The 72,089-nt window shown below is 43.0% G+C and overlaps 2 protein-coding genes across 6 annotated transcripts in view; one reads left to right on the forward strand and one right to left on the reverse strand.

Annotated features, from left to right (window-relative positions):
• The first annotated feature begins 8,208 nt into the window (after positions 1–8,208).
• atat1 (alpha tubulin acetyltransferase 1) lies at positions 8,209–44,941 on the forward strand. 4 transcript variants are annotated; one of them, XM_028597979.1, is made up of 12 exons: positions 8,209–8,711; positions 9,081–9,141; positions 9,508–9,599; positions 10,759–10,816; positions 10,957–11,070; positions 11,894–11,995; positions 17,747–17,792; positions 22,393–22,467; positions 23,234–23,447; positions 28,181–28,266; positions 40,829–40,913; positions 43,975–44,941. In XM_028597979.1, exons 1-12 carry the CDS (start codon positions 8,620–8,622, stop codon positions 44,171–44,173), a joined length of 1,224 nt encoding a protein of 407 aa, XP_028453780.1. In that variant the 5' UTR covers positions 8,209–8,619; the 3' UTR covers positions 44,174–44,941. The 4 variants fall into 4 exon arrangements, with proteins under 4 accessions (XP_028453780.1, XP_028453781.1, XP_028453778.1 ...); XM_028597980.1 differs by having other exon boundaries at positions 43,978–44,941; XM_028597977.1 differs by having other exon boundaries at positions 8,210–8,711; positions 43,935–44,941.
• Positions 44,942–66,983: 22,042 nt separating this feature from the next.
• si:ch211-152p11.4 (regulator of G-protein signaling 1) overlaps positions 66,984–72,089 on the reverse strand; it is a 28,529-nt gene continuing 23,423 nt past the window's right edge. For both annotated transcript variants that reach the window (XM_028596661.1, XM_028596660.1), the window contains exon 6: positions 66,984–68,101. In XM_028596661.1, the coding sequence (XP_028452462.1) occupies positions 67,931–68,101 (171 nt within the window). In that variant the 3' untranslated portion in view covers positions 66,984–67,930. The remainder of the gene's footprint in view (positions 68,102–72,089) is intronic.

Raw genomic sequence — 72,089 nt, forward strand, 5'->3', positions numbered from 1 at the left:
GATTAAGCATCTAAGCAAGTGTTGCCTACGGTTGCAACGGCACTGCATTAAGCTAAAAGCTAAAGAGGGAGAGTCACCGATTTTCAACCCTGCTGACCCAAGTCATCCAGCGGAGTTTTACTGGTGGGTAAATGTAATAAGGGGGCTTTTTAGGGGCAAACATTTCAAGTTAAAATATCCAATATATAAAAATGATAAAATATATAAATATAGGGGTAAAAAAGGGCCAACAACGCCACCTAGGTTTTGTTTGAGGCCTAGGACCTCTTTAAAACTACAACAGAAAAGGTTAAACAGGTTCTTTGTTCTGGGGGAGAGCAGTAAAAACGGTGTATTTTAAAACAGTGAATAAAACAAGAAGTGAAGGAACCAAATTTATTTTAAGGATAAAATAAAATGTACTAAAAAAAATAAAAAAAGTGAATTAAAAAAACTAAAACCATCCAAACAGAATGAGAGTCTTGACTTCACAAAGTCCACAGGGTTCTGCTGACAACCAGTTTCCTCTCCTTATGCGGCACTCCTCGGGTATAACCTGCAACAGAAAAAACTCCGGCCAGTAACACGTCCTCAGTAACTGTTATCACTTCATCACGTTCATCCCCACCTAACACCGGTCACAAAACGGGACTTACGCGGAAGGGAGAGTTCCACACTCTCCCACTTTCTCCGCTAGCGTTCGGTGTTTGGGTTGCTTCACTGTAGCTTCAGGCCGCTCGAAGTTGTTTACCTTTGTGTCTTTGTCTGATCTCCCATCTGCTTCGCCGCTCATTCCGAGTGTTCTGTTGTATCTCCATGTCTTCCTGGATGTCTCTCAGGCCTTCCTCATGTTCAGCAGGGACTCTGCTTTTCCCATATGCCTCTCTTCCTCTTTTTTCTCTAAGGTCCCGCCCTTTTATACTAGGGCCAATCAACCCCCTCTCACCCCCAGGTGAAAGTCATTAGTCTGATTAGGCCTGCTAAAAATGTTCAGTGGCGGAAGTGACAGATATTAAAAACACTCACATTTCAGAATAAAAGCATGCAATAAAAAGATAAAAACCACAGCAATCCAATAAAAGCATGCTCAAATAAAAACGTCCACTTCCGCCCCGTGACATAAACACGGCGGGTACTGGTGCTGTTTGTCAGCATGTATGTAAGTACACAGAGCTGGTTGAAATACGGCAGGCTTTCTCTCAAGTTACCAGCTAACGCTAGCGGTAGCTAGCTTGGTTGGCAGAACGCTGAACAAGAAATTTCTACACGACCAACAGCCAAAAACAAGATGTTATTAATTAAATAAACCAATGCTGTGTTTAGCTTTTTCCGTTGCCCCCATATGGCCATTGACTCTATGCCCCTGAAAACTAAGACTAAGTGGAAACACTGGAGTCATGGATTCAGAACTAAAATTTACAAAGCTCATGACAATAACAAAGACTGTCTATTATAGCCTATAAAATATAACAAGAAGGAGAGAGTTCATTTTATACCCGTTCCTAAAGGAAGCAGTCCCAAAGTTTTTAATGATTTCAGGTTGGTCGCCCTCACTTCTCTTGTAATGAAAACAGAACAAATTGTGAAATCATAACTTGTAAGGGAAATGGAACATGTACTTGAACCTTTCGATTGAGTCTTAATTAAGTGGGTTGGATTTTAGATTTCTTAGCGGGAAGATCACAGAGAGTGAAAGTTAATGGTATTTTATCAGAGTCGCTATGCTCCTATGGCTCCCCCCCAGGGCTGTGTCTTCTCATCCTGAATGAACTTTTATCCTGTACACAGACAAAAAGTAGCCAAAGTAAAGATAACAACAGGCAAATTTTGACAACACAGTTGTTGTGAGTCTGCTTAACAACGATGAGCTCGGCCATGGCCTAGTTGTTAATGATTTTATCAGTTGGTGTGATGATTCTTTTTTAGAGCTAAACATATCCAAAACAAATGATACCCATGATCCTACAATAATCAAAGGCCAGCCTGTGGAGTGTGTTGAAAATATAAGTATATTGGGACGGGGCTCCCTGGTAACTCACCTGGTAGCGCGTGCGCCCCATGTACCAAGGCTCCGTCCTTACCGCAATGGCCCAGGGTTTGAATCCAACCTGTGGCCCTTTGCTGCATGTCTTCCCCTCTCTCTTGCCACTTTTCTGCAACTGTCCCATCCATTAAAGGCAAAAATGTCCAAAAAAGAATCTTAAAAGGGGACATATTGTGCTATTTCGTACTTTCTGTCATATCTACAATGTTATAATGTCGGATTTTCATATTTTAATTTCAAATAATTAGGTAAACCTATTTTAGAGAAACCCCCTAAAACGTTCAGATTTCCAACTGTTCTGAACACTCCGGTTTTAACAGTTTAACTTTAATAGTATGTGTCCATTGTCAGCGTCATTTCCCTGCTTCCCATTCATTTCTATGGGAGCAGCCGTGCAAGGCAGGATTCATAAAGTTGAATCCAGCCAACTTTATGCAAATGAGGATCAGCCGGCTCAGCTTGCCGCCTCTCAAAAGCTGACGAAAATCTTTTAAACAGACCTTTGTCAATCTGAAATGAAGACAGATTCAGCAACTGCATGGCCTATTTCAGGGGCGTAGCACAAAATTCTGGGCCCCGTAGAAAGGCATTTTCTATGGGCCCCTCCCCGCATTCACAGCTATTCATTCTAGCATCTTTTTGGATCCTCCTCACATGAAGGCCCTGGGTACTCAGTCCCCTTTTTCCCCCCAGTCCGACACCCCTGGCCTATTTCTCGCCTAAAGTGCTCATGTTATGCTCATTTTCATGTTCATAATTGTATTTAGAGGTTGTACCAGAATAGGTTTACATGGTTTAATTTTCAAAAAATACCATATTTTTGTACTGCACATTGCTGCAACTCCTCTTTTCCCCCTGTGTGTTGAGCACTCTGTTTTAGCTACAGAGTGAGACCTCTCACTTCTGTTCTATCTTTGTTGGGAGTCACACATGCTCGGTACCTAGGTAAGGACTACTAGCCAGTCAGAAGCAGAAAATGAGGGCGTGCCCTGACAGTAGCTAAGTAAGGACTACTAGCCAGTCAGAAGCAGAGTATGAGGGCGAAACTGGTGGCAAGCTCACTAGAGGCAATGCTGGGAAGCAGGGCGATCCCATTCATGTAAACAACGTGTAAATGGACACGTACTTTGAGTCTGTCTTCTATGATTGGTCATCCGCTCCAGCAGGGCAGGACTGGAGTATTTTTTTTAAGCTACTGCGGTGTAAACATTGTCGCATGTAGCTACATACTAACGGCAGTAAAATGTGTCATAATGGCTGCTAGTGTTGTTAAATTCTCCCCAATTCCGGGTCACATTACTCCTAAACATTTCTGGTTATGTAGGTTAAAAAGGCTTTATCTGTGATTTTTGACTGTAGAAAGTGCTGCTATATTCTATTAGTGTCCACTGCTAACTATAGTAGATACATGCTAACAGCAGTAAAAGTTGTCATATTGGCTGCCAATGCTGTTAAATTCTCCCCAACGGGTCAAATTCTATAGTGTTTGTTGACAGTAGAAAGTGCTGCTTCGTTCCATTACAATCTAACGTTAGCCTAGTACTACATATTAAGTAGCTGCATGCTAATGCAAGACAGTTGTAATCTTGGCGGCCAATGCTCATCATTCCTCCCCAATTTCAAGATCACATTACTGCTGGGACATGTCCTGTTGTGTGGTATTTGGTTTGGAAGCCTTTATTGGTGATATTGCTATATACTCTGTTGTGGTAGCTCCAGCTTCAACTAGTGAAACAGAGGCAGTGTTGCCAACTCTTTTCCAATAAAAGTAGCTAGCACCAGCTCCAAAAGTCGCTAAAAGTAGCTAGATGATGTCATACGCTCATTTGCATATTTGTGACGTCATTACGCAATCATTTGCATAAGGCTTAGTGGTTGTGTTAGCAAGATAGATAAAAAGAAATAGCAATCTTTAGCCAAATAATCACAAATTCAATACAGGAATTTATTTTTACCTTATAATTATTACTTAGGTTGCCTATATTTGAAGTAAAAAAAGAAATTCTACAAAGGGAGGGAGAAAGATCGATAAAGAATTCCCCGCACACCTGTCCCCCCTCTCTTTCTACCTGACTGTGCACTGTGCGCAGTGCTGCTGCACATGAGGAGAGAGGGGAGGGGCTGCTCCAAAACTGTGTGCTTATTTAAATATAGGTACACCATATAGGCCTAAGAGATTGCAATATAAGCCTGTATATTACTATTAGGACTATAGCATACATATGTCAAGGATATATACATTAAATAAACTTCAGCTAGAGTCCAATTTACTACGGCAACACTGTTGACCGCATCAGCGATCTCTTTCCATACCGCATTTAATTTTAATAGACTTTATTACCAGTTTTCAGGCTGCCAAATAGTACACACGACCCCAGATAGCTCAGTTGGTAGAACAGGTGCACGTATACAGAGGTTTGCTCCTCAATGCAGCGGGCCCGCCTTCGGTTCCACCCTGAAGCCCTTTGCTGCATGTCATTCCCCTCTCTCTCCCCTTTTGTGTCTTCAGCTGTCCTGTAGAAATAAAGGCCAAAAATAATCTTTAAAATAAAAAACAGTACACACGTTAGCACAAATGAACTTGAGATATCAGGGTTTCATTCTCCACCTCTGAAAAGTGCCGCTTCTCAGCCGGATTACGTCTCGCCATGTCCTAAATTGTAGGGGCGAGGCCTCAAAACTGAGAATATATTGCGGCGTGATATTTAAATTGTTTCCAGCCGCTGCATTTATCAATGTACGACCATTCTTACGCTCTGATTGGTGGGATACCAAGGTTTCATGAATCACAGTCGTACGATGATTTCTGTGCTCATATCTGTGCTGGTTTCTATGTTAAGTTGATAAATGAGGGCCTAATAAACATATTGAACAAAAAAAATAAATAAATGAGGGCCAATGACTCTTGATAAAACTTTAGTAAGAACTGCATGCTGACCCTTTTCTATTGAGCCTTATTGAATTGAATTGAATGAAGTTTTGTGTCTTGGGTCGGGAGCCTCTCCCTGCAGGACAAAAACTCCCTCAACCAAATCATAAAGTGGGATAGTAGGCTGATAAGTAAGTCTGAACTCAACATGTCAGTGCTTTACTCCACACAGCATAAGTGAAAGGCCAACTCAATTTCTTTGAATTGTTCTCATCCTTTACATGCCAAATTCCCGCTTCTCTGCTTTGGGCATTGTTATGTGGCTCCAATGGGTAGAACCAAGAGCTACAGAGATATATTTGCACCTGCTGGGATTATTGAATAAAATTGGAATCAAGGGTTCACCTAATCTATTAGAATTAGAGCACTTCAGGCTCCTGTCGGAGCAGTGGGGGGAAAGGGGGAGGGGCACTTGTCAACCGTCCCCGGCAGATGCCCGCCCACCAAGAGCCTGGGTCTGTCCCAGGTTTCTGCCTGTTAATAATAGAATGTGGTCTAGACCTACTCTATCTGTAAAGTGTCCTGAGATAACTCTTGTTATGATTTGATACTATAAATAAAATTGAATCGAGAATCTCCCATAGGTGTTGTTTAGTGGGGTTGACATTTGGTGACTGTGGAGGCCATAGCATAATGATTCACATCAACCATTATGAAGAAATCTGTATTCATTGTGTTTCTCCACTTTTCTTCACTCATGTTTTTTACTATATCACCCATGTGTATGGTGAGCTTCTTCCTGTTCCCTTTTATTCTACTGGTAAACATATTTGTACATTATAATATGTTGTTTTATTGTTATGAACCATGACCAGTGATAAATAAATGGTGTATAACTCTTTCTCTGTCAGGCTTCAGAATGTGTATGCTTGCAGCACCCCCAAGTGGTAACACTGGCTTACTCAACCTTTGTGGTCTAGGATGAATAAAAAGAAATGGATATTAGTTATGCATCATGTTTTAATGTTAAACAAACATCTGGAAGGCACAGTGACTCTTTGAGCTTACTGTAAGGCTACCATAGTGGCTAACGTACCTATAGTAAGCTCATTTTCAATGTGTAAAAATAAAATAAAAATCACAAATTTTTATCTTTGCTATCAAAATCTTGCATTCATATTAATGTATATTTTCAGACTTATTTTAATTTTGGAAATAAAAAACTTTCCAAAAATATATATTTTTTACATAATTTGGTGGCCCCCGTGCACTAACTCTAAGGACCCCCAGTTGAAAGCCATTACTTTTAGCTAACTATTTCAACCATTAGCTAACTATTTCAATTTTCAGCTTTTTTAACTGTTTCTCCATTACTTTAGCTAATTATTTATTTTTCTTTCTTTTTTTTTTTTTTTGGAGGGGGTGGGGAGGGCATTTTAGGACTTTTCTCTCTAAGACAGCTGAAGACATGAAAGGGGAGAGAGAGGGGGAATGACATGCAGCAAATGGCAGCAGGTCAGAATTAAACCCGCGGCCGCTGCAAGGCAGTTTACGAGGAGTAAACCTCTGTATATGGGCGCACGTTCTACCAACTGAGCTATCCGGGCACCCAGCTATTTATTTCTACCATGTATTCATTAGCGTACTGTTGCTTAAAATGTTTAGTTTCTGTTTAATAATTATATTTCAGCAGTGTTTCCTTTAGGATTTTTTTTAGCAGTGGGGGCAGGTCCAAACGCAGGTCCGTACCCCCCCCCACACCCTATGAAACGGAAATGTTTGCTGCAACACAAACTAATATATTTATTGACCTCTATTCACACACACAATGAGGAATATTTTCAGTTGTGATTGAACTGTATTTTTTGAGTTACTATATAGGCCAACTTTGATCTTGACATATAGGCTAAGCATTCTGTAGCAAAGAACAATAAACCCACTATTAATTGCATTATCTTAATGCAGTGTCACTACTTCAGCATGGAAATAATGCACATCAAATACAAACGTGGGCAAGGGTGTTCAGCAATAGCTATTATATCGAATCAACAGCCACGTGCAATTTAGCTCGCAGGTGAAGAATACAAACAATGAAAATCACCAGATAACTTAATTTATATTTGCAAGACCAGGCTTAAATGAACTGACAACAGAAGTTATACGATTTACAGTTCTCAAGGACGTACACACACCATCTCAACTGGCTAGTTATCCTTGTGTGTTCGCGCTATTCTCCGACATGCACTCTAACAATGCAGCCCCTATTTCTGATACCATGGGGGGCCGCCACGGTCAAATCAACATAGAGGAAACACTGCTCAGTTATTTTTGTATTAACTCAGCTCTATAGTATGCTTTGAGGCTTTTTCCACCTCATTTACATATAGAACCACAAACTCTATCCTCAGAAATGACCATAGAGGTTCATCCACAGAACTCTACTGTATGTATGGGAGTTTCTGCTTGTATTTGAATGATTAGATAAGCTATTGTCGCCATGCTATTTACTAAATCTTCTATCACTCACATTACTTTGCAGACAACTGCCAGTCAAAGGTCTGTCCCAAAAAATATGAAGTGCACTTTGATGACAGTAGCTGGTACTTCCTAGCTAATATTATTATTTAGAAAGTTGGTGTATGCTACTTTTTGACATTAACACAAAAAACAACATTACCGGTATATTCATTTTATATTCAATGTATTTGTATGTATTTACAGCCCATTAAATGTATCTAAAATTCCAAATCTATTCTTGGCCAAAAGGGTTCAGGATAAATTTAATTTAAATAAATATAAAAACATCTGATACGAAATGAATATAATGTGTTTTGTTAATGCCAAAAAGCAGCATGTACCACTTATCCTAACATGCTAATAGCTAGGCAGGACTTCTTCACCTTTAAATGAGCCTAATAGAAGATTTAGTTCGTAGTGACAACATGAGTAAATTGTCATTTTATAATCCAAATGAAAGTTGAAATAAGCCATAAATACCATATCATTTGTTCATAGCATTCAAGACAAGATATCTCATGATATGGCTAACGTCTAATTTGTCCACTAATAATACCATGATTCCAAATGTATTATAATAATAATATTAGTGCAGCTACGAAGCAAAGTTTCAAACAAAAGCTTTCTCCTAGCTTCATCAGTTTTACCGTAAATATGGAACACAATGTTCCCTAAGAATTGTGGCAAAATGATATTAAGGACTAAAAGTTGGCTAACTAAGTAATTTTTGTCCAGCACAAGTTCACATTTTTGTGTTACTCTGAGACTTTGTCAGAGATGCTACCATAAAGTGAATGGATGTTACTTAACGTAACGTTAGTAGATTTAGGATAGCAGATAGACGGCACTGTCTTTTACGCACATTACGGTTTATGTTGCCAGGGAGTGATTCACAACCATAGAGACACAATGGAGCTGCAGTTACAGTGTAAATAGCAGGTGCCAGTTCTTGCAACTCACACAGAACATTTTTACTGTCACTCAAACTCGGGCAGTGCTATGCTAAAATGCTGTTTTCTACGGACTGCTAGCAGCTAGCTTATTGTTGTTTTGCGCTAACGAATCAGCTTTGTGATATACCAACAGCCCCGTTAGCTAACGTTAACGTTACCTGCTTGAGCTCTGATACTGGCATTGGCTGTATTTTCCTCTGCTAGCTAACCTATCGCTAGATATTAAAACTGTCTAGATAATCTGTCTGAGAGGTATTATGGAGTTTTCTTTCGATATTAACCAGTTATTCCCCGAGAGAGTCTCCATCTTGGACCAGACCATTGTTGCGGGTCCTAAATCAGCACTAAGGTAAGTCAGAAGATCTAAATGGCCTTTGTTACATTGTAACGTTACCCAGAGTAACAGACAGTACCATCTCTGTATCTAAAAATCTGTCAATTTAAGTGGACATGCTTAAGTTAAATGCTGTCAATATGCTGTTTGATGAAACCGGCCTCTGGTAACAGGACAATATTGAGAAAAGGACTTTAAGTTCACACTTTAGCATCCATTGAGCAGAAGGCAGGGAAACACCCAGTCATCAGTCCTAAACACAAACCGAGGTTAACACATTCATGTCCTGGGCCATCTAGAATCCTGCGTGTAGCCTACAGTATGTACTGGGTGGAGGAGCTGGAGCATCCAGAGAAAACAATTGCATTGTGTTTGTGTTTGTAGGCCAGATCTTCAAGCCCACATAGCCACAGTTATTGATGAACTTGGGAGAGCCTCAGCAAAGGTTAGTGTCTGTACATGCTAGTATTACCATTTCATGTGTTTTTTAGTTTGTGTGTGTGTGTGTGTGTGTGTGTGTGTGTGTGTGTGTGTGTGTGTGTGTGCGCGCCCGCCCGCCCGCAAGAGATGTGATCTTGTCTATAATGTAGATTGATGAAATTGTCAAGCTACTGTCCCAATTTCAAGAATGAATTGGGATACTTAACTTTGAGTTTGACATTCTGCAAAGTAAAGTATTGTAAAAGGTATTGTTGTGGTACCAAAACTCAAATGTCATATCAGCACTGCTAAAAAATATCAAATTCTACCCAGCCCTTTGTGGTAATACTGTTTGGACGTGTTTAACAGTGTTCTTGCTTGCTCTCCACAGGCCCAACAGCTGCCAGCAGCTATAACAAGTGCCTCTAAGCTGCAGACCCAGAGGCATCAGCTCTACCTGCTGAAGGACAGAGAGAGCAACGGGTACCCCTCACATCCTTCCCTCAGCTTTCACTCATTATACACACACTCCTTTTTCACTGTTTGTCTCTTGACTGACTGAGTTGGTATTTTTCATCTGGGCCTGTTCAGCACACTAGCACTGAGGCCACATCTACACTGCTACGTTTTGGTTTAAAAAACAAATATCTTCTGCTATGGCGTTTCTGAACCCCTAAAACGGAGACATTTGGAAACACTGTTTTCTATGTTTTGGTCTGAAAACTCTGGGGTTGCTTTGTAGTCTGGACAAGCACAAACGGGGACCTTTGGACATGACAACGCAAGTATTTTCTGTATTTTCAACTTCTACATCCATGATTTTCAACCACAGACTAATGTCAGACGATCTACTTCCTGTTTACACCGGCACACGCATGTCCAGTGTGTGAATAGTCATGTAATATGTGATGTCAGTAGGGCTTGGGTATCATTCAAAATCATTTCGATACCAATACCGTGACTTTGATACCGGTTTTCTAAATGATACTTTTTCAATACCAATTTTATATTTTTACAAAAATAAATTACAACATTACACATTACAGCACAAATCTTTTTATTTCTTTTTCAGCTTGTGAGCCTAGTCTCTGTGTAACGTAGAGTTTTTTTCTGCGTGTCTCTGTCACGTGTAACATTAGACAGCCATTGACAGACATTATTACATCTGGGTAGAAGCATGCTGCATCCTTATTGGCTCACTGATGCTGATGAGATTTACACCTTAGGTATTGAAATTGGGTATTTATAGACGAGGCATTTTTTCAATACTCAATATTTAAGAGGCAATTCGATCGGTGCCTAAAAAGTATAGAATTCGGTACCCAGCCCTAGTTGTCAGACGTGTTAATATGGACGCAGACTAGTTCTGCTACTGGAGCTAAAACTCTTGTGTGGACAGAGACCGTTGCTGTCTAAAAAAATACTTAAAAATGAAAACGTAGTAGTGTAGATTTACTCAAGATATGTATCTTGAGTAACACTGTGGTCACAATGCATGTACTGACACACTGCTCATGGCTGCAGCTCACCCTTAAATAGAAAACTAGGTTGACACTTGTGATGTGAACAGTTATTCAGAGCACATAGTGTAACTCATTGGACCACTCTACACCTTTGTCTATCTCTTTTTCCCTACACACAGAGGACGTGGTGTAGTGGTGGGATTTCTCAAGGTTGGCTACAAGAAATTATTTCTGCTCGTGAGTCACAGATTTTCTTTAATTCTCTTTATTTATGACTATTTCAGCCCAGCTATAATTCCACATGCTTCACTAATTTTGTGTCTGTTTGAAATTGCTATGTCAGCTGTACAGGCATGCTGGTTGTGTTTCCTCCACAGGACCGACAGGGTGAGCACGTAGAGGCAGAGCCGCTGTGTGTTTTGGATTTCTACATAGCAGAGAACATGCAGCGACATGGCTACGGGCTGGAGCTCTTTGATTTCATGTTGCAGGTGAAACATTCCTCAAATTACTAGAAACCAGACTCTGTGTAGCAGAAGATGTTCAAACAGTCTTGAGGTTCTTGACTTTACAACATGAGTAATCTGTGGGTTTGATTGCTTGTCACGATAAATCTTGTGGTGAAAACAGATATGAAGATTGTTATAGTGACTGCACAGACATTTTGCCTGGTACAGTTGCAAGGGTAGGCTGGTTTCAGAAGTATTCTTATTATATATAAAAATTTTATTTTAATAATACCCTCAGCTTCATATTCAAAATGTGTATCAACTGCAATTTTAACAGACAGGGTTACATGTGTGGGCATGCGAGTAATTAACCTGTGTATCAGAGATCTGTGCCTGCAGGGCATACAGAACAGACCATAAACTTTGGCACACACTCCGTATGCTTCAAATGAAATGTGACGTCTAATGACATCCAACCCCCCCCCCCTCTGATTTTGATTCTGATTTTGACTGGAATATTCCAAACAATAATACCCACTTTACTCAATGATTTGCCAGCTGTGCGGAGGTGTGAAAGTACCACGTTTTGTACTGATAATTCAACCTTAAATTCTCATGTCCATCTAAGCCTTGAAAGTTGTCCAACTGTTACATACAGTACATTGGCAATGTAAAAAATGAACTAGACTGTAGGAACCCTGCATTCCCAAAATAACTTTTTGCACTTCACAACTTTATTGAGCTAAACGGAAATAAATTGAATAAAGTAATGCCAATAATCTGACCCCTGCAGCACAGATGATGATCAGTTCATTGTTGTGTGCTGTTAATCACCGGCTGCACGTTTTCTCGTTCTCTACTGCAGCACAAGAATTTAGAGCCGGTTCTGATGGCGTACGACAGGCCCTCACCTAAATTCCTGTCTTTCTTGGCAAAGCATTACTGCCTGACACCAAGTGTTCCTCAGGTACAGTCTGTACTTTACTATCACACGATGGATGGATGGATGAATGTATGGATGGATTTCAAGTCTAGACGTTTTTTGGAGGAAATGTCAACCTATTTTTTTAAGCTGTGCTGTGAGTAAGATTCAGAGTTCCTTGACCAACATATTTGGGACTTCCACAACTGGTTCAAAGCAGTAATAGTGGTTATTCTGGCCATTTTTGATGACATAAAGAAATGTTGTTGGTGCCTTTAGCTCTGCACTGGCGCGAGTGACGTGATGTTTTGACCCGTGTGGTTTTCAGGATGTAATAAATTGTAAGCTAGCTCCATGGTGCAGCTGACCATATGTCCATTGTGGTGGCAACGTATTCAGCTGTAGATACATATTTTACAACTTCCTCAGGGCATTTATTCTACAAGGCAGGCTGTGTAACTCTGGTGAAATGGTGATGCAATGGCATGGTGTAACGCTTGTCCAAAGTGTTTACCAGTTTCTTGAATCCCTGGTGGCTAACAATGCTAATTGGGCACATGTGTTTTCTATGAAGCATTTGATGCCATCTGTTATTTCTGTATCTCTTTGAGGGCTAGATGGGTAGGCGGTTGCGTTATAAAGAGTGTCCTTCGATGACTGTGTTGCGGTGGAAGGAGTCGAGGGAGCTTTACTTTTCTCAGTTCTTTGCTCCTTTATTGTTTGGTTATACACTACTTTTTAAATTTAATTTTAGATGATTAAACAAATTGGTCATATTCAGGGTGCGATTTGTTAAAAAAAAACAGAGTGGGGGATGTTTTTTGATCATGCACAACAAAACAAAACATGCAAGAGTTATTGAATTAAACCCCACTTTCAATACCATGGATATACTCGGTCAGCCATGCCAAAACACTTATTTATGAACTTCAATATCCAATGGAAAATAATCTCAAAATGAAATGGCACAACGTGGTGTCAACATGTAGTTCACATTGCGGCGAAAGCAAAATACTTTCAACCAGGAAAAGCTGGTCTGTTCTTCGGGAGTATTTTAATTCAAATCCGATCTTCTTCCTAAATTTAATGAGTGGTTTTGGTGCCTAAACTTAACTGTCATCGCCGCATGATGCTCACTAAACTCCAGTACCACGGCCCCTGAAAGGAGCGTCATCTGGCGGTGCCTGTAGCCAGCTCACAGTCACCTGTTGGCGGCTGAACACCTGCCGCTGGTAGAAAGCATCTTGGAGCTCTGTATCTAAATACAACCAGCAACTGCTGCTCAGATTTTATCGATCTATGGCACTACAGACTGTTCACATCACTGTGCTTTACTTAGTTTAAAACACTTCTATTTTAGGTATAGAATGGTTTATTGGTGAAGTAGCATGGATAATCTTCAGGGGGGGATACATTTTGTCTCAGATATGGGATAAAAATAATTCAGCAGAGGCAGGGACATGTAGACCACGCATCCCCCCACCGACAAATGGCACCCTGGTCATATTGCTTTGTGGTAACAACTCCTGCACAGTAGTTGTTGTTGTTTCCAAACAGCTGAATTGCTTTTACCTTTCTTGTTGACCAAAGGCTTTCTTTCCACCATCTTGGCTCGAGGTGAGCTAAACATTCCACAGCCTGGCTCAAAGTGAGTTTGAGCAAGGGGTGCGCTGGATTTATAACACAAGACAAAACGAGAGGATCATTGCAAAATGGAATGTGACACACTTAAGCAATATTACAGCATGCCGGCCCATTACAGCCAATAATGATGTTAAAGCACATCTTGTGTAAAATTGCAATTATACAGTACATACAACAATTAACAACAAAATAAAAGATCTAATCAAACTTACAAAACGACAATTTCTATAATTTATTTATACATAATTCCAAAGGCCAAGCAAACTTTATCAGGATGCATAGTATCCTGGATCCATAAAATAACTTTCCTTTAAAAATAAACATCTGCCTGCCTTTTTGGGAATTTAACATAGGGGTGGACTGACTTATGCCCCCTGTATTTTATGGAAGAACATTTATTTATTTACGATACATTATTCATTCACAAAGAAAATTGGTGTCCTTAAAGGTTGGATTTTTCCTCATTTTTTTAATTAAGGCATTACGATAATTTTTGTATTCCTCTTTTTAGTCAACTTTAGCATGGGTTCATAAAAGTATGAGGACCACTGTATAAACACAAAGCTGCTTTGCTCAATCATGTTGTAACTAAGGTATCTACTGAATTCCCCCTCCCCCCCATGAATAGATCTTTAGATACAATGTCCGTTAGTAATGGGCAATAGAAACAATATGCATTATAAACGATACAAAATTGGCCTACGATAGAGATTTTAATTATATTGCATTATAGCGATAATGCATGTTGATGACGCAATCTACCCACAAAATTTAGAGCCACGAGCTGCAACCAGCTGCAACGCATCATCGTCATCTTGAGTAAACATGGCAGAAAGCAAAACGGAGGAGCTGGTGAAAAAGGCCGTTATTTGGACTTGGTTCGGATTTAAGCCGTCCGACGAGCAGCAGCAGTTCTGGCTAAGAGAGGTAACGCAACTAATCTGTTCTACCACCTCAAAACGAAACATGGAACTGAATACCAGCATTGCCAGCCAATGCAGCCAACCCCAACGCAGGACAGAAAAAACAGGAACTGATCCAGACCTCCATCCAACAGTCTTTAGCCTCTTTCCGTTCCAGGAATGTAGTTATAGGAACAGTCCACGTCTAAACAGTTCTACTAGCTACTCTTCCCCCAAAACCAGTTTTCCCATTTGCATTCACACTGGCCAAGTGGAACTGGTAGGAGGGGTAAAGGTGTAGACACATATAGCCGACGGCCGACCGTTGACAGAAAACCCCGTCGATATGATCAGTCGCGTCCCCGAGGTCCAAAAAACTGCCACAGAACAGACCAAAAAGACGAGAGGAGACGAGATGTAATACATCTCTATAACAGCAGGCCGCGCTAATCTGTAATGTCGCCCAAGAAATGAAAACCGGCAGTTCTTTGGACAAACGCGTCACATGGGTTTGTTTTCTCCGGAAATTCAGACCTGGACTGTCATGGCGGCCGTTCAGAATACGATCTCATATTGTACTAAAATAGTTCACTGAAACGTGTTTCTGAAAACATTTTAAGTGAGAAATAGGCCGTGCAGTTTCTGAATCTGTCTTCATTTCAGCTCAACAAAGGTCAGTTTAAAAGATTTTCATCAGATTTTGAGAGACTCTAGTCAACTCATTCTGCTCCCCATTTCCGGGTGAGTCCCGACTGCCCTGCCGCCGACTGAACATGTCAGGTCGGCCAAAATGAACGGCAACAGCCCCCCAGACTGACGACGGCACGGGACACACCAAACAGATTCGAGTCATCAAAGTAAAACACAGCAAAAGTGCAAAAATAAACTTATAAACTACAAAAGTAGAAGGCATGCTAAACAGTGAAGTTAATACAATATTAAAAAGATGCGGAAAAGGGAAAAGGGAAAGACCCTGGCCCGAAGTAGGAGCTGAAAGAGTTACAGGAACTGTGGCCAGAGGAACTTAATAATCCCCAAATTGGTCCAGTCGGAACACGAGAAAAAAAGGGTTCTAGGAACGTTATCTTGTAGGAACTGCAAAAATCCCTCTGGTCGGAAAGGGACTATTTTCAAAAGGTACTCCTTACAGTAGGAAGAGATGGATTTAAATTACCAGGTAAGGACGTGGTCCCTTTTCAAACGGAAGGGAGACGCGGCTTTAAGACCATGATCCACAATATGAGGTGCCAAGCCGCAAGTACTTAGAAACAGAAAACTACAGAAACAGAGATGCCAAAATTGTATGCAGAGCTCCGCGAAAAGGTTGAAAAAGAGCTGTGTGACTTGAAATACTTGGCCACTACAGCAGACCTGTGGTCGAGCTGTACCATGGAGCCTTTCATCAGCCTGACCATTCACTATATAACGGACAATTGGAATCTTGGCAGCCGGTGTTTGCAGACGTCGTACTTCCTCGCTGAACATACAGCCGAGGAGATGGCACAAGGACTCGAGGAAGTGCTTGAGTCATGGGGTTTTAAAGAAGAACGCCAAGTGTGCATCACTACTGAATTTTCTTTATTTAAAATAGCCATGCCCAGTAGTGGAAGTATTTCCCTAATTCACAGTATCCGTTCCTTTATTAACAAGACACCAGTTTTCATTTCATTAAGAGAATAAAATGTTTAAAACCAAATGCATTACATTAGGCTGCAGGTAAGAAACTTTGTTTGAAATATGTTTTTATTTAAAGTCTTTGTGCATTACACAAAATAATTTTCTTTGCCTAATACTGAAAGTATTTTCCGTACGGTGTCTGTTCCTTAACTAAACAGACACCAGTTTATCCTGTTCTCTGCATCTGGGGTGACATTTAAGAACCAAGGACTTAAACTAACTAAGTGTAGTGCCTTTTAGAATAGTCTGCACTAAAGGAAAGAAACCCAATACTTTAAGCGTTTTCTTTGTTAAAGTCTCGGCAACTAGTGTACTTGAATTTTATTTATCTGCAACATTATGTTGTTTAATTACAGATTTGCACAATAAATGTTCTCAAAACTACATACTATGTGTCTTTCTTTCTTTAAAAATAAATAAATACATTTAGCAGTTTGGGTTTCCTTAGGGTCTATGTAACCTGTTCTGAAATGGTTCTATTATAATTCATACATCGTGGTATACAGTCTATCGTTATCGCAAGAGGCTGCAATGTATATCGCACTGTGGATTTTAGGTCATATCGCCCATCCCTAATGTATGTAGGCTATTTTTTACATAGCTGATAGTCTCGCATTGTCAGACCTTCCTCCACAGTGCTGCAGAGGAAGGTCTGGCTAGTCCACACAGCATTCCTGGATGGGAGAAAATGTGCTCTAGTTTATTGTCATTTCTTTAAACCAATCACAATCGCCTTGGGCGGGGCTAACAATGTCTCTGCTAAATAGTCTCAGGAAGGAACTTCTTTTGGTGGAATATGTGGACGTTCTTTTTTAGTTTTAGTCGTGCAACAGAAAACTCAGATTGGACAGATAGTCTAGCTAGCTGTCTGGATTTACCCTGCAGAGATCTGAGGAGCAGTTAACCATAGTCCTCACAAATCCACCGGAGGTTAGAACTCCAACATAAAGGAAGCGGAAGGTAAAGGGACATCCGGAAACCCATCCAAAAAGAGTGACATCCGGCGGAATTTCCAGGCAGAACGAGAGCAATCCCGGATGTGGAACATCGTTGATATAGACTACACAGCTGATCCAAGCATTTGCAGTAACTCTAGAGCTTTGTATAATAAGACTAACTCATTTCATCTGATGAATTGCTTTATATAAATGTTGAAGTTTATGTGTTCCACTGTGTTTCTTGATTTATTTTTATGATGAATACAAATTTTTCAAAAAACATTTTTTGATTTAACTCTGGAATGTAAACATGGAAATGGTATTATTTTTTGTGATGAGCCTGGTGTGCTCAAACTGCTCTAGCTGTGCTGTCATGCTGGTTTGAGCACATTTCTAAATGTTTAGTTGACCAATCAGATTGCTTGGTCGGATCCACGTGTTTCATAAAAATCTTTATCTCAATTATGTTGTTTTAATAATTGTTGGATGCCAAAAACTGATGGTGTTATAACCTTTGTATTAATCTAAAACAACTATCTGCATTGAAACATTACTGACTGATTACTGATTAACCTTTATCATGAGCTATCTTAATTTTCTTGTCTTTTTTTTTTTTTTTTTTTCATTCTGTCCAGGCCAATAACTTTGTGGTGTATGAGGGCTTCTTCCTCAACAGATCAGGTAACTTTTCCACTACTCTGATCCCACTGCTTTGTTATATGTTGTGCAAGGGGTTATGTAATTGTTTTTCTTCTCTGTGGTAATTTGAGCATTGAGGCGTGGGCAAATGGGTGGCTTCAAACATGACACCCTTACCTTGGCATTCTTGGTACAACCACATACTTTTGTGAAATCATGTTATCAAGTTCAGTTACATAACCTATTTTGCATGCTACATCTTTAAAGTTAATTTTTTGCTATTTGCATCACAAAGAAATTCTCTTTTTTGTTGCACATATCTATGTGGAAGAATAAAATCCCCCTCATTAGAGTCTGTAAGTCTAAAAATGGTGCGCTCGACCCAACAGTGCTGATCTGCTTTTCCCACTTCCAAAATCTTTTGTTTCACGAAACTCTCTCAGGCTCGCCCTCCTCTCCTCTGACGGATCAGGGGATGTACGGCTTTTTGTAAGGACTTCTCTTTTCTTTTCTCATATGTCCCCAGCTTGTTGTCCTTCCTTTTTCCCATAATAAGATCCATGTTATATGTATTGGCGGTTTTCCATTACATGGTACCTACTTGCCTCGCCTCGACTCTACTCGCCTTTTTTGGTTTTCCATTACGAAAAAAAGTCCCTGGTACCTGCTAACAGGTACTTTTTTTAGTACCTCCTCAGTCGAGGTTCCAAGCGAGCTGAGGCGAGCCGAGAAGGTGACGTGAAACCCTGCAGGCTACTGATTGGTCGGAAAGAATCGTCACTGATCACTGCATTGTTAGCGACAGACATTTTTTGCTGCTGGAGGCTCCACGCAGAGCTTTCTCCGTAGCATACAAGTGGCCTGATTTTTATACTTGTGCGCTGGTGTGTGTGTCGAGTCGCCGTGTGTGTGTGTGTGTAGCTGGTGAGCGAGGGAGAAGTGAGAGAGTGCCGGCGATTAGCTCCGCAGCGAGTAGTGACTCAAGAGTCATATAGTGAGAGAAACAAAGTGTCTCCCCTGTTCTTTCTGATCACGGTGGGAGATCTGGAGCAGGAAAAGTTATCTATCTTGTTGAATTCATGTTGTTTACGGAGAAGGAGAACCAGGAAATGAGTCGGGGGAAATGCAAGCTACCAAGCCACGCCCACGGCAGTCGCTATGACGACCAGCCACGCTGAGGCGGTACTAAAATCTGCAATGGAAAAGGGACGCACAGTGTGCCGAGTTGAGTCGAGGCGAGCAGAGTCGAGGCGAGTCGAGCAGGTACCATGTAATGGAAAAACGCCATAAGCTGCTCTTGGTCTCTTCATAACATTTCAACCAGTTTCAGTTCCTTACTTTCAGTTTACCATCACTTGTATTTATCTACCTTTACAGGCACAATATATATCATGTATTGCATATCATGTCAAATATTAGAGATGCCCCGATTGACCGGCCAGTGACCGGAATTGGCCGATTTTCACGTGCTCGGTCATGACCGCCGACCGGCAGGTCAGTCTGACATATGCCGATTTTATGCCGGTCAAATGCACTCGGGTGCCACATGATTAACATCGCGCAAGATCAGCGCACCGCCACTCAATCAGCTGTTTCTGAAATGTTATAAAGTTGTAATTATACACAGCTCTGGAGAGCTGTCTGCTCTACTGATCTCAGCCACTACTGATTCTCCCCTCTGAGGCTGAATAAGTGGAACATGAAAACTGCGGGTCCCGTGAAATATGACAGCTACAGTTTATTGGAAAATAGCGTTGGGCACCCTGACTTTGATGAATTTACTGTTTATCAGACCCCAGATGAGACGAGAAGCTAACGTTAGTGAACGCTGCGGTGATGGTCCCTCTGCCTGACGCTGTATTCCTCCGACACGCTGTATTAACGTTACTGTTTAAAACGCTTTCCCCCAGCGTTTAGTTTGTTGCTAAACTGTGTGTAAAATGAGTGGTGACGTTTATGCTTTCAGGTAACGTTACTGTTGACGTTCAAACAGGCCTGCGTGTGTGTTTTGAGAAATATCTTTATACTGCAAGGCTATATTTATTTTATTAAGTTGGATATTGGATGTGAAAAGAAGGAAATGGTTCTAACATTGTACTTTAGATGTGTGTGAATTTCCCACACCAGGAGTCATTTATGTAGTTCTATTTTATAGCGATCGATTATCTATTCAAAAAATGTTCTATGTAAAATGTTCTATTAAGGAAAAGCTAGAAAATAAATATTTGTGTGTGCTGTAAAGTGGTTAGAAAAAATGGAATCGGCTAAAATCGGTATCTGCTGGCCTAACTCAAAGAAAATCGGAAATTGGAATCGGCCTAGAAAGTTGTAATCGGTGCATCTCTATCAAATATTAAACCCGGAGAACCACAACCAGTAGACTACCTCAAGCCCGCACAGACCCCCTGACCGACAGGAGAATACCTGCCTGTTTCCTGACCCTCCAATGTCTCAAATACCTCTTTCACACCAATCACCAGGGTCAGACCAGGGTTATCTGACCAGTGTTCAACCCTAATTTTCTCAACTCAAATCAAGTCAGTAAACATGGGTTGATCCCTGGTCATGACAATTCAGATACGACCTGGGTAACAACCCAGGAGCGCAATGCAGAAAGAATTGTTGTCAGTCAGCACAAAGCTTTTTAGGAGCCCTTCAGAAAGGTCAGGTACATTCCCCATTTTGTAGTATAGACATCCAATCTGGCAAACCATTAATATGAAATTTAAATGCCACTCTAGCCATCTCACAAGCCCACTCCTGGATTGATGGCACCCCTTGATTCTTCCATCCCCTTAAAATAATCTGTCTGGCTATCAGTAAACTAGTCTGGACCCTTAGGTTTGACCCATTTGACCCATCTCCCAGAACAAATAATCTTGGGCTGAATAGAACCTGGGTCCCTGCAATCCAACATAGGTTGTTATTCAATTCAATTTTATTAATAGTATCAAATCATAACAATAGTTATCTCAAGACACTTTACATATAGAGTAGGTCTACACTCTATGTTATTATGTATCCCAGTCCAACATTCCTGGACCTTATCACAGGACCATTTGTCTTACATTTCCAACAATGTGGTGTCTTTCAGACCAATTCGAAACAATCTGGAGGGAGTCCAATTGAAGCGATGCATAATGTTGAACTGAATGAGGCACACCCTGACATCGTGTGACATAGTTTTAATATTCCTACAGATTCTGTCCCATTCCTCATCACCCAGTGTACTACATGGATCCCTTCCCCATGTCTTTTTCTTGAGGGCTGTCCAGGCTCCACTGAGCGTTTCTCATTTCTCCACCCCACGGTTGTTAGCCCTGTTTTTTGCAATTCAAATTGAAATCAACCCGCGTCATACCCACCTCTTGACCTGGGTTGTGTAGCCGAGTCGGTCAATGCAGGTTAACCCTTTCAAATGCAAAGTCAACCCTGATTCAACCCTAGTTGAGCCCTCAGTGTGAAAGTGGTAGAAATGTCGGCCAGTTAAATGTGACGCTCAGTGGTTCCCAAAAGTTTTCACATCAAGGACCCCTAAACTGACACAAATCAGACCACAGACCCCCATTTGATAAGACTCTGTCTGTCTAATTTTAGATGTTTTATTACATAAAGCGTGAAAGCCATGGCCAAAATACTCACAAATTCTGTCATTATGTTACTTATGGATGGAATTATAGTGAATTAAAAATAGTGAGAAAAAAAAATTCTTGAACCTGCACTTTCATGTGTCTCTTTGTAGCTTTGCTTATTTAGAGCTAATGTACTTGCACTTACTACTTGTTGTCTGGAGTTTGAACCTTCACAGTTGAAAGCACTTAATTGTAAATTGCTTTGGATGAAAGCGTCAGCTAAATGACATGTAATGCAATTAAATTATCCCCCTTTGTGCTGGGGACCCCCTGGGACCCCACTTTGGGAACTACTAGTTTAGAAGATAGTAAGCCTATATATCAGCTTGTAATGCATCCCAAAAGATTTGATTTCTTTACAGCACAAAATGGGAAAAGGTGCCATTGATCCAGATTTTAGAAGTTCTTTCTAAAACAGAAAATAGGATAAACCGTATAGAAAATTTGTGATTTTAGTATTGGTTACTAGAAAGTAAAAGCTTGAAGTCCTGACATCACCTCAGTTGTTGTTCCATTAGCTTTTGTAACTCTACACAATTGAAAAGTATTTCTGAAAAAGTGAAACTTGTTCCTTGGGTTTATTATTCAGATTCAAAATGAAAGAGTAGTATTCTAAAAGCAACAAAACAGTTGCTAATAGAATTATAAACCCCTATTGATTTGAACTAACTTACAGTAACAACGTAACTTTTGATTTCTCCTGTATCCATATTATCCACTCACTCGCTTCATAAATTTGTAGCTGTAATCTCTGCCTACACTGTTTGGCACTACCTGTCCTGCTATTGTTACAGCTATTTGTAGTGGGTCATCAGTGATGATTGAGAGGGATTATTTTTTAATTAGTCTATATGTTGTTTTTTTAGTAAAACCTTGCATATTATACCCAGTATTCCAGCCTTCACCACTGTAATTGTATTGTACTTGCAGAGGAAATGCTGTTAAAATGTAGCTTGTGTAGGACAGTATGTGTGTTTTTGGCCCTGCTCTGAGTGTGTTCTCCTCCACAGCGGCTCAGTTGAGAAAGGTTCCCCTAAAAAAGCCAGATGGAGAGATCAAACCCTACTCTTTAATGGCGAGGGAAGGTAAACAGTCATTTCTGTTGGCCAAGGACATAGACATTGTGACTATGGTTCTGTGTTTGAAAACTCTTTTGGACAAATCACAGTAATGTGCAAGCAACACATGGAAATGTATAAAAAAACTAAAATATTCTGTTGTGTTTGTTTTTGATGAGGGGATTAGCTACAATGAGATGGGAATTATGCTGTATTATGTTTAGGCTTAGTTTCTCTGCCTCTGTTCCTATTATGCCCATACAGATAAAATAGTTTATTTATAACCCTGCATTACAAAATCATGTCCTACAGCTTTTGCAGAGTACTGGCATTAGCCTAACAATCAACTGTCAATCTCAAAATGAATTTAGATATGAAGGAAAACATTTAGATTAGTATTTACAGCCAGAGACCCACACTCATGTTCAAATGTTGAAACTAAAAAACAAAAATCCAGTGTTTTTATAGTTTGGACCATATTAGGGACTAAAAATGAGAATATCTCGGCCTCTGCTGCTTCGGTTTCTGGCCTTCTAGATTATAATCTGTCTCTTGGAAGTCCTCCAACTTCATAGCAGTGCACAAATTAATTTGCTGGAGTACTCTTTTATACGTAGTGCACAAAACATCCCCTATGTACTTTCCATGTGTATACCAGTGCTCAGGTGGCCATTTAAAATAAGTCTTATTAGTTGCTAATAGTAACATTTGGCACTTTTCTCATCAGTTTAGATAAACAGTTTTTTTCAAGTTTGCATAGAAATACTTTATATAGAATACTTTTCCTGTCCAGTGGTGCGTCAGGAAGAGCGGGCTCGTCCCTGGCCATTTGCTCCTCCTCACTCCCCCCAGCGGTCGGTATCCTCCCAGTGCTCCCACTCCCTGAGCGTGGAATCCTCCCCCAGCAGAACGCCCCCACGAGCCGCTCCAGCTTCCTCCCCTGGGGGCAACAGGGACCAGAGCCCACAGTCCCCTCTAATCGAGCGCTGCAGAATAAGACGCACCAGGTAAGAAACAACACACATCTAGTCCTTCTGACCACATTTACAGGTATTGAAATGTGATCTGTATCTGGATATGTCATCTTTAAAAGAAAAAGAAAAGTCTCATATAACTGCAGGATGGAAGTCTACATTTTACACTTTTTGATTGGATCAGTCAAGTGGAAATGCAATCTGTACTGCCAACACTGAAGCAAAACACAGTTTTTTGTGTTGTCACTGCAGTTAATAATGTCACACAACCAGGGTAGTTCTATATTATCCTTACTGACCGCCAGAGGCAGTGCTTAACACTCAGGGCTAGATTTATCAAGCCGTTTGCGCCTGTTTCCAGGCGCTAATTGGTCGCAAAGACGGACGTAACCGATGCGGGCTATTGACAAACAGGGTACACTTGGGTAAAATCACAGATTGTCTGCCACGTGAGCGAGAAGAGACAAGTTGCGCTTTCAATATGCGTTCGTGGGAGGGTCGTGGGGAAAGTGGGAGTTCCACCCAAAAAGGTGGGAGCATAAGCGCGAAGTGCGCCTAATTATATATTCCGTGGTATTTACAAAGACTGTCAGTAAGAGCGCGTCTCTATTCTGAGAGGGAAATTCTCCGCCTCTTAAAAGCAGGTCTAAACCAGCCGCAATCGAGTTTCCTTGTAGACATTTATGCCGCTGGTGAAATGGCAACAGTAATCTGAGCAAGACGAAGACATAGGCGAGGCTGAAAATGTTTTTAACATAAGAATCACACTTTGTCAGTGAACACAACATCATTTAGCGTTACAGAGCAAGCAGCCATGCAATATTAGAGTTACTGGAAGAAATCAAAGATGAAATTGAATCTCCCACTCAGCGTTCACATCCCATTCCAGCAGTTGTTAAACTCCTCGCTACATTACACATACTGGCATCAGGATCATTTCAAACAGTCATAGCATCAGCAGTGGGAATATCGCAGTCTGTACTCAGCCATATCATAGCACAAGTACCGCTTCGCTACAGCGCAATTCACGGTATAGTGGGCGGAGAAAGACGCTGATTGCCTGATGGGTGTCAGGGTTGATAAATACTACGCAAAATGTGGAAGCATAGAGTGCGCTATTACCGAACTCGCATAAACAGATGCAGGGCAAACTGCGCTAGTGTTAGTAAATTAGGCCCTCAATATCTTCCGTCTCACACAGGTCGAGAATTTAAATATCAACAAAGTCACGTCTGGGTGCCCTCAGTTGGTAGAGCAGGTGCCCATATATATAGGTTTACTCCTCGACGCAGCGGGCCCGGGTTCGACTCCGCCCTGCGGCCCTTTGCTGCATGTCATTCCCCCCTCCCATTTAATTTCTGGACTGGCAGGCGCTCCTGTCCTCATCCCCAATTTCATCAATCAGTAGGATTGATTACGCTGATGTTGATACTGTGTCAGTGCAGTGAGTGTCCATCCTCCCTTCTCACTGTATGCATTGTTTCCTACAGTTTCAAGGTAGCAGGAGTGCTTTCGCTCAAGCCAATATATTGGTAACTTGTAACATTATGCGTGTCCACTCGGTGTTGGACTTAATGACAACGTAACATTACTGTGTCAGTGAAGAGAATGTCCCCGCTCCCCCCTCACTGTAGCATTGTACATTGGCCCACAGGTAGCAGAGTGCTCTCACTCAGGCTAACTTAGTGGGTCGCTAGCAGGAGCATGTGCTCAGTGTTAGCGAATATTGAAAACTACTGCTACTGAAGAGTGTTCTCGCTCCTCTCTCACTGCATAGATTGTTTCCTAAAGGAGACATTAAAATAAAAAGAGAAATAATACCCTTTTGCTTTTTTTCTGTCATCAGAGTGCTCTCGCTCAAAGTGACTTTAGGAATCGTCAATCTGTGGCATTTCTTTGGTGGCGCCTGATGATGTACTCATATGGCTGTAATGTCTGTATCTGCTCCTCATTAGCTATAAGATGGCCATGACCTCTGCCCCTCTTGTCTTTGCCACAATCCACCCATGGCTCCCTACTGACAGTCCTGGATCTGGGGGCACTCAATAAGTTTATAAAAGTGTTGCCATTCACCATTTTTTAACACAGGAGATGTTCTTCAGGCTGTTGCCAGGGAAGAATTGTTCACCTGCGTCAAATGAATCTACTGTGAGGCACAGTAGATTAATTTGACGCAGGTGAACAATTCTGAAACAGGCAGTTTCTCCATATTGGATATTGAATGGTATATATACTTTCAAGGCCTTCTTGGTCAGGCTTTTCTGGCTTAAAGGTGGCTAGAAGGGCTGCTTTATGCCTTTCCACTGTTTTTTTCTGGTGGCCCCCTTCTAACCAGCCAGGACCTGGTTCTGCATAGACTCTGCTGTGGTACGTCCTGGCGCCTCCCCGTCAGGAAGGAACAGTTGTCTCAGCTGGGGGGTTGGATTTGGCATCCCAGCCCTTGCCGCCTTCAGCTGTGGGTTTGGCTGCTGGAGGACCCGACCCGCTGATGACAGACTGTCGAGAATATTATTCTACATGCCAGAGCACCATCTACCTGTCTGCAGCTGGAACTCTGGTGGCTCAGGTGTCACAGTGGTTGAATAAGGCATTCTTCTCTAAAGTGGTGGCACGCTCGCACCTCAATCAGCCTATCCAACTGGCACAGTTTGAACCTTTATTATGAGATGGAAAGTAAGAGATGAGACTGTTATGCCCTGTGCAGGCCCTGTGCAGTCTATGTGGAAACTGGTGGTGGCAACTTTTCGTCTGTGACGGTGGTCCTAAGAAAGGCTGTGCGCGTTCAAAGCAGTGCCTGTGCCACTGAACAATCCTATGTGTGAAATGCGACTGCCAGGTGTGTCTCCACATCATGGGCAACCTTGAGAGGGGTGCCCTTGGAGGACATACTGTATGTGCTGCAGCCTGACGGGCATCGAGCACATTCTCAAGATATTACAAAGTGAATGTTGCAACCCCCTATCCATTGGGCGTTCTTCGGCCAAGTTCCTCTGCTGCATCCTAATGAGGTGGGACCTCAGGATTCCTTTTGGCTATGTTGTTGATATAAGTCATCCTGTGTTAAGGACTGCCTCTGGCTGTCAGTAGGGATGAAATAGAACGAAAGTTACAAAACTAACTATGCTTTTATGAATCCTGGATGACTGCCATGAGGATGAGTTCTCAGTCAGTGATGGTATAGGCCTCCTGGTTGCCATAAGTCAGTGTACCTCAGATACTGAGTCACACCGTGTGCTTTAAACCGGATATACCTGCTTGCATGTCTTCTTATTTATTTATGTTAAAATGCTAAATGTAGTATTTTTAATACCATTTGTAAATTTGGAAAGTGTTGTGCATAGAAGCCAGCGTGATACCTTAGTTTTGCTCAGCTTGGCAGAGGGATGCAACATTCCTCTCATTAGTCATTTATTGTGTCCAGCACAAAGAGGCAGCCCTCACTCTCTCCTATGTTTTTGTTCGTCCATTCTTAACAATCTTTTTCTCTCTCTTTCTCTTCCCCTTCATTTTTTTGTTTTCCCATTCCACCCCATTTATCCACTTTTACCCGTTTGATGTACTCTGTCTTCTCTGAATACTTCATACTTTAATAGTTCCCTTAATAGATCTCATCTGGGCTTCCATTGACCAGCCTCCGACTGGCACGGTTGCCTCTTACATTTAAAGGAATGGCTGTTTTGACTTGATAGTCTATTTATGTGACATGGAGTGTGTTAACATGCACACTAGTATTTTCGTTTTGAGTCTTATTCTATTGTTATCAGGGATATGGCATTTAAATGGAGCATGAAAAACCAGGTTATTCCTATACATGATCCTAACCGTATCCCTGTTTCCGATCATCTGCCTGCAGTTGGTCTTGATTTTTTACCATCTTAGCCAAAAACCTTAACGTAACCAGGATATTACAAAAACTCGGTCATAATCAAAATACTAATGTGCATGTAAACACACTTACAGAGAAGGGGAAGGGGAGAAGGGGAGTGTTAGAATATTTTTGACTGAAATAAGGAGAAAATGACAGGCTCCTTTAGGTCTTTTTTAAACACAGTCTTACCCAGTTGAGGTGAACATGATGGCTCTGTCTTACCTGCTTACCTTTTTGTAGAACCCATTAAACTAAAGGTCACAAAATTCCACGTGAGATCGGCTTTTGTCTTATTTGTCAACTGTCACCCCACATTAATAAGCATTAACAGACCATAGTTGATCTATGATTTGTACAGACATGTTCTGAATAAATAAGTTTTAATAGGATAACACAATTCAGACTTATTTTTCCAATACTTTACATTTTCGTTACAGAAAGAAAGAAAATGCCAGTAAAAGGTACTGTTGTTGGTGTACATATCTTAGTTGACAGTGATGCATGGGCAGAAGTGTTCTTTAAGTAATAAATGAAAAGTAGATATATTTGGCTACCTTTCGTTCTTTTGCTGACCCATAATTAGCATAAAACAGAGTGAGTGGTATAAAATAAGGCTGCACCTTCTATTCCAAATATTATTTCCATTCTGTGATTTTTCATTTTTTATGAGTTTGAATTTATTGATACACAATGTTTTGCCTCATTTATGTTATATTTTGGTTTTACTCAGTTTTGTAATGATGACAATTTTTCTTTTGTTCCCCTTTTTTTCTAACTGTCCCTTAAATTTGCACTTCCATCCCCTCTTGTACTACTTCCCTCTCTCTTTTTTACCCTGCTCTGTATGGTTATGGATTTATTTTCATCCTGCTTGTTGGCTGTTACATTTCCCTGGTAGCCAACAGGGTCTAGTTGCCAGATGCAGCCTGTACAGCCGGCACATGGACAGCAGAGCTGTTGGACTGCTGGACAGACCATTGCCAGGTAAGGATTGATCAAGCAATTAATGATTTGCCTAAATCATGTTAAATACAATTTCAGTAAAATGTAATCTGTCATTTTCTTCAATTTATGAATTAAAAACAGTAATAATATTAATTAAAGCTGCGAGCAGCGATGGACGGGCCCTCGCGCCTCAGACGCCACAAACCGTCACCAATGAAAAGGGAACTTCCCGCCGAGTTCAACGATACCTCACACAAGACTCTACGTCATACGGTTCATTAGCTGTGAAAAGGGCCGTGGCTAAAGCATAGGGGGCGGGTCAAACCATCACCAATTAAAAAAGGAAGGTTCTGCTGAGTTCGTTGATACCTCACATAAGACTCTACCTTAAATGGGTCACCAGGTATGAAAGGGGGCGTGGTTTAAGCATAGGGGGCGGGCCAAACCATCACCAATGAAGAATGAAGTCTGCTGAGTTCAATGATACCTCACGCAAGGGTCTACATCAAACGGGTCATTAGTTATGAAAGGGGGCGTGGCTAAAGCTTAGGGGCGGGTCAAACAATCACCAATGAAGAATGAACTCTGCTGAGTTCAATGATACCTCAGACAAGACTCTATGTCATACGGTTCATTAGCTGTGAAAAGGGGCGTGGCCAAAGTATAGGGGGTGGGCCAAACCATCACCAATTAAAAAGGAACTCTCTGCTCAGTTCAATGACACCTCACATAAGACTCTACCTTAAACGGTTCAAATGTTATGAAAGGGGGCGTGGCCAACAACTTTTCATCTTTAACGTCTTAAGATGGCACAGACCGAGTTTGAAGTTGATCGGATGAAATCTCTAGGAGGAGTTCGTTAAAGTACGACATGTGGAAATGGCCAAAATCGCGCTACATTTAATTCAAAATGGCGGACTTCCTGTTGGGTTTAGGGTATGGCTCTAATGAAGTTTTTTGTACATCTTGACATGTTACATATGTGTACCAAATTTCCTGAGTCTACGTTAAATGCACTCAATTTTCTTAACTTTCTAGGGGGCGCTAGCGAGCCATTTTTGTGCGCCTATTCCCGAAACCCTTAAAATACGTAACTTTTCACCAGACTTGATGCGACCGCCAAATTTGGTGAGTTTTTGAATATGTTAAGCCCCTCAAAAAGCCAATTCATATGACGGGAAAATAATAATAGAAAGAAACAATTAAAGCTGCGAGCAGCGATGGACGGGCCCTCGCGCCTCTGTGCGCGTCGGGGTTACCGGCGGACGCGGCACTCAGACGCCACAAACCGTCACCAATGAAAAGGGAAGTCCCCGCCGAGTTCAACGATACCTCACACAAGACTCTACGTCATACGGTTCATTAGCTGTGAAAGGGGGCGTGGCTAAAGCATAGGGGTCGGGTCAAACCATCACCAATTAAAAATGAAGCCTCTGCTGAGATGAATGATACCTCACACAAGACTCTACCTTAAATGGGTCAGCATGTATGAAAGGGGGCGTGGCTTAAACATAGGTGGCGGGCCAAACCATCACCAATGAAGAAGGAAGTCTCTGCTGAGTTCAATGATACCTCACACAAGTGTTTACATCAATCGGGCTATTAGTAATAAAAGGGGCGTGGCTTGAACATAGGGGGCGGGCCAAACCATCACCAATGAAGAAGGAAGTCTCTGCTGAGTTCAATGATACCTCACACAAGGGTATACCTTAAACAGTTCAAATGTTATGAAAGGGGGCGTGGCTTATGCATAGGGGGCGGGCCAAACCATCACCAATAAAGAAGGAACTATCTGCTGAGTTCAATGACACCTCACATAAGACTCTAAACGGTTCAAATGTTATGAAAGGGGGCGTGGCCTGAGTAAGTGGGCGTGGTCATGTAGGGGGTGGCTCAGTATCACACGTAGACCACACATTCTTAGTTTCATGCAAATCGGATGATGTTTGTCATATAAGGCAGATTTCCTGTTGCCAGCGGGGGGCGCTATGACCAAAAGTCATTTTTGGCCTGTAGGTGTCCTCAAGCCTGGACCCTCGTCAATTGTGAGAAATTTCGGGCAGACACGACAACGTACACTCAAGTTACAACAACTTCTTTGTTCATCAATGAACACTCAAAATGGTTGCCACGCCACGCCCACACCGTCTGACGAAAAGTTTTTCTTTTAATAACTTTCATCGTTAAGGTGTTGGGATGGTACAGACCAAGTTTGAAGTCCATCGGATGAAATCTCTAGGAGGAGTTCGTTAAAGTATAGCACCTTGACTTTTAGGCCTACTTCCTGTTGCCACTAGGGGGCGCTATGACTTAAAGTAATTATCGGCCGTTATTTGTCCTCAGGGTTGGACTCTGATGAATTGTGAAAAGTTTCGAGGTAATCGGACAACGTACACTCGAGGTTACACCCACTTCCTGTTTCGGCGGCAAAACACACAAAATGGCTGCCCCGCCGCGGCCACGCCCTATGACGAAAAGTTTTTCTTTTAACAACTTTTCATCTTTAACATCTTAAGATGGCACAGACCGAGTTTGAAGTTGATCGGATGAAATCTCTAGGAGGAGTTCGTTAAAGTACGACGTGGAAATGGCCAAAATCGCTCTAATTTCGAACTTTGAAATCAAAATGGCGGACTTCCTGTTGGGTTTAGGGTATGGCTCTAATGAAGTCTTTTGTACATCCTGACATGTTACATATGTGTACCAAGTTTCGTGAGTCTACGTTAAACGCACTGCAGGGGCTCAATTTTCTTAACTTTCTTAAGAAAAATTATTTTAAACAATAATTCCTTCAGTTTCAATAGGGCCTTCGCCGCTGTCGGCGCTCGGGCCCTAAATATACAGTATGTGTGTATGATGCGGGGTTGTGGGGGGGAGCAGATGTAGTTCTTGACCAGTTCAAACATTTCATCACTAGTGAGTGCCACTTGGCGGTAGTCATTCAGGCAGGCTGGTCTTGTTTTCATGGGCACAGGAATGATGGTGGACATCTTGAAGCATGAGCTGAGCCAGAACAGCAGCGATCGCTGCGGTTGGCAGCGGTGAAACCAGCTGCAATGAGAAGTTAATGGACAATTGCGTACCTTCAATATACATCCACTAAAAGTGCTTGTTTTACCACTAACAGGTTCATTAGGGCCCGAGCACCGACAGCGGCCAAGGCCCTATTGAAACTGAAGGAATTATTGTTTCTTTCTGTTATTATTATTTTCCCGTCAATTGAATTGGCTTTTTGAGGGGCTTAATATATTCAAAAACTCACCAAATTTGGCGGTCGCATCAAGTCTGGTGAAACTGTACGTATTTTAAGGGTTTCGGGAATAGGCGCACAAAAATGGCTCGCTAGCGCCCCCTAGAAAGTTAAGAAAATTGAGCCCCTGCAGTGCGTTTAACGTAGACTCACGAAACTTGGTACACATATGTAACATGTCAGGATGTACAAAAGACTTCATTAGAGCCATACCCTAAACCCAACAGGAAGTCCGCCATTTTGAATTAAATGTTTGAAATTAGTGCGATTTTGGCCATTTCCACGTCGTACTTTAACGAACTCCTCCTAGAGATTTCATCCGATCAACTTCAAACTCGGTCTGTGCCATCGTAAGACGTTAAAGATGAAAAGATGTTAAAAAAAAAACTTTTTGTCATAGGGCGTGGCCGTGGCGGGGCGGCCATTTTGTGCGTTTCGCCGCCGAAACAGGAAGTGGGTGTAACTCGAGTGTACATTGTCCGATTACCTCGAAACTTTTCAGGATTCATAAGAGTCCAACCCTGAGGACAAATAAAAGCCAATATTTACTTAAAAGTCATAGCGCCCCCTAGTGGCAACAGGAAGTAGGCCTAAAAGTCAAGGTGCTATACTTTAACGAACTCCTTCTAGAGATTTCATCCGATGGACTTCAAACTTGGTCTGTACCATCCCAACACCTTAACGATGAAAAGTTATTAAAAGAAAAACTTTTTGTCAGACGGTGTGGGCGTGGCGGCCATTTTGAGTGTTTAGCGATGAACAAAGAAGTTGTTGTAACTTGAGTGTACGTTGTCGTATCTGCCCGAAATTTCTCACGATTTACTAGTGTCCAGGCCTGAGGACACATACAGGCCAAAACTGACTTTTGGTCATAGCGCACCCCGCTGGCAACAGGAAATGCGCCTTATATGACAAACATCATCCGAGCGGTCTTCGTGTGATACTGAGCCGCCCCCTATAATATGACCACGCCCACTTACTCAGGCCACGCCCCCTTTCATAACATTTGAACCGTTTAAGGTATACCCTTGTGTAAGGTATCATTGAGCTCAGCAGAGACTTCCTTCTTCATTGGTGATGGTTTGGCTCGCCCCCTATGTTCAAGCCACGCCCCCTTTTATTACTAATGGCCCGATTGATGTAAACACTTGTGTGAGGTATCATTGAACTCAGCAGAGATTTCCTTCTTCATTGGTGAAGGTTTGGCCCGCCCCCTATGTTTAAGCCACGCCCCCTTTCATACATGCTGACCCATTTCAGGTAGTCTTGTGTGAGGTATCACTCATCTCAGCAGAGGTTTCATTTTTAATTGGTCATGGTTGGACCCGCCCCCTATGCTTTAGCCACGCCCCCTTTCACAGCTAATGAACCGTATGACGTAGAGTCTTGTGTGAGGTATCATTGAACTCAGCGGGGACTTCCCTTTTCATTGGTGACGGTTTGTGGCGTCTGAGTTCCGCGCAAATGCACGGTCGCAAGGAGCGGTGTCCGCCGGTAATCCCGACGCGCGCAGAGGCGCGAGGGCCCGTCCATCGCTGCTCGCAGCTTTAATTTTTCTTTGTGTCTGACAACATTATGGAAAGGATCCCTATAGAGAGACTTTTTTTGATAAAGAGTAAGATCCTTTTTTGTAAATTGCTATCGCCAAACCTACTTAACTAAATAAACAGTGATTTTATCGTAAATTCTACTTCATTCAAAGTGGACAGAAACTAAATAAAACTATCAAAAGCCGTCTTGGTTCATCTTTCCACTGTGTCAACACTCACCACTCTGGTTTGGTTGAAATAAACACATTATTTACTGATTAACATGTAGAAATACTGGCTCTATACTAGGGATGCACCGATCCGACTTTTTCAGTCCCGATACCGATGCCAGGGCTTTGTGTATCTGTCGATACCCGATACCGATCCGATACCGTTGCTGAATTTATAATAAACTGTATACCTTCCACCTTATACCTTCCTTCCACCATGTGGGAGAGACTAAAGGCACCAGACCTTCCTAACTAAACATTACTTTCCTAACTAAGACAAAATAACATAGATGTAATGTATTGAATTCTTATTTATTTGTTATTTAAAAAGCAATTGTGCATTCAAATCGAAAATATAATGTAATCAAACTTCTTAAAATAAATTTTAATAAATAACAATAATGGGCCTTCATAATGGGCCACCTTTTATATAGGTTTATAATGGCTAATTCTACTGTCAGGAGTACATAGAATATCACAAAAACATGTTAATGTCATCATGTTTACTAAAAGCTTTTATTACTAAAGGGTTTGGCTCCACGACATTATACAATAACTTTATATGAAGGAGAATCCATCAAACAGTTACATGAGCTAAACTATTTTTATTGTGCAAACTGCAAAGTAGTAAAATAAACTCAAATCAAATGAATAGCCTACACATACAAACAACTTTAACATTGTTTCCCTTTCAAAACTAAATAGTTGTAAGCTAGTTGTATGAACACTACCTTGGCCACAGGTAAGTTAGGTTGTTGTAGTGTGGTTGTAGTGGGCGACTGAACGTAGCTCCGCTGTCAGCCTCCTTCTCTGTTTGAATAACGTTAGCAGGTTGGCGGACGTATTTCAGCGAGGCGAGACATCTTAAATCCAGTGTTTTAATCATTGCTCTGAACCCGTCTTTCTCAACGGTCTGTAGCGGGACCGGAGGTGGATTGCGTTCATAATGTTGCGCCGCTGCATGCTTGAAGTGACATGTCTTTAACGTTAGCACAGTAACGTTAGAGCGACGGGCAACAACAGTGGCTAAATTATGTCTGATTTTTTTAGAAACAAAAAACTTGGGAACAACAGACGGCTCCTGTCTTGAGCACACGTTGTTCTGGTGTATCTCTGGTCTTTCTTCATCCTCTAGCAAACTCTCTTCTCGGTTCTTGAATGTGCAGTAGCGACTGGAGTCTCTCCCAGCTTAACAGACTGTTATGCTACCTGGCTAGCTAGCTAGGCTAGCAGCTATAATGTTACCCAGCATGCCGTTGGGCAGTGTTGCTATATTTGTAAATATACAATTATTAGTGTTAGAAACTGTTTAAGTCACAAATTGTTAAATGCTATGGTGTTGATACTATAAATAAAATTGAATTGAATTGTTTTATCCTTTTAAAGAGAGTTAGTTGTGGGTTATTAATTGTTGTGTTATAAAGTTACTACCATGAGTCAGAAGGGTACGCAGTTAACAGGGGTCCCGGTGCTGCGACGGAGGAAAAAAAAAACTGGATCATGGATCTGTTAATTTATCAGGGATCGATCGGATATCTGGGCTGATATCCGATCCTAATATCGGATCGGTGCACCCCTACTCTATACGCGCTAAAAGTTTAAGTTTATTTAAATGTGGTCTGATGGGTTAAGCGACAGCAGTTTCGGATCTGTTTCTGGTTAAAAAAAAAAAAAGCTCTATCTCTGTAGGGATCCTTTCCATAATGTTGTCACACACTTAGAATATTAATATGAGTCTGTCATTGGCAAAAACAGAACTTTTAGTGGGCGACATTGACAGTAAACATTTGTCCTGTAGGGTTACATTGCAGCCCTGTTTGTGCCTGCCAGTTACAGCGTTCAATGGTCCAATATTGGACCAATTTTAAAGATTTTTGTTGCATGGTCCAGGTTAAAAAAAAGCTGTTTTTTTCTTGTTGGATTTTTAGTGTTTAGCTTGCTGCTGATGTGGATGTTAATGGCAGTTAAAGACCTTGTTAGACTCACACATGGAAGTAAAGACACATTGAAAAGGATACTTGATATCTTTGTTATACTGGTAATCCATCCATCTCCATCCATCCATCTTCGTCCGCTTATCCGGTGTCGGGTCGCGGGGGGAGCAGCTCCAGCAGGGGACCCCAAACTTCCCTTTCCCGAGCAACATTAACCAGCTCCGACTGGGGATCGGCGTTCCCAGGCCAGGTTGGAGATATAATCCCTCCACCTAGTCCTGGGTCTTCCCCGAGGCCTCCTCCCAGCTGGACGTGCCTGGAACACCTCCCTAGGGAGGCGCCCAGGGGGCATCCTTACCAGATGCCCGAACCACCTCAACTGGCTCCTTTCGACGCAAAGGAGCAGCGGCTCTACTCCGAGCTCCTCACGGATGACTGAGCTTCTCACCCTATCTCTAAGGGAGACGCCAGCCACCCTCCTGAGGAAACCCATTTCGGCCGCTTGTACCCTGGATCTCGTTCTTTCGGTCATGACCCAGCCTTCATGACCATAGGTGAGGGTAGGAACGAAAACTGACCGGTAGATCGAGAGCTTTGCCTTCTGGCTCAGCTCTCTTTTCGTCCTGGCGGTGCGATAGATTGAATGCAATACCGCACCCGCTGCGCCGATTCTCCGACCAATCTCCCGCCCCATTGTCCCCTCACTCGCGAACAAAACCCCAAGGTACTTGAACTCCTTCACTTGGGGTAAGGACTCATTCCCTACCTGGAGAAGGCATTCCATCGGTTTCCTGCTGAGAACCATGGCCTCAGATTTAGAGGTGCTGATCCTCATCCCAACCGCTTCACACTCGGTTGCGAACCGATCCAATGAGTGCTGAAGGTCGCAGGCCAATGATGCCATCAGGACCACATCATCTGCAAAGAGCAGCGATGAGATCCCCAGCCCACCGAACTGCAACCCTCCCCACCCGACTACGCCTCGATATCCTGTCCATAAATATTACAAACAGGATTGGTGACAAAGCGCAGCCCTGGCGGAGGCCAACCCTCACCTGAAACGAGTCCGACTTACTACCGAGAACCCGGACACAGCTCTCACTTTGGTCATACAGAGTTTGGATGGCCCTGAGTAGAGACCCCCTCACCCCATACTCCCGCAGCACCTCCCACAGTATCTCCCGGGGGACCCGGTCATACGCCTTCTCCAAATCCACAAAACACATGTAGACCGGTTGGGCATACTCCCAGGCTCCCTCCAGGATCCTTGCGAGAGTGAAGAGCTGGTCCGTTGTTCCACGACCAGGACGGAATCCGCATTGTTCCTCCTCAACCCGAGGTTCGACTATCGGCCGAACCCTCCTTTCCAGCACCTTGGAGTAGACTTTACCAGGGAGGCTGAGAAGTGTGATACCCCTGTAATTGGCACACACCCTCTGGTCCCCCTTTTTAAAAAGGGGAACCACCACCCCAGTCTGCCACTCCTTTGGCACCGTCCCAGACTTCCACGCAATGTTGAAGAGGCGTGTCAACCAGGACAGCCCCTCCACACCCAGAGCCTTGAGCATTTCTGGACGGATCTCGTCAATCCCCGGGGCTTTACCACTGTGGAGTTGTTTGACTACATCAGTGACTTCCGCCTGGGAAATCGACAACAATCCCCCGTTATCCTCCAGCTCTGCCTCTAACATAGAGGGCGTATTAGTCGGATTCAGGAGTTCCTCAAAGTGCTCCTTCCACCGCCCTATTACCTCCTCAGTTGAGGTCAACTGTGTCCCATCCTTACTGTACACAGCTTGGATGGTTCCCCGCTTCCCCCTCCTGAGGTGGCGAACAGTTTTCCAGAATCACTTTGGAGCCGACCGAAAGTCCTTCTCCATGTCTTCTCCAAACTTCTCCCACACCCGCTGCTTTGCCTCATTCACGGCAGAGGCTGCAGCCCTTCGGGCCCTTCGGTACCCTGCAACTGCCTCCGGAGTCCTCCGGGATAACATATCCAGGAAAGACTCCTTCAGTCGGACGGCTTCCCTGACCACCGGTGTCCACCACGGTGTTCGTGGGTTACCGCCCCTTGAGGCACCTAAGACCCTAAGACCACAGCTCCTCGCCGCAGCTTCAGCAATGGAAACTTTGAACATTGTCCACTCGGGTTCAATGCCCCCAGCCTCCACAGGGATGCACGAAAAGCTCCGCCGGAGGTGTGAGTTGAAAGTCTGTCGGACAGGGGCCTCCTACAGACGTTCCCAATTTACCCACACTACACGTTTGGGCTTACCAGGTCTGTCCAGAGTCTTCCCCCACCCCCTGACCCAACTCTCCACCAGATGGTGATCGGTTGACAGCTCTGCCCCTCTCTTTACCCGAGTGTCCAAAACATACGGCCTCAGATCAGATGAAACGATTATGAAATTGATCATTGACCTTCGGCCTAGGGTGCTCTGGTACCAGGTACACTTATGAGCATCCCTATGTTCGAACATGGTGTTCGTTATAGACAATCCATGACTAGCACATAAGTCCAACAACAAACAACCACTCTGGTTTAGATCAAGGAGGCCGTTCCTCCCAATCATGCCTCTCCAGGTGTCTCTATCATTGCCCACGTGTGCGTTGAAGTCCCCCAGCAGAACAATGGAGTCCCCCACTGGAGCCCCAAGCAGGACTCCAGTCAAGGTCTCCAAGAAGGCCAAATACTCCGAACTCCTGTTTGGTGCATATGCACAAACAACAGTCAGAGTTTTCCCCCCCACAACCCGCAGGCGTAGGGAGGCGACCCTCTCATCCACCAGGGTAAACTCCAACACAGCGGCGCTCAGCCGGGGGCTTGTGAGTATCCCCACACCCGCCCGGCGCCTCACACCCTGGGCAACTCCGGAGAAGAAAAGAGTCCAACCCCTATCCAGGAGTACGGTTCCAGAACCAAGACTGTGCGTAGAGGTAAGCCCCACCAGATCTAACGGTGGCGCTCCACCTCCCGCACCAGTTCCGGCTCCTTCCCCCACAGAGAGGTGACGTTCCACGTCCCCAGAGCCAGCGTCTGCTGCCCGGGTCTGGTCCGTCGAGGCCCCTGACCTTCACTGCCACCCATGTGGCATCGCACCCGACCCCAACGGTTCCTCCCACAGGTGGTGGGCCCATGGGCTGGAGAGATGGGAGCCACGTAGCTTGTTCGGGCTGTGCCCGTCAGGGCTCCGTGGCAAACCCGGCCACCAGGCGCTCGCCGACGAGCCCGCCGTCTGGGCCTGGCTCCAGACAGGGGCCCCGGGCTTCCTCCGGGCAGGGTCACTCCATCTCTACCTTGCTTATTCATTGGGGTTTTTGCTGGTAATCATGGTTTAATATTACATGGTCAAATTGCAAAATGGGCCTTTCCATGCTCTTATTTCCATACCCAGATTAAAACCAACCACATAATAATTGTAGTTATTTGGTATAGAATAGGTCCAAATTAAATATTTGTTGTACATTATGTTTCTGGGTTGTCCGTACATCCATCCATCCCATTATTATAAACGCAATATCTCAGGACCCCCATGGAGGGAATCTCTTCAAGTTTGGCACAAATGTTGACTTGGACTCAAGGATGAACTGATTATTGGTGGTCAAAGGTCAAGGTCACTGTGACCTTACAAAACGCATTTTTGTAGCTTAAAATTATTACGCTAATTATGACAACTTTTCAAACAAATGTATATAGGTATAGTAAGTGATGTTAATCCAATACACTTTTTGTGTGTGGCTACATTTCAATAAATTGCAAAGACCGATTGATAGAGGAGGTTTGGGTCCACCAAAGATATTGTATTACTACTATACCTTTTAACTTAAGGCATCTGGCCCACTGGTCACTTTTGCCCCATTATTGCCCTTACAAAGCCTGTCTGTCAAACTGCTGGTGAAGCCATCTGATAATCTCTCACTTAAATGTCGTTTGGACCAAAGTGGCCCGGCTGTTTGAACTGGATCCATATCTAAATATCTCATAAAGTATTCGGCAAAATCCAAAGTTATGTATTGTTAGATCTAGGGCTGCCACCTCTTAGTCGATTAGTCGACTAATCGGTCGTTTTGGTCTTAGTCAACAAAGATTTCTTTAGTCGATTAGTCATTTTTTATGCTTATTCATGCTTAATTACTTATTTCCAAGAAACTTCTGAGCACATTTATGGTACACACTTTAAAACACAAGATTTAAAGTGGTGCTTTTGCAGGATTAATTGTGGAGAAACTCAGTTTTACAGATGGTTAATTAACTACATTTATATTGTGCTTTTCTAGTCTTAACCACCTCTCAAAGCGCACAGCTCTGTCAATTAAATCAACTAATCGATTAGTCAACAAAATCGTATAAGTGTTAGTCGACTAAGAATTTCTTTAGTCGAGGACAGCCCTAGTTAGATCTGCCCTTTTTTGGAGGGATTGGTTGGAAAAGGGAATTGTCACACTGGGGGATCTGTATCTCGGTGGCATATTGAAATCCTTTGAGGATGTGGTACAGCAATTTGGAATCCCTATGTCTAAACTTTTTAGATATTTGCAACTTCACCATCTGTCAGTGATGATATTTGGATCCAGTTCCTCAGCCCTTAAGGCACCAGAATGTTTCGATAAGGTGTTGGTGAAATAAGGAAAAGGTAATGAAGCTTCTGGGTATTATTCTATGCTTCTGCTGAACCTGGGGGTGGAGCCTGGACAGCCCTCAAAAAGACATGGGAAAGGGATATGAGTATTGCACTGGATGATAAGGAGTGGGACAGAATCTGTAGGAATATTAACACTATGTCACGGGATGTCAGGGTGTGCCTCATGAAGTTCAAGATTATTCATCGCTTTTATTGGACTCCCTCCCTTCTTTAGACTTTTTTTAAAAGACACACCAAATTATTGGAAATGTAAGACAAAGGACGGTCAATTACTTCATGTCCTATGGTCCTGTGATAAGGTCCAGGAGTTTTGGACCAGGATACATGATAACATATGTCAGATTGCAGGGACCCAGGTTTCATTCAACCCAAGATGATTTGTTCTGTCAGATGGGTCAATCCTAAACGGGATGGATAAACACATAATAAGCTGGGTCCAGCCTAGTTTAATGATAGCCAGACAGATTCTTTTAAGAGGATGGAAGAATGAAGGGGTGCCGTCAATCCAGGAGTTGGCTTCCTCGGGTGGGGAGGGGATATGTTCATGTTGTAAAGTGTATGTTTTGTATGTTGTTTTAAAAAAACAAATCAAAATCGTTAGTATAAAAAAGAAAAGGTCAGAGGTCAACTTCACTGTGACATATTGTTCTGCAAAAACACTTTCTGGCCATTCTTCAACACCATACTCTGGAGCAGAAGGGAAGACATTTGGTCTGAAACTAAATTGGTGATATTCTTGGGAAAACTGTGGTGATTGTATCGATCCTATGTGCTGCCAGGGCAAAGATGTGTGTCTGCAGTCATTTGACAAAAAACTGAGGTTTCATGTTTTTGCTTGAGTGTTTACTACCATACACATTATTTTATATCTATCTAATGAGCTTTCGTAATCAGATATATCTTGCTATTAATCTGGGTTTCAGCAGAAACATTTTACAAAAGTGAACATGTTTTTTTCATAGAAAGAAGAGCCCTGCTCTCCTTCCTCATGTGGTAGTACCTTGTGCCTCCTCAGGTCTGAGACCAGTGGGGGATCAGCCACACGCACTGGGATACACAGACACACACAGGTTGGCCAGTAGTCACAGACCACAAAGCAGGTATTTACACTACTGCACCAGACACTTGGACATTTAACTGTTGATTTTCAGGGAAGTTAACAAGAATGAAAGAAGACAATGAGGAGGTTTAGTAACTCCCCCTATGTGCAGACATATGTAGCTAAAACGCATCATACTGTGGGAAAAGGAGCCTGAACAAACAATCAGTGCTGTCTTTTGTCTGGTGAGGCCAAACACTTGAAGCTGAAATTATATTGAAGTATCTGTGTAGAAACGTGTGAATGTTACCGTGGGTCTCCATGGAAAAGTGGTTGTGGCTAAATGTAGGTTGTAGACAGAAGACAGAAGAAACTCTTTGTGTGAAATAATGTAATTTAATCGTGAGCATGTTTTATCGTGCTCACATGAGATGACATAATACTGACGCCATACTTGCATAGGAGGTGGCCCACACACCTTCAGTACAAGTGGGAAAGAATCAGCCATATGAATGTTTCTGATTGACAGATGTGCACGTTTCATGTCCAGCCTGGATAAGCATGTTCCAGCCTACACATGACAAGAGTTCACATTTTTATTACAAGCAACCAACAAATAAGGCAGCATGTAGACTGTTATAAACCTCTCATGCCAGAATCAGACTACATGAGATCAGCTCAATAATGGCCCGAAGCAACAGATGTGGGGCATCTTCCACACTTGCTTATTTTCTAACCTCTTCTGTCTCATAGTGGAAGACAACACCCCCAAAATAGACCAGCAGTGGTGCAGACATCAGCCCCTGAACTTATCTAATGAACAAACGCCTTGTTCTGCACCTTAGGTTGTTGAATGAACCACAAAACTAACATTCACCACATACATAAATGTACCTGCAAGTACCACTTTGGTCTGTTTAGATACTGGTGTGGTCCTTCATTTTACTAATACCACTAACAACACGCTGTCTGCCTACATGTAACATGTAGGCTACAGCAGTGATTCCCAACCAGGGGTTCTTTCATCCCAGGGGGTTCTTCTGCAGTTGCCAAGGGGTTTGCGGAAAGATCGTAGAGAAGATCAAATAATTCAAAAAATAGAAATTATGATTTGATTGGAAGAATATATTCCCATATTAACATGAAGTCAACTGTAACACCTGAACACCTGAGTGTGTGAAAACTAGTTAACAAGTGAGCACAGTTTAGCCACAAGTAATGACAGTTCAAATGATTAGCTGTAATCATAAGTAATGGAGAAACTGTTAACTTAATGAAATAGTTAGCTAAAAGTAATGGCTTAAAGTAACGTTAATGGATAAATGGTTCAAACATTTAGCTTCACTCCAAGTAGTAGCAGCCTATTCCCCTCTGGGACAATAAAGTCTATTCTATTCTAGAAGTCTGACCAAACCTCAATATTGCCAGTTCAATGAAATTAAATAGTATAGTAATATAGTATAGAAATTTAAATAGTATGAAATAATTAACAATATCCACTTATATATAATTTTATAGTGTTATACATTTCAGTCCCTCCAGGATTTCGCGGCCTTTTTTTGAGATTGTTGCGGCCAAAAATGCCTGATTTTGCTTCGATTTTTTTTTTTATAGTTCTTTAAAAATAAAAAGGAAACTAAAACTACTCTGGGCTGAGTGTTCCTAGTAACCTTACCAAAAAGGCTCAGGATGCTAGCCTGGGTAAACCCTGACCGATTTCCGGCAAATTTGAGATTTGCTCTGCAAGTCAGTCTGGCCAAGAGCCCATTCAAACCCATTTCCAATGTCCCCAAAATCGAGGCACCAATCCCAACCGCTGAGGCGGGCTTTACGTGACGACGATAGCGCAGCGACGGCGATCAGCTTCTTGTTTACATTCAATATACGGAAGCGCAGCGTCACCTGGATCGTTGGTCTGATTGGTTGAAGGACTATCCAATGCGCCCAGAGGCATTTGAGCGGCATCCGTTTGTGATGCCCCTTTGGAAATGAACTGTCAATGAACCTTTCTCAGTTACAGCTGAGAAGGGTCTGGTGTCAGCCAGGCTAGCAGGATGCTGCAAATGTTGGTATAATATGAAAATGGCTGGTGGATTTAAGACAAAAAATAATAATTTATTGTTAGTTAATTTCCTATCCTGGCCTGGGACTCACATTCATACGGTTTGATAAAGGACTTATTGGACTTGAACTTATCATTGCACTTACAATAACAAGAGTAGCTGTCCTCAATTTAGGTCATCCTGTACGTCTCATCTCCGTTTTTTCCTGCCTCCACCGTGTGTGTGTGTGTGTGTGTGTGTCAGTCGGGGGGGGGGGGACTGAGCAGCAGAGAGCTGACAGGATTGAAACAGCAGCAGCTTTCAGCGATGTTAAAATGTTGGCAGGATGGTCTGAAAAGTTTTGCATGATCTTTCGCTGTACATTTTGTTGGTCAATGTGAGATATTCGAGTCACACACGTCTCGTCTTCATATCAGAAACAAGGAAATGAATTTGGCGACGTACGTGTTACGTCAACCTGTTCTCACTCCCGCTTGGTCACTGGCTCTCAGAGTCACATACTGACGTAAGGTCTGGCACGTGGGAATGCTGGGATTGGTTGAAGTCACGGGAAACTCCGGTTATTGGTCAAATTTTCGGAAAAGTTGGGATGATTGGTCAAAATTGCAAGTCGCACCAAATTCACGGTGATTGGTTGAATTTGCGTGATTGGCGCGATCGTGACATCACAAAATCCTGGAGGGACTGACATTTACATTGTGTATTGGTGAAGGGGTGCATGAGTTCATCTGACAAGGCTGTGGGGGGGCTGCAGACCACAAAGGTTGGGAATCACTGGTCTGTTGACACCCACATATAGATCCTTTTATATGGATTTTATATTATACTTTTGTAAGGTACAGACAAATTACCTTTGTTGTTTAGATAGAAAGGCTTGTTGGGTGTTGAGTTGCTTTCTGCAATGTGTTTCAGTCACATTTGTCTGCACATAGGGTTAATATGCAATACATTTTTATCTCTACTTTTAGCCAACATGTTTGCCCTCTACTGACCCCGTACTGTCACCCCTCTTCACCAAGGTCCCAGCCTCTCTCACTTCCACTTCTGTTTGCATCCAAGAAGGATGGTCTCTGCAGCAAGAGGTCCTCGGGCAGCAGAGAGACACCCCTGGGTTCAGATGCTGAAGCCTGTGGTGCCAAAGAGGAGAAGAGGGTGTTGGACAGTGGACAGCCTCCAGCACGAGGCACGTTGGTCAGCCAGGGACACGTGTCGGAGAAGGAGAGCGACAGAAACGGACGAGGCTGGTCGTGGACTTTAGGGGAGAACTGCTACACCGCCCAGTGGGTGAAGAAGAAGCAAGATAGCAGGAGCACCCGGCCTTGGTGATCGGGAACTAGTTGTCATCAAAGTTTAGACATTATTTAGTTGTTGCTAAAAATGGAAATCCGTATTGAATTCTGGAACCATTCAATGCTTTCAGAACACAAACATGCCAAGGCAAGAATTCAGTGTGACCTTCAGATGTGTGTGTGTGTGTGTGTGTGTGTGTGTGTGTGTGTGTGTGTGTGTGTGTGTGTGTGTGTGTGTGTGTGTGTGTGTTGATGGGAGCTCTAATTTAAAAAGTTCACTTTAACTAGTTGACCTAACTGGTGCCAGGAGCCAAATATCAAGGTGTTTTCACGACAAGAGCCATCAGACACCAATATCTGTACCCAATGGAAAACATTGGTTTAAATGTGTATTAGGGCAGCAGTATTGAATAGATAAAACTAAAGTTGCAACCAATTCAGTTGTGCTAATTTACAGATATAGCCATCTATAATTCCCCGTGCCTCCGTGCTGGGGCCCAGGCAGGACTGTGACTGGTCCCCGGTGGGACCATGTTCTGACATTGGCTCAAATTAAATCCCCCACTGATGAAGTAGTGAACGCAGGGCCGACTTGGAAATCAGTTGCAATGGTTTATCTATCCACGAGAGGGAGCAGTGATTATGGACATGAAGGATTTTACCCATGGACTGTAAAAATAATGGACAAAGCTTCCAGGCCTGAAAAGTGAAGCCAATGCTGAAGCTCCTTAAAGCTGTATTCTATCTGATTTCCAGCAGGGGGCGACTCCACTGGCTCCAACAAGAAGTCGGTTTCTATAGAAGTCTGAGAATGAGAAAATGAGCCTACTTATCTCTTGATTCATCACCTCAGTAAACCTTTTCATAATGAGTTATGGTCTTCAGTACAGCATGATGTTCATTTAGTAAATGATGGTCCAATTTATTTTAAAATAGATGATAAAGCAGGGGATGCTTTAGGACCTGTCAGTCAGGACAGAGGCTTAGCAATGCTAACCATGCTAACACTGGGGACATTAAAATAAACCTCAACTTGTTTTTGGCTGTAGGCTCCGTGTTTTCATCTCAAACTTTGACCCTCTCACTGTGGGTTTTCACTTCAGCAAAGTTAACTGGAACATTTTGGTCGCCAAAAAAAATGTCTCTATGTTCAGTGTTCTGCCAACCAAGCTAGCTAGCTACTGTTAGCATTAGCTGGTAACTTAAGGGAAAGTTTGCCAATTTTCTGTTCTGCCAGACATGCAGGTAAATGTCTCCAGTCCCCGGAGGTCTGCATTGACCCACTGCTAAATCTACACCGGATGACTTGCTTTGGGAGTGGAAATGAGGCTTGTGTTGGGTGATACAGCTTTAACAGGCTGTGCATGCTCCTACAGACACCAACACCGTTTTTGGCAGATGATCACTTTTTGGCACTACACTGGGCTCCTTGCTTTCCCCGCCCAGGCCACACCACCTACCAAATGCATTACCTGAATGTGTGACAGCTACGAGTTGCAACCCGCCAAATCTCTGGGGCCTTCTGTAAGTTATTTTGGTGTACAGTGGTTCTAGAGAAAGCTGCAAGCAGCAATACAGGAGGCCAAGCAATCGGCCTGTTCCAAACATTTTAAACGACCACTGCACTAGTCATTTATACACCTGGGCCCCGGGGTCTGCCCTCTGGCAGGCTCATTAAATAAGGCCCGCCCTGTTGATGCTTGACAACTGATCCAAATGACTTGCTGTGACCATGACACTTTAAAAAAAAAGGCGGATGAACGATCACAAGAACTTTACACAGTGATTAGTCAGGTGTGAAAGTAGGCAGGGTTTTAACTTCTCTCTTCATTCTTTACACAGCTACAGTCACTTTTTGAAGGTCACGTCTCACAGTCGACCACATTTTTACTCAGTCTTGTCTCAGTCTCAGACGAAGACGATGTATTTATTTCAAGACCGGTCAAGAGCACAACGCAGGGATATCACTAAACCGGCTGTGTATCGTCTGCTTTATGTGTTGATATCATTACTGTGATTGGATGTAAAACTTCATGCTTCAAATGCAACCAATAACTTTTCAGACTCATTACTAGTTTGAAATGTGTTACCCCCGTTCTCCCCCCCAACACACACTCCTAAAGTGAATGTAGGTGACAGGAGAAGAAGCTCTGGCTGTCCCGAAGATGTCAGCCAAATCCTCGGTCATACTATTTTAATAATTACATTTTATTTATTATATTTTTTTAAAGAGTTTATTTGCAAAACGTCTAAAAGAAAACACACAGTAGTGTATAAATTCTGCAATGTAACGCTAACCGATCCAGCTGGGACCACCTAAAAGTTGTATCTGCACTAAGTAAGGAAGCATAAAGAAAGGTAAGCTAAGTGTAAGAGATGCTAGCGAAGCTAGCTAGCTAACGTTATCAATCTGCCTCTGTACCAAAACTCTCCAGGAATCTCTTCACCCCCACCCAAAGGGATTTAGTGAATATTAGCTATTATATTACATATTCTAGTTGTGTTTATACTTTATGTTTCACTTGTTTGGTCTTGGTCTCGATACACTCTGGTCTTGGTCTTGGTTTACGTGGTCTTGACTACAACACTGCCTACAGTACTTCCATCACTTTTGCTAAGTGCTAACATAATGAGAGACTGAAAGTGTAACAGATGGTGTGACGTGGACCAGAGAGTGAGGATGTTTGCTACAGCCTTTTGTATTTGGCAGGTTTAGATTCTCACTGGCCATGTACAAGTGAAGCTGAGCTTGTAAATTAAAGTTATGGGACCTGTGAATAGCGTGAGTCATCCCCCTTGGTGTTTGCATCAGTTGGTAACACGAGAAAGTGCAGGCATGAGAAAAAGACATTTTCCACATAACCATACTGGCACACAGAAATAGCACTTCCAGTGCATTGGGGTGGAGGCGTTTATGAGGCATATATTCCAAATCTTAACACATAAAACTCCCACATGGCCATGGCAACACATCGCTTGGTAAAGTCAAAATCTTTTTTCTTTTTCTATGTTGGTTAAACTGACCCTTTAACTTGATCTTCCAAGCATGAGGAACTGCTGCTTATCAAATATGCATTACCCATAATCCTTTATGAAGTAATTTCCTCGAGTTGAGATCTGCTGTGCAGTTATTTTAGAGGAGGACGGAGTCCTCAGGCATTTTAGGGATTTTTTTGTTATTTTGGTGCTAGGAGGAAACGCACCAGTGCTTATATAATCAATAAACAAGTCGATATTCTGTGATTGCCAACACTAATGCTACCACGCAGGATGGAGGCTCTGTTTACCCCAAAGGACAATTACTAGAATGTCGAAAGTGGTGACCGGAAGCTTTCGAATGGAATGGAAACCACAGAAGAAGACATTTTGTTGAAACAAACACTAGACACGCTACTCCTTTCATAGTAGACACAAGTTTACCCAGTATCTTTTCATACACTCATCCCCACTGGTCCTTGAATCCCGGCATTGTTTTGGTGGTTTTCACCGAGAGAAATGAGGATCACGTCAGAGAGACCGTCTACAGAAACAAAACTGAAAAAAATTTACAAAGTGGGAGGAACATTTGGACTCAAGTTCCTCTCCCTATTTAAGTTCAGTTCTGAAGACGCCATCGTCACCAGAGCCACAGCATAGTTGATGTTTTACAGTGCATTTACACTACTGGTCAAAAGTTTTAGAACACCGCAATGTTTCCAGGTATTTATTGAAATTCATGCAGTTCAATGTCTTATTTTACTCTGAAATGAAAGAATAGAACAAATGAACAATTTTTGTTAAAAAATAAATCATGGAATCAATTTATAAACCAAAATGTATTCTAAATTTTGGACTCCTCAAAGTAGCCCCCTTTGGCAGATATAACAGCTGAACACACTCGTGGCATTCTTTCTACAATGGAAATCAAATATTCTTCAGAAAGTTCTTCCCAACTCTGTTGCAGAAGTTCCCATAAATGTGTGGCACTTGGAGGTTGCTTTGCTTTCACTTTTCTGTCCAGTTCATCCCAAACCAGCTCAATGGGGTTTAAGTCTGGTGACTGTGCTGACCACTCCATGTTTTTAAGCTTACCATCTTGTTCTTTTTTGCTAAGGTAGTTCTGGCATAGCTTGGACTTAGGGCTGGGCGATATATCGATATTAAAAATATATCGATATATTTTTAAATGAGATATGGAATTAGACCATATCGCATATATCGATATAGTTCAAATGTGATCCTTGCTCCCATAGATATATACACAGATGTCGCCTTGAGGTTCTAAACATACGTCAAAACCGCCGCCATCTTGGAACAGGGGTCCGAAGCATTCAGATCAACGCTAAAGATGCCGGACTTTTGTACTGCTTAATTATGTTCGATAGAGGAAATGAAAAGAACAAACAGCAATGAATAACATTTAACAGGTGACAATGTGTTTTATGATTATGTATGCCGCCTTCGACCAGCAATCTGAGCTCCGGCGGCAGCGGGAGGCGGAGAGCTCCGTGGCCGGCCGCAGCGTCTCTTCCCCCGGGAAAAACACAGCTTTGCCTCGCTGCTGCATGGGTCCCCGCTGATCCAGATCGGACCAGCCAAAGACAGAGTGGTAATCGGTAGGATCTTACACGTAGTCCAGGACGACCTGTATGTCGATATCGGCGGAAAGTTCCACTAAGTTTGCCGGGCGGCAGGCGGACGGAGAGAAGCTACAGCGGGCAGCAGAGACCGCCTGCAGCCGCAGGATCTGGAGCTCAGTGCCCGTTAAAATTACATGTAACGCATAAATACATACAGAAATAAATAGTGGAGGAATGAGCCTGGACATTTCAGTCTGTTTTAAACTTCACCTTGAAGCAGAAACTCTTAGTTCAGAAGGGTGAAGTTTCCGTTTGGACTCAGATCTGTGAACCGATCATAATAAATATTCTTTGTATTAACACATTAATTAGTTTCTTTGTTTTGTAGTCGATAGTTCATCTTTTAGTTTACTTAAGTGGAAGCAGTATCAAGTGGAAGAATGGGACTATAAACCTAGGCTTACAGGCATGAGGCATTACATTTTGAACAAAGTAGATTATATTAATATCAAAAGCTTAATTGACCTTTGGAACGAATCACAAATATGGAGCTTTGATTTCAAAAAAGGTACTCCTGTTATACAGTATTTAGGTTTACATTTTATTGTTATTTGAACAGCTGAGCATTTAATCATGAACCAGGTGAAGAAACCGGTTTATTATTTATTTGATTTTGCAACTGTCTCTATGAAACTACTTGTGACATGTCATATTTGATTTTGGCTTTGACTGAACATTTGCTCTCACTTTGCAGAAAAAAATATCGGGATATATATCGTATATCGATATTCAGCCAAAATATATCGGGATATGACTTTTGGTCCATATCGCCCAGCCCTACTTGGACTTATGTTTTGGGTCATTATCTTGCTGTAGGATGAACCCCTGACCAACTAGGCACATACCAGAGGGTACTGCATGGAGCTGTAAAATGCTGTGGTAGCCGTTTTGGTTCAGGGTGCCTTTCACTCTGTACAAATCACCGACCCTGGATCCAGCAAAACAGCCCCAGACCATCACGCTTCCTCCTCCATGTTTGACAGTTGATGTCACACCGAGGAACCATCCTTTTGCCTACTCGACGGCGTACAAAAATCCTGCGTGATGAACCGAAGATTTTAAATTTTGATTCATCAGTCCATAACACCTTCTTCCAGTCTTCAGTAGTCCATTGACGATGTTTCTTGGCCCAGGCAAGCCTCTTTTTCTTATTCTGATGTCTTAGCAATGGCTTTCTTGCTGCAACTGGACCTATCAAACCTGCAGCTCCAAGTCTTCTCTTTCCAGTTGAAACTGAGACTTCTTATTACGACCACTATTAAGCTTTGCTTGAAGCTGTTGTCCTGTGAGCCGCCTATCACGCAAGCTGTTGACTCTCAGAAACTTGTCTTCTGATTCTGTTGTGGCTTTGGGTCTGCCAGACCTCTTCCTGTCAGAGTCTCCCCCAGTTTCTAAGTGCCTTTTGATGGTGAAGAATACTGTACTCACTGACATATTGACTTTCTTCACAATTTCTCTGTAGGAAAGACCAACATTCTTAAGTGTTATGATGGTCTGTCTCTCTTCCATTGTTAATTGCCTTTTTCCCGCCATTTTTCTAGCAACACACTACTTTCTGCAGTACTATACTGTTCAAATAATGCTCACGAGGGTATGGTACCACAGTGTGTTCCAACAATACTTTTATACAGACAGAGGGGGTTGTAAGTAATCCAGACCAGTGTGAACACCTGTGGGAATTGGTAGCACCAACTTTCAAAGCTTGATCAACCTCCATTGTTGCAGAACAGCTTTACCTTGTTTACCCATTTCTTGTTTCCTGAAAAAAGCCTTTTTGTAAAATACTGACATGTACATTATTTTTCAGTTTTTGGTAATCCTACTTTTTTTTTAACCTCAGACAGTTCACCACTTACCTTTGTACCATTTCAAGCTATTCATTGGACTTGAACTGCTAAAATTTCAATAAAAAACTAGAAATAATTTTGACCAGTAGTGTATGTCAGTAATAAAATACAAAATCAATTGGGTGGTCCGGAGAATTATTTAAACTAATGGGTGACAGACCAATTGATTTAGGATTTAGGGTGATAGGATAGCGCTACAACCAGGCAGAGCAATGAAGAAGGTAGAGAAGCTAGTTCATAGATTAAACGTTAAACTCCGAACACATCTTCCTTTTTTAAGAATGACTTCAGTGCCGTTCTTTGTTCTTTTCTCAAAGAAAAGCTGAACTCCAAGTCTTCCAGAAGACCGCTGTTCCCAGCAGCAGCAGCCATAAGCCCGCCCACCGACTCTATACACAATGTGATTGGCCTGACCAGAAGCTCGCAAGTCAACGGAGAGTGCCTAGACCCCCCTAGCTGCAAAATAATTTTGCTGCCGCTAGGGTGCGTCTAGATTTCTAGGCTAACAAACATGTTGAGGATGTTTATTTGTTTGATGACATTTGAGGTGAAAGCAGACAGTTCCTGACACTGGGTGCTCATTAGCAGCAGTAATCACTGCCAAAGGAGAGCACTGTCTGAATCCAAGCTGACTGAATAAACTATTTATTTTGCTCATCCTTGACCTTTTCCACTGCATTGGCCGTGTATAGTATGGGTAAGGCTGGCTATACTAAAGACAATAGACCTGGTTGGCATTACTGGGAACGCCTACTAAAACATGATTTCGGTTTATGTCATGGGGGGAAACAAACCATTCTAATTAAACGTACAATATGTAACTTTGTGCCGCTAGAGGTCTCTCAACCAAATCAATGGATGGTAAACACAGACTTTTGATGATGTTGGGAAGTTGCGTGGAATTATGGGAGTTGTAGTTTTTAGTATTAAATACCTTCGGTGGTTAGAATGCATCTGTTCACGGACGAGTTTACCCATTCAAGTTTATTCACGTTACGTTTACTAACCTTTATTCATGTTATTCTAATAAAATAGCTGCAGTTTCTCCAACATAATTATGTTTTTCTTGATTTGATTTTTATTCTTAGCTGACCAGTTAACTAGTGAGCCAGCAAGCTAACATTAGCCAGCAGCTAAAACACAAAATATTTCACATATCAATGTCACCTTTTGGATGGTTTCAACACCGGGGCAAATAGGGTTTGTTGTAATGCTAGCTAGCTACTAAACGAGGCTTAGAGACGGGTGTGTGTGTGTGGTGGGGGGGATTGCCAGGGGAATCTCTGTGACTGCCGTTAGCGGTATTACGGTTACGAGTATTTTTTTCTGTGACATTGTATGATTTACAATTACTCCTGAACATATCTTCTGGGTGCTGTGTTTTGACAGAAGTTAGGAGTAACTAGAGGGTGAGAGGTTATATGACGCCACTGACAGGCAGATTTCTCTGGGTTTGACATTTGGTGGAAACATTTGGGATAGTGTACAAGCACACAACTCATAAAAATATGTATAACATAGGTATGGTCGTTTTTAGACATTTTATGGCAATAATGTTACATATTGTATCTTTAATGAGCGTAGACCTATTAGCGGTTAATTTTTACTTTACTCTTATATATAAGAAATTAAAACAATATTTATGATTTTTGCTTGGTACAATGCCGAAAAGTTGCTGTGTGGCATTCTGCGCCTCTATTAAGTTAAAAAATCCTGATCTTAAGTTTGATATACTGCCGAATAGACAAACGGAGCCAGTGTTAATACCACTAACGTCGTCGCTGTAACAGTTACATGGAATTTATTCATTTAACATGCTTAGACACACTTTAATATCATAGCTTTAATGAACGTGGTATAACAACAGACTGTTTGATGACCCTGGGATAACGTTACTGATAATACAGTCAGATTGAATCATCTAAAATAAGCTAACAATTAACGTTAGCTGTCTCTTACCTGGAGGTTCAATCAGGTAGCTAACGTTAACAAAAAATGCCGGGAAACTGTAGTGTTAGTTGAAATACTTGGGTTGGAACCTTTGTATGGAACGCATGTAACCGGGGAAGGTTAATAAAGGTGCACGGTACTGACGATGCAGTCATGTCTTCATGTGTCTCCCCCTTTATTGTTAATACACAGCAAGGCCAACTGAACATGGTGTCAGAAGTTAATGTAGCAGGTTGATTGGTCGCAGGTGGTTTCAATCACACTCCCTCTCTCTGGACCAATCAGGAAGTAACTGCATGCTATATATACCCGATCCTTCCTGTAACGGAACCGGGTTGAGTTTTGCTGCTGGCTCCGTGTAGCTGTACTATCGGCACTATTGGTGTATTGGTGCGAAGCTCCCTGACGGGGTTGTAAATTGCTTCGCTTGCGCTGGTATCTGCACTAGCCCCTCCCTTCCCTGCCACCTGCTGTTTTGTCTCATCTGACTTCTGTTTCAACCACTGTCAACGGGTTGTAGCTACACAAGCTCACGGCAGGCTTTGAACGTCTCTACGCGCCTCACAGCGCCAGGATCTGTGGCCCAAAGTGTCCGACAGGGCTGGATTTGAGTGATTGTGACACGGACGATAGCTTTGCCTTTTTTGGCTTGCCCGTGCTTGCTAATATGTGTATGGAGATTGGATGGAGATTATGGATTGGATGGAGATTATGTTTATGGGTTTATTTGTTAAATTATGATTTAAGTGATTTTTGGTTAATTTATATTTCTTTTGTTTAAGTTCTGATAAAAAGACTTTCATTTCTGTTGAAATTCTATTATCTGTTAATCTTGGTTATTTTTGTTGGCTCTAGGCCGCTAGGATTAAGTGATTTTTGGTTAATTTCTGTTTAAATTGTGAAAAAGACTTTCATTTTTGTTGAAACCTTTATGGTTTATTTGTTATTTTGGTTGTTAGGCTCTAGGCAGCCATTAAGACACCTTTGCTGCCTAGATTTGCCTGAGATTGAAGTTGTTTTTCTATTTATTTTTGGTTTATTCATGTTCATTAACTGAATGTTCTTCTCTCATACAGTGGGGGAAATAAGTATTTGACCCCTTGCTAATTTTGCAGGTTTGCCCACTTACAAAGAATGCAAAAATCTACAATTGTAATCATATGTACATTCTAACAGTGAAAGACAGAATCTCAAAGAAAATTCCAGAAAATCACATCATATGAATTTATTAAAATTGATAACCATCTGATGAGGAAAAACAAGTATTTGACCCCCTGGACAAACAGCAAGTATTCTGGCTCCTACAAGCCAGTTAGTCTTTCTTTAAGACACAGCCCCAATCCGAACCAATTATCTACATCAAATACACCTGCCTCACCTCGTTACCTGTATAAAAGACACCTGTCAACACCCAAACAACCAGCATCCAACATCACCACCATGGGCAAGACCAAAGAGCTTTCTACGGACATCAGGGACAAGATTGTTGATCTGCACAAGGCTGGGATGGGCTACAAGAGAATCGGAAAGCAACTTGGAGAGAAAAGATCAACTGTCGGTGCAGTTATCAGGAAATGGAAGAAGCACCACACCACCGCCAACCTCCCTCGGTCTGGGCCTCCACACAAGATCTTGCCTCGTGGGATGTCCCTGATCATGTGAACGGTAAGGAATCATCCCAAAACCACAAGGGGGGAACTGATGAATCAACTGAAGGCAGCTGGGACCACAGTTACAAAAGAAACGGTTGGTAACACAATACGCCGTCATGGATTGAAATCCTGCAGCGCACACAAGGTCCCCCTGCTCAAGAAGAAACATGTACGGGCCCGCATGAAGTTCGCCATTCACCACCTGGACGACTCAGAAGAGGCCTGGAAGAAGGTGATGTGGTCAGATGAGACCAAAATAGAACTTTTTGGCCTCAACTCGTGTTTGGAGGGCAAAGAACACCGAGTACAACCCAAAGAACACCATCCCCACCGTCAAGCATGGTGGTGGCAACATCATGCTTTGGGGGTGCTTTTCAGCCAAGGGGACGGGACAACTCCATCGTATTGAGGGGAGGATGGACGGGGCCATGTATCGTGGAATTCTGGACCGACATCTCCTTCCCTCAGTGAGACAGCTGAAGATGGGTCGAGGATGGGTGTTTCAGCACGACAACGACCCTAAGCACACCGCCAAAGCAACAAAAGAGTGGCTGAAGAAGAAGCACATCAAGGTTCTGGAGTGGCCTAGCCAGTCTCCAGACCTGAATCCGATTGAAAATCTTTGGAGGGAGCTTAAAATTCGAGTTGCCAGGCGACAACCTCGGAACCTGAATGATTTGGAGGCTGTCTGCAGGGAGGAGTGGGCCAACATCCCTGCCGAAACGTGCACAAACCTTGTCACCAACTATAAAAACCGTTTGACATCTGTGCTGGACAATAATGGCTTTTCTACAAAATATTAACATGCTGTTTGTCCAGGGGGTCAAATACTTGTTTTTCCTCATCAGATGGTTATCAATTTTAATAAATTCATATGATGTGATTTTCTGGAATTTTCTTTGGGATTCTGTCTTTCACTGTTAGAATGTACATATGATTAAAATTGTAGATTTTTGCATTCTTTGTAAGTGGGCAAACCTGCAAAATCAGCAAGGGGTCAAATACTTTGCCTTCTGGCTCAGCTCTCTTTTCGTCACAACGGTGCGATAAATTGAATGTAATACCGCACCCGATGCGCCGATTCTCCGACCAATCTCCCGCTCCATTGTCCCCTCACTCGCGAACAAAACCCCAAGGTACTTGAACTCCTTCACTTGGGGTAAGGACTCATTCCCTACCTGGAGTAGGCACTCCATCGGTTTCCTGCTGAGAACCATGGCCTCAGATTTAGAAGTGCTGATCCTCATCCCAACTGCTTCACACTCGGCTGCAAACCGATCTAGTGAGTGCTGAAAGTCACAAGCCGATGATGCCATCAGGACCACATCATCTGCAAAAAGCAGCGATGAGATCCCCAGCCCACCGAACTGCAACCCCTCCCCACCCCGACTACGCCTTGATATCCTGTCCATAAATGTTACAAACAGGATTGGTGACAAAGCGCAGCCCTGGCGGAGGCCAACCCTCACCTGAAACGAGTCCGATTTACTGCCGAGAACCCGGACACAGCTCTCGCTTTGGTTGTACAGAGATTGGATGGCCCTGAGAAGAGACCCCCTCACCCCATACTCCCGCAGCACCTCCCACAGTATCTCCCGGGGGACCCGGTCATACGCCTTTTCTAGATCCACAAAACACATGTAGACCGGTTGGGCGTACTCCCAGGCTCCCTCCAGGATCCTTAGTAATTGTATTATTAAAATCATTGTTTTTGACGGAACTACGTCTCTGGCTTCATGCATAAATCGAACCTGTGTGTTTTCTGTATTTTGGTGGTTTAACTATTTAACTAGTCAAATCCTATTCTCGGGGTGAAATTCCCCAGGTGGTGTTGCCGGTGTCTTCCTTGGGTCTGGGTGTTGAGCGGGCCAAAAAGGCACTCCACACCAAAAAGTCCCACTCGCCACATTAACACGGTTAATTACTATACAATATTAACGTGTAGAGGGCTACGTAGTGCATTAGTTTTAGAGCGGATTGTTTATGTGCCTATCAAATGACAGTGTGTCAGGCTAGTTGGAGGATTAGTGTTAGCATCTACGAGACGGCAGCAACATGGCTCTATTTCAAGTCACTCCTCCAGGGAAATTTACTTTCAAGGCGGATGAATGGACAAAGTGGATAAAACGATTTGAAAGGTTTCGCATCGCATCTGGATTAGACGCGCAGGATGACGGAAACCGGGTGAACACACTTATCTACTCAATGGGAGAAGAGGCAGAAGACATTTTAGTTTCCCTGCACTTAACCCCCGAAGAAGCGGGTAAATATGCAACAGTTAAAGCGAAACTGGATGCTCACTTTGTAGCCCGCAGGGACGTCATATTCGAGAGGGCTTAATTTAATCGACAACAAGAAGAGGGCGAGTCAGCAGACAGCTTTCACACGGCGCTGCACTGCCTCACGGAGCACGGCAGATACGGGGCTCTGCACGATGAAATGGTGAGAGATAGACTGGTTGTGGGCCTGAGAGATAAACGCCTTTCAGAACAATTACTGATGGATTCCGAACTGACATTGGAGAAAACCATCAACAAGGCCCGACAAAGTGATCAGGTAAAGAAGCAGCTTGAAATGCTTAAGTCAAACTTTAAAGAAGAAGCCTGCAAAACTCAGATAGTGTGCACACGCGTCAGCACATTGGCTCAAGTTCAAAACAAAACAAGCCACACCGACTTTTAAGACAATGACACAGGACAGACAAATGCAATGCTATAGATGCGGAGACACGCAAGGGCATCATCCACAGCAGTGTCCAGCGAGAGAGGCTGTGTGTAACCAATGCAGAAAAAAGGGACATTATGCTAGAGTCTGCAAAGCTAGAAAGAAAATGGAAGTGAATGTAGCTGCAGTGACTGAGTTGTCAGACAGCGATGAGGACGTTGCTTTCTTGGGCTCTATGTCAGAGGATACAGGGGCCAGTCAATGGATGACAGAAATAAAAGTGGACAATCACAAGACAGTGTTCAAAATTGACACTGGAGCAGACGTCACTGCGATCCCAGCAAAACTGTACACACAGGGCCAGTTCAACAAGCTGTTGAGAACAACAAAGATTCTTTATGGGCCAGGAGGAACACCTTTGAAGGTGAAAGGGAAATTTGCAGCCACTCTCAGTAAGGACAATAAAAGCACAAAAGAGGAAGTTTACGTTGTGGTTAGGCTACGTACGCCACTCCTCGGTGGACTAGCTGCCATGACACTCCGGCTGGTCGCCAGACTGGATGACCTCAGCCTGGATACCAAAGAGACTGTAAAAAGGCAATTCCCAATGCTTTTCTCAGGACTAGGGAAAATGGAGGGGGAGTACACCATGTCCTGAAGCCAGGGGCAAAGGGCAAATCCTTTTTCCCTCTCCACACCCCGACATATCACCCCGTCTCTCCCACTCATGCCACGAGTAAAAGAAGAGTTGAGTCGTATGGAACAGCAGGGAGTTGTTTCAAAGGTGGAGAAGCCCACCGCATGGTGTGCACCCATGGTGGTGGGGCCCAAGCGCAACGGCAGAGTCAGAATCTGCACAGACCTCACTGAGCTGAACAAGTCAGTGATGAGGGAGAAGCATTCTCTGCCTTCAGTTGAACACACATTAGGACAGCTCGCTGCAGACAAATCTCTTTCTAAACTTGACGCCAGCGCTGGATTCTGGAAGATGCCGTTATCCAAAGAGTCTTCTCTTCTCAGGATAAAGTTCCTGGGACAGGTCATCAAGGCTTCAGGCGTCAGTGCAGACCCTGACAAGGTGAGCACCATGAAGGCCATGACAGAGCCCACTAACGTCAGTGAGGTGCGACGCTTCCTAGGAATGACAAACCACCTGGGAAAATTTCTGCCTCATCTGGCTGAAAAAACACGTCCACTCAGAGAACTGTTGAGGAAATCCAATATGTGGGCCTAGGGTCCACAACAGTAGCACGCATTTGAGAAGATTAAGGAAGAGCTAACTACATCGCCAGGTCTTGCTCTGTATGACCCCAATGCAGAAACACTCGTCTCAGCTGATTCATCTTTTTATGGCATGGGGGCCGTCCTTCTGCAGCGACAAGACGAGACAAACTGGAAGGCGGTGGCATATGCTTCCAGAGCCCTTAGCAGCACCGAACAGCGGTACGCTCAAATTGAAAAGGAAGCTCTAGCTACAACATGGGCCTGTGAAAGGTTTGCCGAGTTCCTCGTTGGGAAGACTTTCAACATAGAGACACACAGATCACAAGCCTTTAGTTCCTCTGCTAAGGTCAAAGCGCCTAGATGAACTGCCGCCACGCATACAGCGCCTACGCATGCAACTCATGAGGTTCTCTTACAATATCTCACACGTGCCAGGCAAGGACATCGCAACTGCAGATGTGCTCTCCAGAGCACCGGTCACTGACACAGCAGGAAGCTTACAGGAGGAAGAGGTGAATTTGTATGTGGACACTGTTATAGCAAGCTTGCCAGCTACAGAAAAAAGACTTAAAGAAATACAGACACATCAGGACAATGACACTACTACACAAACTGAAGACATACTGCAAGGAGGGCTGGCCGGATAAATTCACCAAACAAAGAGCATTTTGGCCCTATCTGCCATTCTCAGGCAAGCCAACCATTCACGAGGGTTTGCTATTTTATGGCTGTAGGATAGTAATCCCTGCATCACTTAGAGCAGACATGCTGAATAAATTGCACAAGGGCCATCTGGGAATGAATAAATGCAGAGAGAGGGCCAAACAATCTGTATGGTGGCCGGGCCTTAGTAAAGACTTGACACAACTAATAGAGAACTGTGATGTGTGCAGTCGCATAAGAACCAACTTCAAAGAAGCGCTGCAACCCACTGAGTTCCCAGCAAGGGAAGTCGGTGCAGACCTGTTTCAGACAGAAAACAACAAGCATTACCTGGTCATGGTAGACTACTTCTCAAGATTCTTCGAAGTGGCCAAACTCACTCACACAACATCTGAAGCTGTGATAGAGCACTGCAAATCCATCTTTGCACGTCATCCGAGCACTTCAGAAAGTTTGCACAAGAGTGGAGTTTCAGTCATGTGACGTCCAGTCCTCACTTCCCACAGAGCAACGGGGAGGCAGAGCGGGCCGTAAGGACAATCAAAGGTCTCCTGAAGAAATCAAGTGATCCTTACCTTGCCCTGATCGCTGCTCCTCTGGCGAATGGACACAGTCCAGCCGAGCTTCTCGTGGGCAGAAAAATCAGAAAACCAGTTCCTGTAATTCCATCCCAGCTCAATCCCAGATGGACAGATATGGAAAATCTAAAAAGAAATAAATGACTGTCGACACAGAGCCCGCAACATGCCGCTCCTGCAACAAGGTGACCATGTGTGGGTCAAGGATATGCTTGAGAGGGGGACAGTGGTGTCTAATGCAGGTACGCCAAGGTCCTACATCATTGACACACCAAGGGGGACCAAGATAATACTGTTTTACCGAGGATACGACCTACACGATCTGTTCCATGCTAGCCTATGGCTAGCCTCCACCGGGAAGCTAACGTTAGTTTAGCTAACAGCTAATTCGGCTAACCGCTAGCTGACATCTAGATTCAGTCTAAAATAACGTTAAGTCAAACTTAATGGGAGAAGCAGGCTACAGCTAAATTAAGACTTTACAGTAATAACAATAAAGACAAATATTGTGTGATTGTATTTTAAATGAGCACAAGTAAAGTAGAACTGAAGTAACAGCTGTTATATAGGTTAACGTTTATTTTCAAGTTTTATTTTGAGGGTCTCAGCTAGCGGTTAGCCCAATTAGCTGTTAGCTAAACTAACGTTAGCTTGGCTGTTGACCGGAAGCGTGGAACAGATCGTGCAGTGTCGTAAATCCTCGTACAACAGCACATGCGTGAACATTTTGAATGAATTGTGCAGGCAGAACGACATGAGTAAGTAAGTAAAGTTTATTTGTATAGCACCTTTCACAGATAAAAATCACAAAGTGCTTCACAATAAAATGCAATACAACACAATAAGTCACAATACAAGCAAATTGAAATACAAATAGAAAACAAACAACCAGAAAAAAACCCTCGACTGAGTAAAAGCTTGAACAGCAGAGTCCTTCAACTGCTTTTTAAAAGATTCGACAGAATCCACACAAGGTAGCGAGAGAGGCAAGTCATTCCACAGCCTAGGAGCCACTGCTTGTGTGACAGGATGAGGTTTTTCCCCTCCCTCTTTCCTGCACACGGGAGCGCGGATCAGCATACCTGGGGCTCATTCCGCTTGATTGGGAGAGGGGGGGGGGCATTATTTAAGCCTGTGTGTGGACTTGTTCTGTTTCTCTGTCTTCTCCTGCTGGGTGTGTGGAGACGTGTCCGGGTTGGCGTGCTGTACGTTTTTGCCGCTGCCCTAGGTCGTCAGTTTGCTGTGGTGTGAGCCGACCCTGTCTTGGTTGTGGATGTCCCCGTGTGGGTAGACGTATGCCTGGGCTGCTGGCGTTGGGTGTCTCGTGTGGGCCGCTGTGTGTGGGTGCCTCCGCCGGGGTCTGAGGGCGGCCTGTCCTGTAAATCGCTGGACCGGGCTGCAGCCTCATACATGCTGCTGTGGGGCTATCGTGGTGCCACAACTAATTCAAGGGCCAGTACTCCCCGGCACGTTCTTCAACCCACTGATGCTGTTCTGGATTCCGGTAAAACTGGTCTGGATACTAGTACAAAAGTGGTCTGGATACTAGTACAAAAGTGGTCTGGATACTAGTACAAAGGTGGTCTGGATACTAGTGCAAAGGTGGTCTGGATACTAGTGTAAAGGTGGTCTGGATAGTGGTACAAAGGTGGTCTGGATACTAGTGCAAAGGTGGTCTGGATAGTGGTACAAAGGTGGTCTGGATACTAGTGTAAAGGTGGTCTGGATAGTGGTACAAAGGTGGTCTGGATACTAGTGTAAAGGTGGTCTGGATAGTGGTACAAAGGGCGGTCTGGATAATAGTGCAAAGGTGGTCTGGATAGTGGTACAAAGGTGGTCTGGATAGTGGTACAAAATTGGCTCTGTACAGATTGTATTAACTGGGTTTTTTTGTTCTTTTTATTTTGGTTGATTTGCTGTTTTCTTATTATGCATGCTCGATTGTTGATTTGAATTGTGTTTTGTTTCTTGTTTATTACTTTTTCTAATATCCATTACTTATTAATTTTTAACAGAAAAGATTGCTATTTTAACATATCTAATTAAATAAAATTCTATATTTTAATAATTGTCTCTGACCCCTGATTTTGATAAACGGATTTGTGTGCTTTAAAGGTCTTGGGCCTATCCCAAGTGGCGTTGTTGGACATTTTTAGTTTCTCGAGTGTCATAGGCCACTCGCATTGCCACACTTGGAATGACCGATACTCTCTCTTTTAAAATGAGTGCGGGGAACCACTAATAGCATCTGACCTAATGATCTCCGACTATGGATGGGGGTATGTAGCTGTATCAAATCAGAGATTTAGGAAGGAACTTTATTTGTCTCCCCGTTTATTGTTAATACACAGCAAGGCCAACGGAACAGAAAGGACACCTCTGGCCGTTCCGTCCGGTCGTTGGTCCAGTCACATATAATGTACGGACAATCCGACCCAGTACGGCTCAGTTTATTTTGATGTATCTTACTCTATCAAGCAGCAAAAGTGATTTTGAGTAGTCCATACTGGGTTAACACTATGTTATCTGTTCAGGAGGAAAGGATTGTTTTCCCCCACAGCGACTCCGCCACAGGCCACCTCCCCAGTTATGATGAGTCACCGACCAAGTGTATATGATCCCTGAGTTTTAGTACAGAGACAAGGGGCCTCATTTATAAAACCTGTTACGCAACAAAAAGTTGCGTGAAGCAGGGTGAAATTTGTCGTCGCAACATTCCTCGCAATAGTGGGGATTTATAAAGAATTTCCATGCGTAAAAATGTTCCCAGTTTTCCGCAAACTTTTGACCACACGTGTGATCGTGCGTAATGCTCCCGAGGTTTTGTAGACTGCGTTTTAGTGAACTCCGATGGTATGCCCGTTTTCCGAACCTAACCCAGTTTTTGTTTTCCTGAACCCAACAATCCCGTTCTTGCTAAACCGACCCAGAGCCGATCGCAGCGCCCAGCGAGGGGCTGCCAGCAACGGGTAGAGGCAGGGGATCCTCCCACACCATGCAGCGCTGCTCTCCCCTGCCTCTCCCCGGGAAATGCGTTGTTTGTTTGATGTGTATGTGTGTGTGTGTGTGTGTGTGTGTGTGTGTGTGTCTGTGCGTCTTTATGTGGTCGTGTCTGATTGTAGGTGTCTGTGTGTGAATATTGTCTTTCTGCACCTGCTATTCCCACACTAAGTTACCCAATTGTCACATTTCAAGCACTTTCACCTGTTTTGCACCAATAATGATCCAAAATCTTGTTTCTATTTTTTACCTTTTTAATAATTGAATTTCCTTCCTCACAAAAAACGAAAATGATTATATGATCATAAATGTGATCTCACAGGGGTAAATGGCAAATATGAACAATAAATTATGTATATCATTGGTAATTGAGCTAAATCTGTTAAGTATTAAGGCTGTGTAACAACAATATGAACACTACACAAGGGTTACGGCTTCCAAACAGGATTTTGTTTCGATATTCTACCTCTGTTAGGAGCACATCGATCTCACAATCACTGAAATGTGTTTTTTCCCCATTTTTCCGTTTCGTGATTGGTGATCAAAGGCTCCTTTTGATGCTGGAATATTCATTGATTGATTAACATGGACCTTATTAGGACAAATATGGGACGACCTTGGGAGGAGTGTGAGGCTCGTGCATGACCGCATAAGGTAACGCACGTCCATATTTATAACAAGAAGAGTGCGTACCGGTGTGCGCCGCAAGGTGTTATAAATCAGAATATTGTTTTTGCGTACGAAAATTCTGACTTTTTTGCGCACGAAATCTTTCAGAATAGAATCTACGCACAGTTTTATAAATGAGGCCCCAGAAGAACGTTTTTGTGAGAAAATCATCCTAACTCAAGGTTAGTACACGATAGCAACCGAGCAAACTCCATCCACTCATGAAGACAGGTTCAAAGCTCCAGAATAAAGCATGGAGTTAAACGGTTTAACTTTCACATGGGCTTGCTACTTTATTTATAGTAATAATAGACCTCAACAGTGTTGTTCCTTTTAGCTTCAGTGCCCTTGACTCCTGGGACAAATGACAAAACAGCACATTCTTAGAATCAACTCACTTGTGCTTTTTTGCCAGTTTAGGAATCTGGTTTTCGATTTGGAAACTTCAACTTGTACTTGCTTTACATAATTGTACTTTCTTTTGTATCCATACATAACCCTAATTTATTTATCAAATTGTATTCTTCAATTCAGAACGTTTTAAAGTTTTGTTGGGTTTTTAATCGTTCTTATGATGGTGTATTGTTGTCTTGTTGTCCTTGTAATTCATCGATGTCATAGCAAATGAAGGCCGGCCCTCAATGATCTTTCGAGTCAAAATAAAGGATAAATGAATGAAAGAAATGGTTCCGGAAGTAAAAACCCCATTGATTTTCTCCATAAGGATTGGGATTATCATCCATAAAGTCTAAACCATCCGAGGTAGACTGACCACAAGCTCCGAATGTGAAACTAAAGTTTCTGCTCCTGTAGGAGACAGAAGACCGTCGGAAATCTACCTGGTTTTAATAAAATCATGTTTTGTTCACCATGTCATGGAGAAGTATTACACTGCCAACATTCCCAAGCAACGTCTCCGATGGGTGGAGCTCGCTGTTACCATGGAAATGTTGAGTCTCTGGTCGTTTCTGTACAGTACCTTTGCCTTTTTCAGTGTTGAAATTGTTCTTTTGCACATAATCAAATGTCTTATGGTCACCATTCATCTCATAGCTGGTTGGCTTGCTTCCAGGCTTAAAACTACTTATATAAGCATTTAATGAAATGTCAAAGGATATACTGAATGGGGAAAATCACTTCCAGAACCAGAGCTGTTCAAAAAGTGGGCGCTCACTGTTGATCACCTGTGTTCCCACAGGAGGAGCCGGAGGAAGTAGCTTGGGTAAAGAGGGTTGGGCTTTGTTTGCTTCGCCTGCTGCATAACCCAGACCTGGAGAAGTGGCTGAAAATGGAGAAATGAATGGAAAAAAAATTTAAATGAAAAGAACTACCCATCAATTTCTTTTTAAAGGCCCTGAACACCCACACCGGTGTTTTCAGTTCTTCAGGCTGATTAGACTCTGCTCAGGTTGAAGGTGTGCCACAGCTTAGACAGGTCACAAATTCATTCTACCAATAAGAATGATAAAGCTGTCATTTGTCCCACCCTAACCGGTGCAACAGCACTAACAGGGGACTCAGGAAGATGTCATTCAATCAGTCTAACCACATCCACACAGTCCTACGAAAAGCGCTGCATCACGTTGCTTAAATTGCATCCCCAACTCCTCCACTTGCCTCCCTTCCTCGCGTCTTAGTCCCTCCCACCGAGGGGGCCCGGGAGAGACGTGAGGAAATCATCGGAGGAGAGAGGCAACAAGCAAATGTGTTTTAGAGAGATGAGACGTCCTTTCCTCTGAAGCGTCACATGAATCAGTCAGCTGTTTGGGTGGAGTTAGTAACTCCTTCAGCTGCACGGCTTCTGGGAAGGCTGCTCACTGGATCCTCCGCTATAGCTCCTCAGTGATCCCTCCTCGCTCCTCGGGGCAGGAATAAGAGCTTTGAGACGGCCCTCACGAGGAGGGACAGAACAACTTCTGGTTCAGCCGAGGACCGAGGAGATATCAGATGAGGGACATGAGAAGCAGCTTTGGTCTAATCTTCCACATTAATGGAAGACACCTGTGTGGGTGTTCAGGGTATTTAAAAGATCCCCAACGTATTGAGGATAGTACAGATATCAATAATAAAACACAGAATCAAAGAAATGATCGACACCAAAACGAAGCGTCTATATATAAGAGAGATCCAAATGGTCAGTCTGAATGGGTGCCTTTTACCAGTGGATTGGTCTAGAACCAGCGTTAAACATACAATATGTAACTTTCTGCCGCTAGGGGTCTCTCAACCAAAACAATGGGCGGTAAAACTGGACTTTTGATGACGTTGGGAAGTTGCGTGGAATTATGGGAGTTTTTAGTGTTAAACACCTTCTCTGCCAGTTAGAATGCATCAGTTCACGGACGAGTTTACCCATTCAAGTTTATTCACGTTACGTTTAGTAACGTTTATTCATGTTATTGTAATAAAATAGCTGCAGTTTCCCCAACATAATTACGTTTTTCTTGATTAGATTTTTATTTGTAGCTGACCAGTTAGTTAATGAGCCAGCCAGCTAACAGTAGCCAGCAGCTAAAACACAAAATATTTCACATATCAATGTCACCTTTTGGATGGTTTCAACACCGGGGCGGACGGGGTTTGTTGTAATGCTAGCTAGCTACTAAACGAGGCTTAGAGACGGGTGTGGGTGGGAATTGTCGGGGAAATCTCCGCGACAGCGAGCCAGGACGTTTGATGCCTGTTGTGCAGCAGCAGAACATCTCCCAGCTGCCCGGAATGATCTCCCCTTCACTTTTCAGTAATCTTAACTTTTCATTTTGGTGCTTAACCCACCTTTTGTCGGGTTAATTTAGCTAACCGTAGAGACAGCTAAACGCGAAGGGGGTAGAAATACGGCAGGGAGGAGATTTTCGGCACATACACCGGTAGCGCTACGGAGATGTAGCTAGCTACCGCTATGGATGGCCGCTGTTGTGACTCGGTGCTGGGTCTGATATAGTCTGTTTCCCGACGTTTAATTAAACTGCCGTTAGCGTCGTAAGCACCGGGCACTGGAGATAAGTTCTGGCTGGGGGGGTTGCTGTAATGAAAGTAGCTGGCTGATAGCTGGCTGGGGGCTAACGGTAACTAGCTAGCTATATGTCCCGGGGCTGTTGTCAGCTGTCATCCCGACTGAGTCTCTCTGCACCGGGGGAGTGAGGCAGACAGACCGGGGTGTGCTACTTTGGCTAAATTATCATTAGATTAATCGTCTATCTATACAGCTAACGTTAACGTTACTAGTGAAGTTATTCGTGGGTTAGCTCAGTCCTGTTAGCTGTGATCGAAACAGTCATAGTAAAAATAACTATTAGCATGTTGAACGATGTTGTAACCTCATAAGGATTAGCATCAACGTTAGCACATTGTAGTAACGTTAAGCTATTATCGATATTGAACTTACAAAATAGATAAGGTCTCTGTTGTATTACTGTGATAAAAAGTGGGATGTAATTAATCACAAAATTATGCTGTATGGCAAAAAAAAGCAGTATTACGGTTACAAGTATTTTTTTTTCTGTGACATGTGTATGATTTACAATTACTCCTGAACGTATCATCTTGGTGACAGTGTTCTGACGGAAGTTAGAGTAACTGGAGGATGAAAGTTTATAGGACGCCACTGACGGGCGACTAAAGGAAAAGTGCCGTGTCTGAAAATAAAATAAAAGATTTCTCTGGGTTTGACATTTGGTGGAAACATTTGGGATAGTGTATGAACACAACTCATAAAAATATATAACATAGGTATGGTCGTTTTTAGACATTTTAAAGCAGAAATGTTACATATTGTACCTGTAATGTTTGCTCTGCCCTCGACACATGCGGAACGTCCTGTCACTCTGTATCCAAGCAACCTCTGCATGAGCAGGGGTCAGTCCCCCCCACATACTCGAACTGCAGCTCGATGCTAATCAACACACACATCAGCTAAAAAAAAACTGGATTTTATTTGTTTCTCTTTAAAACTCTCAAACATTACAAACACTTTTGACTTATTACTTATTTCTTTTGTTTCTTTAAAATGTTCTATCATATGAGGGTGTTTCAATTTTTACAGGACCAACAGTCAAGGAAATGCTAACATACTCATTACACACAGCCTGCTTAAATGATGGAGTGTTTTCTAAGGCTATCATATGCATGCCCAGTTTGTCTTTGTCTGAACAGTGGAGCAGAGTATTCAGAAGCAGACTGAGCGCAACTTCCTTGTAGTCACGGAGTCATTTGACCCGTCAGAGTCAATTTGCTCAGGTTTCCCGTCTGTGCCATACAAGTAACTCACATAGTACTTTGACCTTTTCCTGCAAGGAGCTCATCCTTGTTGAATGGGTTTTTCCTTTCCGTCAGCAGAGAGAACTCAGAGCAGTGGACCATGGGAACATTAGCTGCTGACAGGGAGGATGTTGATTGGTTAAAATGAGAGCTGCGTAGTTTTACGGGTCATTTAAAGTAACGGAAACAAAACTGCCTCGCCTCCGTTTTTCCAAATTCACAGGGCCAACAAGAAGCCAAATAAAGAAATGGTTTAACTTTAATTTGATGAAATTTGCTTATTTTCTTTCTTCTTTTTTTTCTTCAAAAATGGGATAAAAGGATCGATACCAATACCATGTCTGTGTTAGTACAGGGCTGGAGTCAGGGCATGCTAAGCTTACCATAAAGACTGGAAGCACAGGGAAACACAGAGATTCTGAATGGAAATCGTATATTAACTTAACTGACTCACTTTCCTACACACAGTTGCCAAATAGCATCAATGTTTGATCCAGACATATTTTTTTACACAAACAGCAGCTCTATATTAGGTTTATGATCTTTAGGACGTCCTGGGAACAGCCAACTGTTCCTCCAGGTGTGTGATCCCCCGTGTGGCTGCTAGTCATCCTCTCGCAGTAAGGAGAGGTAGATGTTGGACTGGAGGAAGCGTGGATAACAGTCCGTGTCCAGCAGCGAGTAGATGCGTTTCTGAGCGTGGTCCAGAGAGGTGTGAGAGGGAGCCTGCAGCAGCTGGAGGCTCAGGTCCCGCGTCTTGCTGTCCAGGTTCACCTACAACAAGATCGCACAGTAAGTCGGCGCTGCACTCATTATTCACAGCTCAATTCTAGTGTAGTCTCACATTGCCAGATGGTCTGGCTAGTCCACACAGAATTCGTGGATGGGAGAAAAACATGCTCTGGTTTATTGACATTTCTTTAAACCAATCACAATCGTCTTGGGCAATTGTGCCGGATGCGCCGGACGGAGCCACGGTGCTCTGCTAAATAGCTTCAGGAAGGAAATTGTGCACATAGGGAGGCGAGCTCAGGAATTAAAATCCCTTAAGGCTCACGGTAGGACATTGGCGTAACGAGCCAACACCGGGCCCCTATGCAGGATTATCTAGGCGGGCCCCCCTACTACAGCACGTGATGACGGCGCAATGTCCACGAGTAGGCTACCATGAATAGGACAGGATAGGATCATAGAGACACAGCATATAAGAGATGACATGACTGACAAAATCAGGAATAGCCTACGCACACTACAACAACAACAACAAAAAACACTGGTTTGAATGTGGACCATAACACATGAAAAAACACACAAGGGCAGTTCCTCCAGGATTTCGCGGCCTTTTTTTGAGATTGTTGCGGCCCAAAATGCCGGATTTCACGGGAGCTTTTGTAAAAAATTGCAAATGTTTGTTGCAATGAAGTTGCAGAAGACTGTGACATTTTTTTGTGTATGTAATAAAAAGGAAACTTGTTTTGGGGAGAATAATAATTATTACTATTAATTAATTACTCTGGGCTGAGATTTTCAAGGAACCTTACCAAAAAGGCTCAGGATGATGCAAATGTTGGTATAATATGAAAATGGCTGGTGGATTTAAGACAAAAAAATTATAATTGATTGATTGATTGATTATGATTTATTAATTAATCAAATATGAACATATACAGTGCCTTGCGAAAGTATTCGGCCCCCTTGAACTTTTTGACCTTTGTCACATTTCAGGCTTCAAACATAAAGATATAAAACTGTAATTTTCTGTGAAGAATCAACAACAAGTGGGACACAATCATGAAGTGGAACGACATTTATTGGATATTTCAAACCTTTTTAACAAATAAAAAACTGAAAAATTGGGCATGCAAAATGATTCAGCCCCCTTAAGTTAATACTTTGTAGCGCCACCTTTTGCTGCGATTACAGCTGTAAGTCGCTCGGGGTATGTCTCTATCAGTTTTGCACATCGAGAGACTGAAATGTTTGCCCATTCCTTCTTGCAAAACAGCTGGAGCTCAGTGAGGTTGGATGGAGAGCGTTTGTGAACAGCAGTTTTCAGTTCTTTCCACAGATTCTTGATTGGATTCAGGTCTGGACTTTGACTTGGCCATTCTAAAACCTGGATATGTTTATTTGTGAACCATTCCATTGTAGATGTTGCTTTATGTTTTGGATCATTGTCTTAATCTCCGTCCCAGTCTCAGGTCTTTTGCAGACTCCATCAGGTTTTCTTCCAGAATGGTCCTGTATTTGGCTCCATCCATCTTCCCATCAATTTTAACCATCTTCCCTGTCCCTGCTGAAGAAAAGCAGGCCCAAACCATGATGCTGCCACCACCATGTTTGACAGTGGGGATGGTGTGTTCAGGGTAATGAGCTGTGTTGCTTTTACGCCAAACATGACGTTTTATATTGTTGCCAAAAAGTTCGATTTTGGTTTCATCTGACCAGAGCACCTTCTTCCACATGTTTGGTGTGTCTCCCAGGTGGCTTGTGGCAAACTTTAAACAACACTTTTTATGGATATCTTTAAGAAATGGCTTTCTTCTTGCCACTCTTCCATGAAGGCCAGATTTGTCCAGTATACGACTGATTGATGTCCTATGGACAGAGTCTCCCACCTCAGCTGTAGATCTCTGCAGGTCATCCAGAGTGATCATGGGCCTCTTGGCTGCATCTCTGATCAGTCTTCTCCTTGTATGAGCTGAAAGTTAAGAGGGACGGCCGGGTCTTCGTAGATTTCCATTTCAATATTATCGCTTGCACAGTGCTCCTTGGGATGTTTAAAGCTTGGGAAATCTTTTTGTATCCAAATCCAGCTTTAAACTTCTCCCCAACAGTATCTGGGACCTGCCTGGTGTGTTCCTTGTTCTTCATGATGCTCTCTGCGCTTTAAACAGACCTCTGAGACTATCACAGAGCAGGAGACTTGATTACACACAGGTGGATTCTATTTATCATCATTAGTCATTTAGGTCAACGTTGGATCATTCAGAGATCATCACTGAACTTCTGGAGAGAGTTTGCTGCACTGAAAGTAAAGGGGCTGAATAATTTTGCACGCCCAATTTTTCAGTTTTTTATTTGTTAAAAAGGTTTGAAATATCCAATACATTTCGTTCCACTTCATGATTGTGTCCCACTTGTTGTTGATTCTTCACAAACAGCTGCCTGGCGTGAGCGTGTCAGCTGCCTGGCGTGAGCGTGTCAGCCGCCTGTGAGCACCCACGGAGGAAAATATAAATCGGCGCCTATGACACCATTTACAACAACCTGACCACCTCTCCTGCTCCTTCAACCACCACACCTGCCTCCCCCCTCCACAGTCACTCTCTCAATTCTCTCTGCTGTCCCCTGCATAGACAGTATACAGTGGGGGAAATAAGTATTTGACCCCTTGCTGATTTTGCAGGTTTGCCCACTTACAAAGAATGCAAAAATCTACAATTGTAATCATATGTACATTCTAACAGTGAAAGACAGAATCCCAAAGAAAATTCCAGAAAATCACATCATATGAATTTATTAAAATTGATAACCATCTGATGAGGAAAAACAAGTATTTGACCCCCTGGACAACAGCAAGTATTCTGGCTCCTACAAGCCAGTTAGTCTTTCTTTAAGACACAGCCCCAATCCGAACCAATTATCTACATCAAATACACCTGCCTCACCTCGTTACCTGTATAAAAGACACCTGTCAACACCCAAACAACCAGCATCCAACATCACCACCATGGGCAAGACCAAAGAGCTTTTCTACGGACATCAGGGACAAGATTGTTGATCTGCACAAGGCTGGGATGGGCTACAAGAGAATCGGAAAGCAACTTGAGAGAAAAGATCAACTGTCGGTGCAGTTATCAGGAAATGGAAGAAGCACCACACCACCGCCAACCTCCCTCGGTCTGGGCCTCCACACAAGATCTTGCCTCGTGGGGTGTCCCTGATCATGCGAACGGTGAGGAATCATCCCAAAACCACAAGGGGGAACTGATGAATCAACTGAAGGCAGCTGGGACCACAGTTACAAAAAAACGGTTGGTAACACACTACGCCCGTCATGGAATGAAATCCTGCAGCGCACGCAAGTCCCCCTGCTCAAGAAGAAACATGTACAGGCCCGCATGAAGTTCGCCATTCACCACCTGGACGACTCAGAAGAGGCCTGGAAGAAGGTGATGTGGTCAGATGAGACCAAAATAGAACTTTTGGCCTCAACTCAACTCGTCGTGTTTGGAGGGCAAAGAACACCGAGTACAACCCAAAGAACACCATCCCCACCGTCAAGCATGGTGGTGGCAACATCATGCTTTGGGGGTGCTTTTCAGCCAAGGGGACGGGACAACTCCATCGTATTGAGGGGAGGATGGACGGGGCCATGTATCGTGGAATTCTGGACCGACATCTCCTTCCCTCAGTGAGAGAGCTGAAGATGGGTCGAGGATGGGTGTTTCAGCACGACAACGACCCTAAGCACACCGCCAAAGCAACAAAAGAGTGGCTGAAGAAGAAGCACATCAAGGTTCTGGAGTGGCCTAGCCAGTCTCCAGACCTGAATCCGATTGAAAATCTTTGGAGGGAGCTTAAAATTCGAGTTGCCAGGCGACAACCTCGGAACCTGAATGATTTGGAGGCTGTTTGCAGGGAGGAGTGGCCAACATCCCTGCCGAAATGTGCACAAACCTTGTCACCAACTATAAAAACCGTTTGACATCTGTGCTGGCCAATAATGGCTTTTCTACAAAATATTAACATGCTGTTT

This window comes from Perca flavescens, chromosome 14, assembly GCF_004354835.1.
Source record: "Perca flavescens isolate YP-PL-M2 chromosome 14, PFLA_1.0, whole genome shotgun sequence".
Taxonomy (NCBI): domain Eukaryota; kingdom Metazoa; phylum Chordata; class Actinopteri; order Perciformes; family Percidae; genus Perca; species Perca flavescens.

Bases quoted from the DNA above. Each gene is read 5' to 3' on its own strand.
- atat1 (XM_028597977.1), top strand. From the start codon at position 8,620: ATGGAGTTTTCTTTCGATATTAACCAGTTATTCCCCGAGAGAGTCTCC. The intron at 9,600-10,758 runs GTACCCCTCACA...CCCTACACACAG, and splicing joins AAGGACAGAGAGAGCAACGG to AGGACGTGGTGTAGTGGTGG. The intron at 10,817-10,956 runs GTGAGTCACAGA...TTTCCTCCACAG, and splicing joins ACAAGAAATTATTTCTGCTC to GACCGACAGGGTGAGCACGT.